This window comes from Ranitomeya imitator, chromosome 2 (assembly GCF_032444005.1).
Source record: "Ranitomeya imitator isolate aRanImi1 chromosome 2, aRanImi1.pri, whole genome shotgun sequence".
Taxonomy (NCBI): domain Eukaryota; kingdom Metazoa; phylum Chordata; class Amphibia; order Anura; family Dendrobatidae; genus Ranitomeya; species Ranitomeya imitator.
In genome coordinates this window covers 261552846-261624934 of record NC_091283.1, presented here as the reverse complement: position 1 = coordinate 261624934, position 72089 = coordinate 261552846, and the positions used below count along the sequence as shown (strand labels likewise).

The following is a 72089-nucleotide window of genomic DNA, read 5'->3' as shown; positions in this document are numbered from 1 at the left end:
CCAGTATAGGGATGAGGGCAATCATTCCTGCCAGGATAGGGATGAGGGATCCATGCATACCAGGGTAGGGATGAGGGGAACATGCATACCAGGATAGGGGATATTAAGTACAGAATTGACCACATTTGTTGTTTCAATTTCTTTTCCTAATGTCCTACTCTAAAACCTAGGTGCATTTTATAATCCAAAAAATACGGTATATACAGTATATATCTTTTTTTTTTTGCAGTGAACTGATTTCTCATGTTTGGCATCATTAAAATAAAAACACTCATGCTCCGCTGGCGGCCGGCTCCACTTCATCGGTGTCGAGACTCACTGTCCCGGGGCTTATGTGAGGTTGTTACATCACACGAGCCCTGCACCCGATCAGCGGCAGCTTTACTGCTCCTTCCTTCGGATGTATTGAACATGAACATGAAGCCAGGGCCGCGGCTGCTCTCTGACGGCCTCATGATGGTTGATTAGTCCGAAGGTGGGGACAGTGACGTCAGCGCTGATTGGGCACAGGGATCACATGACATAAAAACCCCAGAAGAGCCCCAAGAACGCAAGCGCCAACACCAGTGAAACGGCGCCACCATGGGAGGTTTATATGAGGATTTTTATTTTAGCAGGACCAAACATGAGGAATGAGAAGGGCTTGTCCAACTAGTTGTCAACCTTTTTAAACATCAAAACTCCCACACAGGGAAAAGTCATTATTATACCTAGAGGGTGAGAAATGAATTACAGGAAAATCTTATTTTGTTGACCTTCAAAACTAACTCAGACGGGGAGAACCTATATATGTTATTGAAAAATTGTACAAAAATATGATGCTCAGCGCGCGTTCAAGGTGAGAATATTATATGGGAGTTTTATAGGATAAACCAAATACCAACAGAAAATACACAACCCAAAACATTTATCAGTACTAATAACTCCTCTTTATTAGGTAAAGTATGAAAGTATTGCGCCATTTTCCAATACCCGTAGCATCTCCATTTTTCATGATCTTGGGTTGGGTGAAGGCTTATTTTTTGGGTGCCGAGCTGACATTTTTAATGATGCCATTTTGGTGCAGATACGATCTTTTCATCGCCCGTTAATGCATTTTAATGCAATGTTGCAGCGACCAAAAAAATGTAATTCTGGCGTTTTGACTTTTTCTTGTTACTCTGTTTAGCGATCAGGTTAATTATTTTCTTATTTTGATAGATCAAGCAATTCTGAATGCAGCAATACCAAATGTGTATGTTTCATATTTTTTTTATTTTATTGTGAATGGGGCGAAAGGGGGCTATTTGAACTTTTATTTAATATCAAAAACTTTTTTTCACTTTTGGCATTGTGAAGACATACAGCATTGTATCTTAACCCCTTTATCTCATATGACGTACTAACCCGTCAAGGTGACCTGGGACTTAATTCCCAGGGATGGGATAGTACATCATAGGCAATCGGCCGCGCTCACAGGGGGAGCGCGGCCGATCGCCACCGGGTGTCAACTGGTTATTACACGGACCGCTTCTGGCACATTAACCAATGGAACACTGCGATCAAGCATGATCACAGCGTTCCGGCAGCATAGTAAAGCATCGCGCAGGGAGGGGGCTCCCTGCGTGCTTCCCTGAGACCCTCGGAGCAACACGATGTGATCCCGTTGCTCTGAGTGTCTCCTCCCTTCAGGCCCCGGATCCAAAATGGCTGCGGGGGTCCTGCAGGGAGGTGGCTTTCAAGCGCCTGCTCAGGGAAGGCGCCGGGAAGCCTCCCTGCACTGCCTGTCAGATCGCTTATCTGACACAGTGCACTGCAAAGTGTCAGATCAGCGATCTGACACTATAATATGATGTCCCCTCCTGGGGCAATATTGCAAAGTAAAAATGATAACATTTACATATGTAAAAAAAAAAAACAAATTCCTAAATAAAGAAAAAAAAGGATTGTTCCAATAAATACATTTCTTTATCTAAATAAAAAAACAATAAAAGTACACACATTTAGTATCGCCATGTCCATAACGACCTGACCTATAAAACTGTCCCACTAGTTAACCCCTTCAGTGAACACCGTAAAAAAAAGAGGGAAAAAACGCTTTATCATACCGCCGAACAAAAAGTGGAATAACACGCGAACAAAAAGACAGATATAAATAACTATGGTACCGCTGAAAACGTCATCTTGTCCCGCAGAAAACGAGCCGCCATACAGCTTCATCAGCGAAAAAATAAAGTTATAGCCCTCAGAATAAAGCGATGCAAAAACAATTATTTTTTATATAAAATAGTTTTTATCGTATAAGAGCGCCAAAACATAAAAAATATAAATGAGGTATCGCTGTAATCGTACTGACCCGAAGAATAAAACTGTTTTATCAATTTTACCAAACGTGAAACAGTATAATGGCCCCCCAAAGAAAGTCATGAATAGCTGGTTTTTGGTCATTCTGCCTCACAAAAATCGGAATAAAAAGCAATCAAAAAATGTCACGTGCCCGAAAATGTTACCAATAAAAACGTCAACTCGTCACGCAAAAAACAAGACCTCACATGACTCTGTGGACCAAAATATGGAAAAATTATAGCTCTCAGAATGTGGAGACGCAAAAACTATTTTTTGCAATAAAAAGCGTCTTTTAGTGTGTGACAGCAGCCAATCATAAAAAACTTTAAAAAAAAGCTATAAAAGTAAATCAAACCCCCTTCATCACCCCCTTAGTTAGGGAAAAATAATACAATTTTAAAAAATGTATTTATTTCCATTTTCCCATTAGGGTTGGGGCTAAAGTTAGGGTTGGGGCTAAAGTTAGGGTTTGGATTACATTTATGGTTGGAATTAGGGTTGGGATTAGGGTGAGGGGTGTGGATAGGGTTATGGTTGGGATTAGGGTTAGGGGTGTGTTGGAGTTAGGGGTGTGTTGGGGTTAGGGATATGGATGGGATTAGGGCTACGACATGTTCGGGTTAGGAGTGTGGTTTGGGGTGTGGTTAGGGTTGGGATTAAGGTTAGGCGTGTGTTTGGGTTAGGGTTTCAGTTAGAATTGGGGGGGGGGGTTTCCACTGTTTAGGCACATCAGGGGCTCTCCAAACGCGACATGGCTTCCGATCTCAATTCCAGCTAATTCTGCATTGAAAAAGTAAAGCAGTGCTCCTTCCCTTCCGAGCTCTCCCATGCGCCCAAACGGGTTTATCCCAACATATGGGGTATCGTACTAAGGGCAAATTGCCCAACAACTTCTGGCGTCCAATTTCTGTTGTTACCCTTGGGAAAATCCAAAACCGGGGGCTAAAGAATAATTTTTGTGTGGAAAAAAAAGATTTTTTATTTTCACGGCTCTGCGTTATAAACTGTTGTGAAACAGTTGGGGGTTCAAAGTTCTCACAACACATCTAGATAAGTTTCTTGGGGGTCTAGTTTCCAATATGGGGTCACTTGTGGAGGGTATCTGCTGTTTAGGAACATCAAGGACTCTGCAAATGCAACGTGACGCCTGCAGACCATTCCATCTAAGTCTGCATTCCAAACGGCGCTCCTTCCCTTCCGAGCTCTGCCATGCACCCAAATGGTGGTTCCTCCCCACATATGGGGTATCAGCGTACTCGGGACAAATTAGAAAACTTTTGGGGTCCAATTTTGCCTGTTACCCTTTGGAAAATACAAGACGGGACTAAAAATTTATTTTTGTGGATAAAAAAAGATTTTTTTTTTTACGGCTCTGCGATATAAACTATAGGGGTTCACAGTTCTCACAACACATCTAGATAAGTTCCTTAGGTGGTCTACTTTCCAAAATGGGGTCACTTGTGGGGGATTTCAATGTTGAGGCATATCAGGAGCTCTCCAAACGCGACATGGCGTCCCATCTCAATTCCTGTCAATTTTGCATTGAAAAGTCAAACGGCGCGCCTTCCCTTCCGAGCTCTGCCATGCACCCAAACGGTGGTTTCCCCCCTTACATATGGAGTATTAGCGAACTCAGGACAAATTGCACAACAGCTTTTGGGTCCAATTTCTCCTGTTACCCTTGGTAAAATAAAACAAATTGGAGCTAAAGTAAATTTTTAGTGAAAAAAAAAGTTAAATGTTCATTTTTTTTAAAAACATTCCAAAAATTCCTGTGAAACACCTGAAGGGTTAATAAACTTCTTGAATGTGGTTTTGAGCACCTTGAGGGGTGCAGTTTTTAGAATGTTGTCACACTTGGTTATTTTCTATCATATAGACCCTTCAAAGTGACTTCAAATGTGATGTGGTCGCTAAGAAAAATGGTGTTGTAAAAATGAGAAATTGCTGGTCAACTTTTAACCCTTATATCTCCCTCACAAAAAAAAATTTTGGTTCCAAAATTGTGCTGATGTAAAGTAGACATGTGGGAAATATATTTTGTATTTTGTGTGACATATATCTGTTATTTAAGGGCATAAAAATTCAAAGTTGGAAAATTGTAAAATTTTCAAAATTTTCCCAAATTTCCATTTTTTTCCACAAATAAATGCAGGTAATATCAAATAAATTTTACCACTATCATGAAGTCACAAGAAAACAATGTCAGAATCATCAGGATCCGTTGAAGTGTTCCAGAGTTATAACCTCATAAAGGGACAGTGGTCAGAATTGTAAAAATTGGCCCGGTCATTAACGCGCAAACCACCCTTGGGGGTTAAGGGGTTAATTAAACAGACGACTATTTTGCAAACGAAGAATAATAGAATGTTATCTATATGTTGGCTTTCAAATTAAGTGTTGATTTCTGGATGGTCAAGAAAACAGACTTTTGTTTGTGTAAGCCTGGAATATTGACTTTTATTGTGTGCTTATCCTTGATTACTAGTGATGTTTGCTGATATGCTAATTATGCATTGTATTATGGAGCCAGTTTGACTTCTAAGGCCGGCGTCACACTAGCGAGTTTTACGGACGTAAGAGCGCATAAAATACGTCCGTAAAACACGAATACCAAACGTTCCAATTATTCCCAATGGGTCCGGTCCTATCAGCCGTATATTACGCATCCGTATTATATGGCTTACTACGGCCGTAGAAAATCGCAGCATGCTGCGTTTGTCAGCGTATTGCACAAAAAATACGCCAATGAAAGTCTATGGGTGTGCGCAAAATACGGAATGCATACAGACCATGCGTGTGACTTGCGAGAAATACGCTACACTCAGGCAGGTGTCAAGAATTGTCCAAATGGCTCAATCAGGAAGCTGAGACATGCTAATTAGCTCAAAAAGCCAGACAGTGAACCCGGAAGTCTGCTGCACGCCTCCACGGATTGAGATCCACCATGTCTCATCTAATTAATGTGGACATGCTGCTTATTTTGGTCCAAGAAAGGCCTGAACTCTGGGATCAAAGAGATCCAAACTACGCCAACAGGGCACAAAAACAGGCAGCATGGAGGAGTGTGTGTGGGGCCCTATTCCCACATTATGAGCAGCAGCCACGTGAGGCACAGAGGCAAATAAGTAAGTACACTCATGTTTGTAATGTAATTTTATTGAGAATCAGCAGTAGCTTACTACAGTACTTTGAATTTGGAATAATTAATTTATTAATTAGTATAGAACTTAATTGAAAGCCCACCAGTACGTACATGGTGCTGTACATGATCAACGGATTCCAATAATGGTTTTACCATTTATCCCTTAACAATGTTTTTCTAATATTTTTCTTTCTGGGATAGAGGGTAGCGGACTCTGTCCTTGTGGCCTTACATTCAAATGGTCTTATTTGAACAAAGTTAATAATAAATGTATTCCCTAAATGCATATTCCTATGCTACACTAAAATCTGTGTAGTCAATTACACCTTGTGTGACCACTGTGCATAATGGTCTAATATCTTTGTTTCATTTTTTTTTTGTTTCAGTGGGTGCAGTTACAACAAGATGGCGGAGTATCCGCGATCAGTACAGGAGGGAGAGGCAGCAGCGGGAGCAAAGTGGGGCAGATGCACCGCCCAAAAAGAAAAAATATATATATTTCAATAGATTGTCGTTTTTGAACCCCAGCATGGACCTCAGGACGTAAGTAGAAACCTCAGAACACATTTTCTACCTTTTTTTAAAAAAAACAAACAATTTTTACTCAAAATCTTTTTACATTACAGAACACAGTCTAACCTCACTGACAGGGAGACAGGGTCAGACTCGGAGTTGGTCATAGACCCAGTTGGGGAAGGAGAAGAGGTGGCTGAACCATCTTCGGATCTCTCAGGCTCCATCCCTCCAGGATCATCCTCATCTGCCCAGGCAGCTCCACAAACCGCAGCAGCCCAACAAGAAGATGCACCACCGTCTTCAGCAGCAGCAGAACAACATAGCCAGGATGAGCAGGAAAACAGCAGCAGTCCTACAGTTGCCCTTGAGCGCTCACCACAAGCTGGATTGTTTACCCAGCGTGCACGCCGCAGGAGAGAGCTCCTACAAAGTAGGAGAAATGTGGATGCTGGGGTGTTGAGCTACCTGGCAGGGGTCCGTGAGGATGATTGTGAGGAGGGCTTTACAAGGAGCCTGGCACGATATTTGAGGCCCATAGAGCGTGAGTTGCGGCTTCGTGCGAGAGGGTGCATGCAGATCCTTATTGATGCATGCACCCCCCCCCAAATAACCCATACCCGCTTATGGAGATGATAGAACAGTGGCAGATGTCACCACAAAATATCCTGCGGCCTCAAAGATTCCAACAGGTGCATGCTCAACAGGGATCTGAAGCACCCCCTCCACGTGAGCCCACAACTCAACCCCAACCCACACAAAATCCACCATGGCAGCCTCAGTACCATATGGCTGGATATCAGCAACCATCCCAATATGGCCACTTGTCCAGACCCAGTGCTGGAGGCTGGTCCCAACCTGGCTTTGCACAACATGGCCATTTTGGTTTGGGGTATGATTCCAGGCCATATGTTCATGAGCATCATGGGTTTACTCATAATCCATATTTAAATGTGCCTACTGTCCAACATCAGAACAGGTCTAATGTTCCTGCAGCCAGTACCACATCCTCACAGGGCCAAGGACAATTGGGCCTACAAAGGCCACCTGATGAGGAGCGTGAACTAGACACATCTCCACCGCCAAGATATCAAGATTTGTGATTTTTTTTTCTTATCTTTATTTTTTTATATTTTTTATTTTAAAATTTTGCTAATTTTTTTATATATTATTTTTGGCTCAATCTTGATGTTCTTTGTGCTGACATAGCACTTTGTTTTACTGTTTTCTTTATTTTCTGATTATATTGTCAGTTTCAAATGTTGACATACAAGAGGTTATGGCAAAAAGTTTAGTTTGAAAAAATAACCTCATCAAAAAAACAAGTTTGAGTAAAAACTACGTTCCAAAAAAAAAAAAATTTGTCTGTCGACCAATCATTATTACATCACACACACATGCTAGGCTCATAACCATATGTAAATTAATTAAATACAACAGAAAGATTTGTTTGATTTCTCAAAAAACATTTATAATTAATCAAAATTACACATGAAAAATTGCATATTCTTGCCAGGGAGTGGCACATTGAGGAGACAAAAAATAATTTGTGAATACATCACAAACTTTTAGCCCAGAAAGGGGACGCCGCGGAGGAGGGACAAATGGGGTAGGCCTAATCACATTGTCCATCAGGTGATCAACAATATTATCTGATGAACAATCATGTATGCGGGTAAAATTGTGCAAAATAACACAGGCTTTTATTACTTCATTGATTGTACCAAAGCAACGCGACAACAGCCAGTGAAACAACACCCGCTGAGTTGTGCTTAAATACACATGGTCAGACATGTTTGTAAGGTAAAACCAACACAGCCAAAATAAGCGCAAGCACAAATAGGGCAGATGGGAGGATTCCACCTGTTGTCGAGGGCTTAAATAGTGTTGTTAATGCTGATTTAAATGATTTGCAGGCCAGAAAACCGTTAAATGTCCATTTTGGCATGTTGCGTGAAAAATACACCATACGGATGACATACGGATTACACACGCAACAGTACATGGGCAAAATACGCGACCACACCTAGGCAACGCATTAACTACGGAACTAGATTTCAGGAACATTTTGGCGTATTACGTGCGTAGTACGGCCGTAATATATGGACCGTATTGTCTTACGCCGAGTGTGACGCCAGCCTAAGACTGAAGGCTGGGTTAAGTGGAGTCCCTTAAAAACCTGGAGACTCGTGACATCACTAAAGGAGTTGAGTTAACATAGCCCTCCCCTCTCATCAGAGTTACCAAATTTAACACAAAGTCTTATAATGCTAGTATCTCCACTCCAGAATCCCAGCACACCCCTCATTCATCTTCTTTTACCATTGGCTTTCTATGGGTAGTAAATTCGGGCTCGTTCGGACGCCCGGTTCCAGAGAAATCTGTACTCTATCCATGTTGGAACTAGAGGCTCCCTGTTGTGAATTCTGCTTTTGAGCTCCCTCTGGTGGTAGCAGATGGTAATGCAGTTGTTCCTGGGCTGCAGTCTTGGACAGGTGTATCTGCTAATTGCAGTTATGACTGGGGTATTTAGGCTTGCAGGACTCATTAGTCCTTGCCAGTTGTCAATGTTTTTTGGGATATGATGGATCTCTGCCTGGCTTCTCCTGCTTGGCTGCCATTTCAGCAAAGATAAGTGTCTGTTTCTTTTTCTGTGGCACACAGGCTGTGTGCTTGTTTTTGATTGTATTCCTGCTCTGAATGTAGGATTTGCTGGAGTTGCAGATATACGCTCCTACGTCTTTAGTTAGATGGAGGAAGTTTTTGTATATTTTGCTGTGGATATTTTTGAAGGGTTTTAATACTGACCGCACAGAACTCTGTTCTATCCTGTCCTATTTTAGCTAGAGTGGCCTCTGGTGCTAAATCCTGTTTTTCTGCCTGTGTATGTTTTTTTCCTCTCCGACTCACCGCCAATATTTGTGGGGGGCTGTCTGTCCTTTGGGGTTCTGCTCTGAGGCAAGATAGTATTCCTATTTCCAACTTTAGGGGTATTTAGTCCTCCGGCTGTGACGAGGTGTCTAGGATTGTTAGGTACACTCCACGGCTACTTCTAGTTGCGGTGTTAAGATCAGGATTTGCGGTCAGTATAGTGACCACCTACTCCAGTGATAGTTTTCATGCTGCTCCAAGGTCACCGGATCATAACAGCTCCCGCTTACAGTGGCTGATAAATCCGCCAATGGAGATTTGCAAAATGGATTTATTATTTTCCTAGCCAAAAGCGTTTGCTGAATATCTTACAATATTTGAACAAAGAACTTCTTGGATTTTGGGAAATTCTATACCAGTTCTAGCTGATTCTAGATGGGAGGAGGGATGAGTAAGTTGACCAGAGCCTGGAATTTACAGCTAGCAATAAAACCTTCTCCTACACACAGCAGAAACACACAGAGAAGGTTTTTTTTTAGTCCGCAGCATGGGTCTGACAGGCAAAGCTACAAAATCATATTACATTTCATACAATATTATGACAACGGACACTTAATTTTTTGCATACTTTAGGTCCCATTGGCTTTAAATCAACTCCCCTGATGAATTCCTGTGACTGGCGAGGAAACACGTAAGGAGACTTATATATTATATGTAGTGGATGGTTGTTGTCCCTAGCAGGGTATACTTGGGGCCTGTCCTTGTTAGGACAGGAGAAATACAAGGGGCACGACAGGCAGTTTAGTAAAGCCCTATACCCCCTCCCTCTCTTTCCTCTCCTATCTAGAGAAGGCAACAGGAGGAACCTGCTGTGGACGTTTGTCATTCCCATTGGTGAGACCAAACCAATTTTTATCTTGAGCACTGGCTTGCATGAGCATCTTATTCACATGTGTTAATTTTGTCATGTTAGTTTGTCCATTTTATCTTAGTGATTAAAAGTTACGCTTTAATTATTAGGAGACTCTCCGTGCTATATTCTAACCTCTGTTTATCCATTGATCATTGATGGACCTGACAGGGGACTTGTTTTTTTTGTGAGATAAGAATTGGTATTATTTTTGCCTACATAACATTGATTCTTTTTATTCAGTATTTGGGAGGCAGAATGAACAAACAGTTGAACACCACACACTACTGGTTCATCCAACAAGGTTTTCTATTAGACTGAACAGTCATTGTTTGGTAAATAACTAAAGTTTTTACATAGCTTGCCATTTTTATGGATGGTTTAAGTTGAAATGTTCAAAAATATAAAACTCAAGGATATTTTATTACAAACAAATGTTGTTTTTTTTATCTTAGCAGATGACTGTACCAGGAGTTCAGCGGGACAGTTGACATCTTCAGTTTTTAAATCTGATGATCTTGAGATCCTACAAGATACAACTGAAGGGAATGCCATTACTCCAGATATAGCATCATCCATTCACAGCAAAGATCTGTCATCTGGTCCTATGAAACAGGTCCCATCTTCTGATTCATTGCTAACTACTAAGGAAAATCAAAGTCATAAACGAGGCATTAAAAGACAAACTTCTCCTAAAGCAAATAAGTTATTTTCCTGTTCCTGTTCAGAATGTGGGAAATGTTTTAACCAGAAATGGCATCTTGTTAGTCACCAGAGAAATCACACAGGAGAGTCTTCAACGATGCCGAAGTCCCCATGTAGCTCCCGGGTAACCAGGGTAAACATCGGGTTACTAAGTGCAGGGCAGCGCTTAGTAACCCGATATTTACCCTGGTTGCCATTGTAAAAGTAAAAAAAAAAAAAAAAAAAACACTACATACTCACATTCTGATGTCTGTCACGTCTCCCGCCGGCGTCCACAGGGTTAAAACTGCTTTCGGCAAGAGCGCTGCTTAATGCACGCGCTGCTGCCGAGAGCTTCCCTGCACTGAATGTGTCAGCGCATTACAGCCAGCGGTGACACAGTCAGTGCAGGGAAGCTCTCGGTAGCAGCGCGTGCATTAAGCAGCGCTCTTGCCGAAAGCAGTTTTAACCCTGTAGATGCCGGGGGACGTGACAGACATCAGAATGTGAGTATGTAGTGTTTTTCTTTTAACTTTTACAATGGTAACCAGGGTAAATATCAAGTTACTAAGCGTGGCCCTGCGCTTAGTAACCCGATTATTTACCCTGGTTACAAGTGAACACATCGCTGGATCGGCGTCACACACGCCGATCCAGCGATGACCGGGTCAGCAGCGACGAAATAAAGTTCTGGACTTCTAGCTCCGACCAGCCATATCACAGCGGGATCCAGATCGCTGCTGCGTGTCAAACACAACGAGATCGCTATCCAGGACGCTGCAACGTCACGAATCGTTGTCGTTCTCGTTGGAAAGTTGTTTAGTGTGAAGGTACCTTTACCCTTTATGTAAATACTGAATGAGGGCCACTTGTTAAGTCTAAAAATAGGTTACATCCCTCTGTATAAAGATACTGAGAGAAACAGCCAGAGAGATTCTGCCAAATCATCCATATATCTCAAAAGGACCAGAGAAAGGACAGCAGCCATTTTACATCATGGCTCCATTATGAGGGACACGGAGCAATCATTCTATAGGTAACAACCTAGGGGTTTTCAGCCTCATTTGGAAGAATACAGATCTGTTCCATAGACCATCGCTGAACCATGGATACGTTTGGAGAAGCCAGGTTGTGATCCTCAGATCAACTGGCCTTGTACCTTGTATGGACTCGGTGGACTGTCATCTTCCTACACTTGTTGTTACCTCCTCTGTGTGTGTGTGTCACAGTTGGAGTAACCAACCCTGGAATATGAAGCCAGGTTGTGATCCTCAGATCCACTGGCCTTGTAGCTTGTAATGGACTCAGTGGACTGTCATCTTCCTATGCTTGTAGTTACCTCCTCTCTGTGCATGCCACGTGGGGTGGCGACCCTGGAAGATCTGTAGTCACAGGTGCTATTATCTCGGCGAGTCAGCAGAAGTGCGAGACTCTAATGTACACCATCTTGGGATGTTTGCTGGGACTGTTCTATGTGTAATCTGCCTATTTTGTGGTACAATAAAGCATTGCCACTCTGTTTTACCCTAATCCTGTGTTGACTGAGTAGCGTTTTTCCCATGTTAAAAGGAGAGCGGGAGTTCGGCGAGACGATCCCTGGTGCATGCGTTTTCGGCTAGTGGGCAGCGCTCATAGCAATCCGGCAGTGACAAACATAGACTTATGCTGGAGACCTCTGGCTGTCATGCCAACCCATCGGTGAGCCACGATCATGTGACAGGATCACTGATGAGCGGGATTTCACGCACGCTTGCTGACATGTGCCAGAAAAGATGTGGCTCAGCGCTGGAGCCCACATCAAAGGGAGGGGAGTCTGACATAGGCGTACATTTACGGCTCGTGTCGTAAAGGGGATTGTTTTTACAGAGACAGAAGTGGTAATCAATCATGTACACATACATATATGTATGTGTGTATGAAGCCCCGCCCACTCAGCATAGCCACACTCACTCCACACGCAAAGCCTTGTATAATATCTAATATATCTATTTCATAGGCAGATCTTCTTGACCACAACAGCTTACACTGCCTGTGTTGCCCATAGCAACCAATCACTAAGCATCTTTCATTTCATCAGAGCTGTTTAGAAGATGAAAGCTGAGCTGTGATTGGCTGCTATGAGCAACAGTTTTCCTTGTAGACAGTTGTGGTAACTGAGGCCTATTATTCTTCTTCTCATTTCTATGGTGTTATCGTCCTTCTGTAAATCTGGAAATAACACAATTTATTACTGTGCCGACACAGACCCCCCTCTGCCACAGACTGCAGGGGGCCCAGAATCAGGAACTTCTCTTTGGGATGAAGCATCTCATTAACTTCAAACACAGATTAAAGAAAGAAACACAAGATGGATTTCTCTAACCCAGGAATCATTTTACTCGATGTAACAGCGTCACCCATGACAATGCAGGGTTCACGTTATACCTATTTATACAGCTACAAATAATGCCGCTCTAAGTGACTCTTTCTTTACAATTTCTAACTAAATGGGATTACTGAAATGCTCTGTGCTGCGGGGACACTGCGCCTCCACCGTGTACAGACAGGAGCAACCTCGAGATGACACACAGGTATATACTGTATACAGGGGAGACGACACACAGGTACAGTACAGACCAAAAGTTTGGACACACCTTTTCATTTAAAGATTTTTCTGTATTTTCATTACTATGAAAATTGTACATTCACACTGAAGGCATCAAAACTATGAATTAACATATGTGGAATTATATACTTAACAAAAAAGTGTGAAACAACTGAAATTATGTCTTATATTCTAGGTTGTTCAAAGTAGCCACCTTTTGCTTTGATGACTGCTTTGCAGACTCTTGACATTCTCTTGATGAGCTTCAAGAGGTAGTCCCCGGGAATGGTCTTCCAACAATATTGAAGGAGTTCCCAGAGATGCTTAGCACTTGTTGGCCCTTTTGCCTTCACTCTGCGGTCCAGCTCACCCCAAACCATCTCGATTGGGTTCAGGTCTGGTGACTGTTGAGGCCAGGTCATCTGGCGTAGCACCCCATCACTCTCCTTCTTGGTCAAATAGCCCTTACACAGCCTGGAGGTGTGTTTGGGGTCATTGTCCTGTTAAAAAATAAATGATGGTCCAACTAAACGCAAACCGGATGGAATAGCATGCCGCTGCAAGATGCTGTGGTAGCCATGCTTGTTCAGTATGCCTTCAGTTTTGAAGAAAACCCCAACATTGTCACCAGCAAAGCACCCCCACACCATCACACATCCTCCTCCATGCATCACGGTGGGAACCAGGCATGTAGAGTCCATCTGTTCACCTTTTCTGCGTCAAAGACACGGTGGTTGAAACCAAAGATCTCAAATTTGGACTCATCAGACCAAAGCACAAATTTCCACTGGTCTAATGTCCATTCCTTGTGTTCTTTAACCCAAACAAGTCTCTTCTGCTTGTTGCCTGTCCTTAGCAGGGGTTTCCTAGCAGCTATTTTACAATGAAGGCCTGCTGCACAGTCTCCTCTTAACAGTTGTAGAGATGTGTCTGCTGCTAGAACTCTGTGTGGCATTGATCTGGTTTCCAATCTGAGCTGCTGTTAACCTGCGATTTCTGAGGCTGGTGACTCGGATAAACTTATCCTCAGAAGCAGAGGTGACTCTTGGTCTTCCTTTCCTGGGGCCGTCCTAGTGTGAGCCAGTTTCTTTGTAGCGCTTGATGGTTTTTGCCACTGCACTTGGGAACACTTTCAAAGTTTTCCCAATTTTTCGGACTGACTGACCTTCTTCATTTTTTACAGCAATGATGACCACTCATTTTACTTTACTTAGCTGCTTTTTTCTTGCCATAATACAAATTCAAAATTAAAACAGTCTATTCGGTAGGACTATCAGCTGTGTATCCGCCAATCACTGTAATGCCACAACCAACATGGCTACGGCATTAGGCTATGTGCACACGTTGCGGATTGGGGTGCAGAATTTTCTGCACAAAATCTGCATATCCTGGCAGAAAACACAGATGCGGATTTGACGCGTTTTTGTTGCAGATTTTGTGCGGATTTTCTGCATTTTTTACCTCTGCGGATTTCTATAATGTAAGGGTTCAGAAACGCTGCAGTTCCACACAAAAGAAGTGACATGCTACTTCTTTTGATCCGCAGCGGTTTTCATGCGGATTTTTCCGCACCATTAGCACGGCATTTTTTTTTTCAATTGATTTACATTGTACTGTAAATCACTTTGCGGAACTGCAGCGTTTCTGCGCGGAAAAAACGCTGCGGATCCGCACTAAATCTGCATCATGTGCACACAGCCTTACAGTGCGTGGCAGACAATCCCTGCATGTTTATTGGCTCTCTAAAGGGCGCCAAACATGTAGTGCGGGGACCAGAACTCCCGCCGAGCAAACGCGGAAATGCTCGGTGCTCACCGAGTACAGCGATGCTCTGGCCAGTAACGAGCATTACCGAGTATGCTCGCTCATCACTAGTGTAGTTTGTTCCCTCAGTTTTTTCGTTGTCTCTGGCATCCAATGGATCCTCCATCCTGTAGCCTGAGTGGTCAGCCGACGCTCTTTGTATTGCATTATTCACCTCATCAACAACACCTCTCTCATTTTCCCTTATTCCCATTCACTATACATTCTATCAGCTTCCACCATAGCAGCTTGACCTCGATACATGCTCAGTAGGCTAATGTCTCCTGTTACCAGAACAGCCGCGATCAGGAACCAACACGAGCGCTACGAATAGACAGCCGTCACATACAAGATTCAATCACATTCTTGTTTCACTTCCATTTCTCACTATGTAACACCCCAGGCTGACATTCAATCTTTTTACTTACTAGATGGTGGCCCGATTCTAACGTATCGGGTATTCTAGAATATGTAGGTAGTATATAGCACAGGCTACGTACTATATTGCACAGTGACGTAGTATATAACAGAGTTACGTAGTATATAACATAGCCACGTAGTGTATTGCACAGGTATGTGGAATATTGGTCAGCCACGTAGTATATAGCAGAGCCACGTAGTATATAATAACATAGCCACGTAGTATATTGCACAGGCACATAGTATATTGCACAGCCACGTAGTATATAACACAGTCAGGTAGTTTATTGCACAGCTACGTTGTGTATTGCACAGCTATGTAGTATATTGGTCAGCGACGTAGTATATAGCAGAGCCACGTAGTATGTAACATAGCCACGTAGTATATTGTAGAGGCACGTAGTATATTGCACAGTCGACGTAGTATATAACAGAACCAACACAGCCACATAGTATATTGCACAGCTACGTAGTATATAACACAGAGCACGTAGTATATTGCACAGCCACATAGTATATTGAACAGTCACGTTGTATATTGCCCAGCTACATAGTATATAGCACAGAGATGTAATATATAACAGAGCCCACGCAGTATGTAACACAGCCCACGTAGTAGATAGTAATGTGGGCACTATATGCGTGGTTAAAAAAGACTTAAAATAAAAAATAAACATACTCACCTTCCGAAGGCCCCTTGAAGTCCTGGCGCCTGTGTGAGGTGCACGCGGCAGCTTTCTGTCCCAGGGTTGGTATGAGCGCAGGACCTGTGATGACGTCGCGGTCACATGACTGTGACGTCATGGCAGGTCCTTCTTGCATAGCATTCTTGGCACCGGAACCTGCTGCTTGCACTGCCGAGGACAGCGTGCGACGTCGGAGGGTGAAAATAACCTTTTTTTTTTCCTTATTATTATTTGTAACATTCGATCTTTTTGCTATTGATGCTGCATACGCAGCATCAATAGTAAAAAGTTTGTCACACAGGGTTAATAGCTGCGTAACACCGCGGTCCGTTAACGCTGGCATTAACCCTGTGAGCGCTCAGCGCTGAATGCAGGGCAGTAAAGCAGCGGCCATTTCGCTGCCAGACTATGGCCATCGCTGATTGGTCGTGGCAATGGTTGTGGGCGTATTGCCACGACCAATCAGCGACTTGGATTTCCATGACAGACAGAGGCCGCGACCAATAAATATCCGTGACAGACAGAAAGACGGAAGTGACCCTTAGACAATTATATAGTAGATTAACCATTGGGTTACGTATTTGTCTTCTGCTTCAGTGGATTCTTTTCAAATAATCCTATTTTTTCAGTCCAGTGCTGATCCATCAAGTTCACTAATGGCAGCCCCGTGTCCGGCAGCAGCTGATTTATGCATTGAACATGTTGCTGAGGTGCCGCTCTATCAGGTGAGTGTAAAGGTACCGTCACACTTAGCGACGCTGCAGCGATACCGACAACGATCCAGATCGCTGCAGCGTCGCTGTTTGGTCGCTGGAGAGCTGTCACACAGACCGCTCTCCAGCGACCAACGATGCCGGTAACCAGGGTAAACATCGGGTAACTAAGCGCAGGGCCGCGCTTAGTAACCCGATGTTTACCCTGGTTACCATCCTAAAGTAAAAAAAAAACAAACGCTACATACTTACCTACAGCCGTCTGTCCTCCAGCGTTGTGCTCTGCTCTCCTCCTGCACTGACTGTGAGCACAGCGGCCGGAAAGCAGAGCGGTGACGTCACCGCTCTGCTTTCCGGCTGACCGACGCTCACAGCCAGTACAGGAGGAGAGCAGAGCACAACGCTGGAGGACAGACGGCTGTAGGTAAGTATGTAGCGTTTGTTTTTTTTTACTTTAGGATGGTAACCAGGGTAAACATCGAGTTACTAAGCGCGGCCCTGCGCTTAGTTACCCGATGTTTACCCTGGTTACCAGTGAAGACATCGCTGAATCGGTGTCACACACGCCGATTCAGCGATGTCTACGGGGAGTCCAGCGACAAAATAAAGTTCTGGACTTTCTTCCCCGACCAGCGACAGCACAGCAGGGGCCTGATCGCTGCTGCCTGTCACACTGGACGATATCGCTAGCGAGGACGCTGCAACGTCACGGATCGCTAGCGATATCGTCTAGTGTGACGGTACCTTAATACTCCTCTATTCTCATTATATCTTGTTATCAGATAAGACCCCATTGTTCTGTTTGTTCCTCAGTATCTCGATTACAAGAAATCTCTGTAACGCTTTCAGGTTACTTGGTTAGAAGCAATCATGGACTGCTTGGACCTTAACGGGGTCCATCTGAAACCCCAATGCAGAAGCCAAATGTCCTGAGATCTGGACCTGCTGTACCGCAAATTGCCATTCCTCCAGGTTAGCAAATAAATAGTTGTCACGTAGAACCTGGAGAACCTGTCTGACATGCTCACCATGCTCCTCCAGAGTACGTGAGGAACTCAATATATCACCCAGGAAAACTACCACAAATCTACCAATCAGTGAGAAAAATATAATTTATGACATTTTCAAAGACTGGCGAAGCATTGGTTACCCCGAATGGCAGCATCAAATGTTCAATCTGCCCCTCAGGTGTATTGTGTGCGGTCACCATGGCGATACGTATAAGGTTATATGCCCCTCTCACGTTAAGTCTGTAAAACCATTATCTCCAGGTAATTGGCTAAACAGGTCAGGTGTAAGGGGTAAAGGATCAGGAAGGTGAGCTGTGATTTTATTACTCTCTCTGAAGTCCAAGCATGGACGCCGCCCTCCATCCTATTAACAAACCCCCACAGCGGCTGGAGAGGAGCATGGCCGTATATGACCCTTAGCCGGACACTGGAAGGGGGTAAATAAGCGAGATTTCGGCATTTTAGCTCCTGGTGTGGAGGCGATAGCACAATCATATGCCGCCATATACTAGACGTCCGGTAACCGGTAATAATTCCCTCATGTGTGGGGTCTATTTGTCTCCAGAGAAATCACACGTTACATTCCACACATAACATTGTGTAGAAAAGGCGGCGCGAGGTAATTGTGCCAGTAGTGAGGGCGAATAATGGCGGAAATGTCACTGACTGAGGAGAAGTCTCCATGTAGCGTCTTCACTGCCGATCACGTGACCCCTGACTCCTCCCCCTGTGACCTCATCACAGGTCCTGTGCGCACAGAGCAGCCATATATGTGGAGTGCGGCTCTGCAGGTGGAGGTATGTGGAGATTCCCCATTACTGAGCGCGGGGGGGGACATTAACCCCTTCTGCACGGAGACTCTTTATAAGAATCATAACGTTGTTGTTCTGTTTCCTGTAATAGATACATACGAGCCAACTATGGAGGACAGGAAGTGAGGGAGCGGATTTCTGGGCCCCACACAGTGTAATGCCCCCATTATGCCCTGTAAGCAGGTTCTGCCCCACACCCAGCTGCCTCGGGCACTTTACCATCAGCTGGTACCTCAGATTCTTCCCCGCACCCCTTTCCTTTGTTGGCGCCAAATCTGTTCTGCCTTTGGGGCTCCGGCCTTTATAATATCAGTAACTGCGTCATCAAGGTCTCCTGACCAGGTGCACCCTCTAGACTCTTCCCTCCGGAAACCCTCCCTCTTCCCATTGATGTCACATGGTCCCGTCTGGACGGCAGATAGCAGTCTGTACAAATGCAGCACAGCCCTGAGGAGTCTTTTTTATGACTCTCCTTTTTACACCCCTTATGTAATATATATGATGGCGCTCACACATTATAATGTTTCCACAGTACTGGCATCTCTCGTAAAAAAGGTATTTTCACACTACCGCCATATCCCCACACACAGTATAATGTTCTCATAGTACCGCCATACCCCCACACACAGTATAATGTTCTCATAGTACCGCCATACCCTCACACACAGTATAATGTTCTCATATTACCACCATACCCCCCCACACAGTATAATGTTCTCATAGTACCGCCATACCCCCACACAGTATAATGTTCTCATAATACCGCCATACCCCCACACACAGTATAATGTTCTCATAGTACCGCCATACCCCCACACACAGTATAATGTTCTCATAGCACAGCTATACCCCCACACACAGTATAATGTTCTCATAGTACCGCCATGCCCCCACACACAGTATAATGTTCTCATAGTACCGCCATACCCCCACACACAGTATAATGTTCTCATAGTACCACCATACCCCCACACACAGTATAATGTTCCTACAGTACTGGCATCTCTCGTAAAAAAGGTATTTTCACACTACCGCCATACCCCCCACACAGTATAATGTTCTCATAGTACCGCCACACCCCCACACACAGTATAATGTTCCTACAGTACTGCCATACCCCCACACACACAGTATAATGTTCCTACAGTATCACCATACCCCCCACACAGTATAATGTTCCTACAGTATCGCCATACCCCCCACACAGTATAATGTTGTCATAGTACCGCCATACCCCCCACACATAGTTTAATCTTCTCATAGTACTGCCATAACCCCACACACAGTATAATGTTCCTATAGTACCGCTATACCTCCACACACACTATAATGTTCTCATAGTACCGCTATACCCCCACACACAGTATAATGTTCTCATAGTACCACCATACCCCCACACACAGTATAATGTTCCTACAGTACCTCCATCCCAACACACGCAGTATAATGTTCTCATAGTACCGCCATACCCCCACACACAGTATAATGTTCTCATAGTACCACCATACCCCCACACACAGTATAATGTTCCTACAGTACCTCCATCCCAACACACGCAGTATAATGTTCTCATAGTACCGCCATACCCCCACACACAGTATAATGTTCCTACAGTACCTCCATCCCACCACACACAGTATAATGTTCTCATAGTACCGCCATACCCCCACACACAATATAATGTTCCTACAGTACCTCCATCCCACCCACACGCAGTATTATGTTCTCATAGTACCGCCATACCCCACACACAGTATAATATTCCTACAGTACCTTTATCCCACCACACACAGTATAATGTTCTCATAGTACCGCCATACCCCCACACACATTATAATGTTCCTACAGTACCTCCATCCCACCACACACAGTATAATGTTCTCATAGTACCGCCATACCCCCACACACAGTATAATATTCCTACAGTACCTCCATCCCACCACACACAGTGTAATGTTCTCATAGTACCGCCATACCCCCACACACAGTATAATGTTCCTACAGTACCGCCATACCCCCACATACAGTATAATGTTCCTACAGTACCTCCATACCCACACATACAGTATAGTGTTCCTACAGTACCTCCATCCCACCACACACAGTATAATGTTCTTACAGTACCTCCATCCCACCACACACAGTATAATCTTCTCATAGTACCTCCATCCCACCACACACAGTATAATCTTCTCATAGTACCGCCATACCCCCACACACAATGTAATTTTCCTACAGTACCTCCATCCCCCCACACACAGTATAATCCTCTCATAGTACCGCCATAACCCCACACACAATGTAATGTTCCTACAATACCTCCATCCCACCACATAAAGTATAATCTTCTCATAGTAAGGCCATACCCCCACCACACACAGTATAAAGTTCTCACTGTACCGCTATACCCCCCACACAGTATAAAGTTCCCACAGTACCATCATCCCAGCACACACAGTATTTTGTTCCCACAATAGTGGCTTCCCACAGACACAGGAAAATGTTTCCACAGGACTGGCATCCCCCTCACACACACTATAATGTCCCCACAGTACTGCCATCCCCCCACTTTTTAATGTTCCCACAGTACTGCCCCGCACATGCACAATATGGTACCATCCACCTCACTGACTACCTCCGACCACCGACAATTAATAAATTCTCACTTAGCCTCATTCTTGGTGCAAATACTAATGAACCCAGGATCTATGAGATATTTACCATACGATAGTTGGATAGGCAGGAGTGCATCATCCAAAACGGTAGCCTACTCGGTTGCTATGATGGCTATGAATTGACAGGGCTCAGTGGGGTGTGGTATTGGTCACCCCCTCCTTCCCATCATCACAATTTCAGCGATACCACTAAAGGTCAAGTGGGAAAAGAGATGCTACGTGCCAGAATTTGAGCATCTTAGAGATGTGCCTTTTCTGGGTGGCTGAGAGCTGATTTTTTTAAGCCTGGGGCCACCGTATCCATGGCCCCTTCCTAGGCTATTAATATCAACCCGCAACTGTCTGCATAACCTTTGCTGGTTATTAATTATAGGGGGACCCTACATCACTATTTTGGGGGGTCCCCCATTTTAATAGCCACTAAAGGCTAAGTATACAGTTATCAGCTGATATTACTAGCCTGGAAAGCTCCATCGGTATTACCCCCTTCCTAGGCTACAAACAAACTTCTGTGTGTGAATCAGACCTGATATCTAATGTGATAGAAGATTACAGTGCGGGGAAAATGGGAAACCTTCATATAGAGGCCGGTGGTGATGGAGTCAGTGACCGACTCTGGCTAAATATGTTTCTAGAGTCGTAGTAGCAGATGAAGATGTCGTCCTCATCATGAAGTAGTTATTTCTTATGTCACGTGTAATGAATATCTCCTGCAGTATTGCTAATGCCGATTCCAGGGTCGGTAAATGAGACGAAAATTAGCGTTATGGAAGATGAGTCTATGAGAAACGTATTCAGCTGCCGACTCCGAGGAAGAAACTGCTTTTTGTCTGTGGCCTAAATATATAGGATTTATTAGTAGATGTAAAGAAGGAAACTAAATACTGTAAAATAATAAATCTCCTCATATGTTTCCCTTATTATCTCCAGTAATTGTATTATTACACAGGATTCTTATGATGTTACATCGGCTCATCTTCTCATTCAGGTCTCTACAATATCTGATTCTCTCAGTGAAGATCTTCTACAGAAGAAAACTTTCCTGATTTACCCATCAAAGATGGATATGGACAGAGACAAGATGGCGGAGAGGATATTACACCTCACCCTAGAGATCCTCTTCCGGCTTACTGGAGAGGTGAGAGATTCTGAAGACGTCACATTACATCATTCTTATCTATGGGAATAACAGATGGACAGAACTGGAGAGGTGAGGACTCTGGAAATGTCTGTAGTGAGATTTATTAATGTGTCTCTCCATTACCAGGATTACACAGTGGTGAAGAAGACCTCTAGTGATCGCTGTCAGGACCCTGTGTCTGAGGGATGGGGAAGACCCCTGAGCCCAATCACGGGGCCTCCACCTCACCCCCTGATCCATGAGGCCATCAATGACCAGAAGATCCTAGAACTCATCTACAAGATGATTGAGCTGCTGACTGGAGAGGTGACACTGCTGGGAATGCTGGGACATTATACAGTAACGCTATGAAGAGATCGGGGGGATGACGGTATCATTGTATGTGTCAGGTTCCTATAAGGTGTCAGGATGTCTCCGTCTATTTCTCCATGGAGGAGTGGGAGTATTTAGAAGGACATAGAGATCTGTACAAGAACGTCATAATGGAGGTTCCCCAGCCCCTCACATCTCCAGGTAATAGACAGGACTAAATACACACGGCCTATAATTATCTGTATGTAAAGAATGAATTCACTCCCTGTATGTGTTTCCTCCAGATCTATCCAGTAAGAGGACAACACCAGAGAGATGTCCCCGTCTTCTTCTTCCACAGGACTGTAACCAAGAAGATCCCAATGTTCCTCAGGATCAGGTAGATGGAGAGAAGGTGTCAAGAGATCTCCCTTAGGCCAATTTCACACTTCCGTTTATTTCCGATCCTGGAAAAACCAATACCGGAGATATCTGTGTCTGTAATACTTGCGGCACACGTGTGGCAACCGTGTACTGCCTCAGTACCACACAGACTGCTGCTGGGGAAGAAGCGCTACTGTAAGCGCTGTTCCCCGGTGTCGGGTGCTGAAGACGTCTCTCATCGTTCTCCCCTGCTCTGCCGGCGATCGTCAGGAGCAGAAGAGAATGATGAGTAATAATTAAGTCTGAACGATGACAGCAGGTGGGGGCTTTTGAGATTTCTACTCCCATCATCCGTCACTTGCTGCCGCTAATAACAGTGACAGCAGGAGCGGATGATCGGGGTATTCCTCAGCCGCCACTTGCGATATAATTAAATAAATTAATGAAAAACCTGGTGTAGGTTCCCCCCCCCTATTTTCTTGAATCAACCAGGCAAAACTCACAGCTGGGGGCTGCAACCCTCAGCTGTCAGCTTCAGCAAGGCTGGTTACCAAGAATAGATGGTGTGAAGATCTGAGGTTGTGGGTTATAAAAATCACCTAGGCAGGTTAACGATGCAACTAATTTTTTTATTCCATACATCCATGGTTGTTTAACCCCTTTACCCCCAAGGGTGGTTTGCACATTAATGACCGGGCCAATTTTTACAATTCTGACCACTGTCCCTTTATGAGGTTATAACTCTGGAACGCTTCAACGGATCCCGGTGATTCTGACATTGTTTTCTCGAGACATATTGTACTTCATGATAGTGGTAACATTTCTTTGATATTACCTGCGTTTATTTGTGAAAAAAATTGAAATTTGGCAAAAATTTTGAAAATTTCGCAATATGAATTTTTATGCAATTAAATCACAGAGATATGTCACACAAAATACTTAATAAGTAACATTTCCCACATGTTTACTTTACATCAGCACAATTTTGGAACCAAAAATTTTTTTTTGTTAGGGAGTTATAAGGGTTAAAAGTTGACCAGCAATTTCTCATTTTTTACAACACCATTTTTTTTTTTTAGGGACCACATCTCATTTGAAGTCATTTTGAGGGGTCTATATGATAGAAAATACCCAAGTGTGACACCATTCTAAAAACTGCACCCCTCAAGGTGCTCAAAACCACATTCAAGAATTTTATTAACCCTTCAGGTGTTTCACAGGAATTTTTGGAATGTTTAAATAAAAATGAACATTTAACTTTTTTTCACAAAAAATTTAATTCAGCTCCAATTTGTTTTATTTTACCAAGGGTAACAGGAGAAAATAAACCCCAAACATTGTTGTACAATTTGTCCTGAGTATGCCGATACCTGACATGTGGGGGTAAACCACTGTTTGGGCGCATGACAGAGCTTGGAAGCGAAGGAGCGCCATTTGACTTTTCCATGCAAAATTGACTGGAATTGAGATGGGGTGCCATGTTGCGTTTGGAGAGCCACTGATGTACCTAAACATTGAAACCCAACACAAAGGACACCATTTTGGAAACTAGACCCCGTGAGGAACTTATCTAGAGGTGTGGTGAGCACTTAGACCCACCAAGTGCTTCACAGAAGTTTATAATGCAGAACCGTAAAAATAAAAAATCGTTTTTTTCACAAAAAATATCTTTTCGCCCCCAATTTTTTATTTTCCCATGGGTAAGAAGAAATTGGACCCCAAAAGTTGTTGTACAATTTGTCCTGAGTACGCTGATACCCCATATGTGGGAGTAAACCACTGTTTGGGCACATGGGAGAGCTCGGAAGGGAAGGAGCGCCGTTTGACTTTTCAATGCAAAATTGACAGGAATTGAGATGGGACGCCATGTTGCGTTTGGAGAGCCCCTGATGTGCCTAAACATTGAAATCCCCCACAAGTGACACCATTTTGGAAAGTAGACCCCCTAAGGAACTCATCTAGATATGTTGTGAGAGCTTTGAACCCCCAAGTGTTTAACTACAGTTTATAACGCAGAGCCGTGCAGATAAAAAAAAAAAAATTTTTACACAAAAATTACTTTTTAGCCCCCAGTTTTGTATTTTTCCAAGGGAAACAGGAGAAATTGGACGATAAATATTGTTGTCCAATTTGTCCTGAGTACGCTGATACCCGATATGTGGGGGGGAACCACCGTTTGAGGGCATGGCAGAGCTCGGAAGGGAAGGAGCATCATTTGGAATGCAGACTTAGATGGATTGGTCTGCAGGCGTCACATTGTCACCTTTATTAATCTCTTTTTTTTTTTTTTTTTTTTTTTTTTTTTTACTCAAATAAATTTTTATTAAGAACAACATTACAATATACATGTTACATTCTTGTTTTCAATACAAAGTTTTCCCCCAAAACAACCCCCCCCCATTCCCAACTTATCCCGCCCCCTCCCTGTAAGACAGCCCACCTCTTTTAATAGCTCGACCATCAAAACTATAGAATGACTATCATCTCATTTAGGACTGCAGGCCTCATGTTGTGTTTTCACCAATTCAGGGCTGTGACTCACCCGTCCTCTATAGCGAACCTATCCCATGGCAAGCCACGAAGACCACAATTTATCAAACCTTTCTATTTTCCCTCTTTTCTTATAAAACCCCTTTTCCAATATCAGGCCCTGCTTCACATATTGGAGGAATTCTCTTCTTGGAGGCGGTTCATCCTTAATCCAATTTCGCGCTATTACCTTTCGGGCCATATACAACAATCTGGCAATAGCTGTCTTCAGGTTGTTATCCACTCCAATCTCATCCATGTATCCCAGCAAGCACACCATTGGGTCCCTTGGCACCGTGCATCTGTACGCTCCTTCCACACGACTCAAAACCACTAACCAAAAAGCAGCCAGTCTCGGACACGTCCACATCATATGAAATATACCAGCATCTGCAGACCCACACCTCGGGCACTCAGAATCAGCACGCAGTCCTGCCTTATATAACACCTCCTATATACTCTGTGTATTACATAAAGCTGTGACAGCCTATACGGTTCGCTCAGCGACAGCCGTGGAACCCACTCCAGCACCGACTCCCAAGTTTCATTCTCCATTGGGCCCAAATCCCTCTCCTACTTAGCTCTCGCCGTTATCGGAAACCCCAAAAGGTAAGTGTCATGGTCCAGTCCGGAGTTTATTTTCATCTTTCCTCTTTTGAGACTGGTCATGCGGGGGTTAATCTCAGCCTCGTTCTTGAGCTAGCTGGGCTATTTCAGTCCCTCACAGCCTGCCTACCGCTGTTAGTGATAGTTCATGTTTCCCAGCTTGAACCCCTGACCTGTATCCTGATTTTGGTGATCCTTGTGTCTCTGACTGCCCGTACCCGTGTATGACTCGATCTGTTCCCTGGACTTCGGCTCTTGTTTTCTGTCTCTGATACCACGCTACCCTCCTGGTTCTGACTTTGGCTTGTACCCCGACTTTGTCTTACGTCTCACGTTTTGGTTACCATGTTCCTGGTAGGCTCTGATTACTTGCGTGTCCCTGACTATTCTCCTGACTGCCCCTGTGTACTGTGCTGATATCTCTGTGTATGACCTTGGCTTGTCTGACTTCTCTCATTACCTGTGACACCTGTGCCTGAACTGTGTTACTTCGCTTAGTGTTTAACCTCTCTTCCCTCACCAGCTCCCCCTGGTGGAGGTTTCACTACAGTAAGTATGCAGCAAGTCTTTATAAAGAGTGGAAATAACCCCCCTAGTAGTCCCTTCACCACACACATACTCCAACACTATATCCCTTTGAATTCTGATGCCTCTGTCCCTATTCTGAGCTCCAAATGCGTGTCTCATCCGCAAATACTGATATTCCCCCGCAAACCCGATACCGAACTCCACCTGCAATTGGGAAAAGGATTTCAACTCCCTCTTCTCAATTATCTGATACACGTAGTGATTCCCATTGGCCTGCCATTCTGGTAACACCCCCAGTGCCACAAACTCCGGTAAATTATTATTATGCCATAACGGGGAGTATCTGGTCAGCCCTGTAATCCCACGTATATGTTTCAGTCTACCCCGCAGCTTACATATCAATAATATAGTTGGATACAATTTCCCCAAAGCCCCCAGGGATCCATCCTCCAGACACTGCCTTCTTTTTGTCACCTTTTCCATCAGTTGCTGTACCGCACTGGACGACCCCTCACGCACCCAGCCCTTTAAATGCTGACTCTGGGCTACAATAAAATATACTTCAGGATTGGCAGTGCCAAGCCCCCATTTTCCTTGAGTCGCTGAAGCTTCTCCAGTCTGATACGTTGATGATGTCTCCCCCATAAAAAAAATCCTGAACAGGGAGTTAATCTGCCTAAATTTCCCTCGCGGTATCCAAACTGGCGTGTTATGAAGAACATATAGAATTTTCGGCATCAAAATCATTTTGATGAGATTCACCCTGCCCACCGCAGATAAATGCAACTTAATCCAGGCATCCACTTTTGCCTTAAGAACACCTAAGATCGGAGTCGGATTCCTATGTATGTAATCCGTAACCGGCATAGATACCCATATCCCAAGTATTTAAATTGACTTACCACCTTAAGTCGCCCATCCTCAGGAAGCTCACTCCCATCCTCCCCCACGTCATCAACTCTAAACAGAATCGACTTACTCCAATTTATCGTCAGCCCTGACAATGAGCCAAATCTTTCAATAAGCCCAATGGCCCCCCGAAGGAAGCGACCGGGTAAGCCAGAAACCGTAGAATATCGTCTGCGTACAGCGCCACCTTCTCTTCAATTACCCCATATTTAAACCCATACACCTCGTCAGACTGTCGAAGTTTAGCAGCCAATGGCTCCACGGTCAGAGCAAACAAAAGAGGAGAGAGCGGACACCCCTGTCTCATCTTTATAGCTAATTGTATAGTCCGCGATAACTCCCCATTCACCCTGATTCTAGCCACCGGCTGCGAGTACAGCAGCTGAATCCTGGACACAAACTGCGAGCCAAACCCCATACACTGCAACACCTGCCAGAGATATCCCCATTCCACACTGTCGAATGCCTTATGGGCATCTAAGGATGCAATAACTCTCTGGCCACAGTTATCAGACCTAAGCTGCAGATTCATAAATAGCCTCCTTAGGTTGACCGCCGTGGATCTATCAGGCATAAAGCCAGATTGGTCTGGGTGCACCAGGTTGAGATGACACTCTTCAACCGCGTCGCCAACACCTTGGCCAGAAGCTTGACATCCATAGTGAGCAAGGAGATTGGCCGGTACGACTCAGGTTTCCCCAAGTCTTTCCTTTCCTTAGGAATCACCGCTATTATGGCTTCTCTCATGGATGCTGGCAGATACCCTCTACTCTTAGCCTCATCTAAGACCGCCTTTAATCTGGGAATTAGCACCTCCCCCATATTTTTATAGATCTCAGCGGGAAACCCATCCACTCCAGGTGCCTTCCCATTAGCCATGGATTGTAATGCCCGACCCAGTTCCTCCTCCGTGACGGGAGCCTCCAAGCCCTCTCTATCTGCGTCACTCAACATCGTGAGCCCCACACCCTCAAGGAACGCCACTGTGTCTCCCGCCAACTCGTCTTCCTGAGAGGAATATAGGTCCGCTTAAAAGTCCTCAAAGACCTCCAAAATCTCTGAATTTTTGGAGACACTCGTACCACTCCCGGAAACTAGAGAATGGACAAATGAAGTACTCCTCTGGGCAGAAGCCACCAGCGACAGCATGTGACAGACCGTCTCACCCTCCTGATAGTAAGCCAGCTTCAGAAATTCCCGCTTCCTTTCAGCCTTCCCCAACAAAATTTTCTCCAGGTGACTTTGCGCTGCCTTTAATCTGTTCCCAGCTTCAGGAGTACCCATTATTACCATCTCATCTTCCGCTGCCCTTAGCCCATCAATCGCTGCCTTCTCTGCCTCTCTCGTTTTCCGCTTACATCTACTAATATCTCTTAACAACAGCCCTCTTAAGTACGCCTTCATGGCTTCCCATACAGTAAGAGCATCTACACTCCCATCATTCAGCACAAAAAATTCCTACAACTCCTGTTTTATCTTATCTAAATCTATATTGTGCAGCCAGTTAGGGTGAATTTTCCACTCTCTCCTGTTCGCATCCTGTGTCCCCATCAGTCGGAACTCCACCTCAATTGGACTATGGTCCGAGAGGGCCCTAGGTAAATATCTCACATCCCCCACCATCGTGTCCAACAGACGATTGCCTAGTGCCAGCTCAATTCTGGATAGAGTACTATGAGCCGGTGAATAACATGAATACCCCCTTTCACCAACATGTCTAACTCTCCATAGGTCAGTCATACCAACTTCGCGAATATAAGTCCCAAACGTAGTAATGTGTCCCACTGTCCTATTCTAGGAGTTTTTATTTTTATCCCAAAAGTCATCACATATATTATTAAGATCACCAATGATTAGAAATGGTATCGGGCCCCAACGTTCCACCCGTTCCAACACCTCTCTAATTTACTGACCATCCATATCCACCTGTAACATCACCTCTTCATACTGCACTCCCACAGGTACCAACACCGACACACCCCTAGAATACGTAGAGAAGGTAGAATGGTATGCCTTTTGGATCCAGCGCCTATTTAATACATCCACCTTCTCCCTCACTAAGGCTACATTCACATTTGCGTTCTGCCGGGCTGCGTCGGGAGCAGCCGCGGTGACGCATGCATCATGCGCCCCTATATTTAACATGGGGGCGCATGGACATGCGTTGCATTGCGTTTTGTGACGCATGCGTCTTTTTTGGCGCACGCATCAGGGCGCAGACGACGCACCAAGTTGCATTTTTTTTGCGTCCAAAATCATGCCAAAAAAGGACGCATGCGCCACAAAACAATGCGTTTTGCATGCATTTTGGATTGCGTTGTGCGTTGCGTCGCCGACGCAGCACCGCACAACGCAAATGTGAACGTAGCCTAAGTGCATCTCCAGCACACATATCATTGAGACTCTCTGTTCTCGAACATACTGCAGACTCGCCGCCCGCCGAGACTTATCCGCAAGGCCTCTCGCGTTCCAACTCAATATTTTAATGCGGCCCCCCATCATGTGACTCATCATCCTTCATAGTATCCTCATTCCCAAGTATGAGCTGTTTAATCCCTCCCAACTCCCAACTTGCCCCCCTAACCCACCCAATACAACACATTCTACCTATCATCAAGAGTGGGGCTCCACCGCCCATTGCGAACACTCTCCCTTGCTTTGCCCTCTCCACTCGCCTCCCGCTGCAGTGACGATCAGAATTTCCCACACGTTTAAAAAAAAAAAAAAACACAAAAGAACATTCCAACTTATATACACATGTAGAGAAGCTACAAAACAAACTTGCAGTACCCTGCGTAACCCTCCTCCCCTATACTTAGTAACCGTTACTGCCCCCTCCAGCCAACCACTCAATATGGCCCAGCTCAGCCCTCAACAGTTGCTCATCCCTTTGGCAATTATGCTATTAAACGCAGATCCCTCCTCCAGCGACAGAGAAATAACTCCCATCCAGATCTCCCCGACATGTCAATCGCCTTTTTCCTTAAGTTTTTTAGCATTAGTATCAATCCACTGGGTAGCATCCTCTGGAGTCAGGAAAAAATGGGTTTTATCAAAAGCCACCTCTCTCAACTTTGCAGGAAACAGCATAGAGTATTGCACTCCCAGCTCCCTCCGTTGTCTCTTGACTCCAGTGAACTTCATTCTCTGTTTCTGAACCCCAGCAGAATAATCCGGGTAAATAGCAATCTTTTAACCTCCAGCCGTCAAATCCTCCATTTCTCTAGCCTTCCTGAGGATAATGTCTCTGTCCCTGTAATTCAGTATTTTGGCAAGCATGGTACGAGGATTCGATCCTGGGGCAGGGGGCTGCGGCGGGGCCCTATGAGCTCTCTAAACAGCAAAAACTTTTGTCAGCACTGTGCCCCCAATTTTCTCCAGCAGCCAGCTTTCAATAAACTCCGTGGGGTTTCTCCCCTCAGTTTTTTCAGGCAGACCCACTATACGTATTTTATTCCTTCTGGATCTGTTTTCCAGATCCTCATTTTTGGCAGCGAGCTCTGACATTGCTTGGGCAAACTTTTTCTCCACTTTTTGCAGTTTTACTATATGGTCTTCTGCCGTGTTCACCCTCTCCTCCACCACCCCCATACGTCTGTCCATCTCGTGCAGGGCTGCATTTATCTGTGCTGTTTCCCCTTTTACCTCCTGCATCTGAAGGGTCAGAGTATTTAGGGACTGCTTGCATGAGGAGACCAACGCAAAAACATCCCTGAGGGTCGGCTCCTCTTCCTGCATCAAATCTTCAGGTCCCCCTTTTGCCCCCGCCATGCTGCTTTTCTCCCTCCCCTTCTGTACCTCATGCTTTGCAGCCAGGACCGCATCCTCCTCCTCCATACCCGCTCCAGCTCTGGTTCCTTGTTCTGCCTCCTCCGCAGCATCCACTCTGGCATACTGCTGAAGCTTCGCCGCCACCTCCATACGCCTCTGACATGCGGCGTTCTCCTTGTCAGCGTCTTCTCTGGCATCAGCGCCATCTTGGCTGGCTCCTGCATCGCCAGCACCCGCATCCTTCTGCCGCCGCCTGGTCATTGCCTCCAAAGCCGGGTCCACCGCTCAGCACCGCTTTGCTCCCCTGACCCTCAGCCAGCCGGTATGTGGCAGAAAAGTCCAGTCAGCAGCGTCTGCACAGGATAATTAGCCCTTTAGCAGTGGGAGCGCTCTTCTATGCGTCCGCTCACATGGCCAGCTAGGACACGTCCCCCTCCTTTATTAATCTCAATTAAACCATAGTTACTGCATCGTCTAATTCCACCGAAGCCCTCGGTCTATAATAAAAGTGAAATAAAAAACAACAGTATACCATACCTGTCCCTCGTTCTGTCCCACGCTGTAATCCATGTCTGGGGGCTAATTAGTTTTCAGCCTGAAAGGTGCCATGATGCGACCGTCCAGGCTGAAAACCACTGGTGAATGAGCTGCTGCGAGCGCAGCCTCAGTGACAAGCGGTGAAATCATCACTAGCATTTTCCCACGGTACTGAGGTCACCGCAGTTCAGCCCGGCCTCGATGATGTCACCGATGGTAAATGATGCTGCGCTTTCATCAGCTCATTCACCAGTGGTTCTCAGCCTGGACGGTCGCATCTTGGCACCGTCCAGGTTAAAAACTAATTATCCCCCAGACACGGATTACGCATGCATAGGACAGAATTACAGACAGGTATGGAATATTGTTGTTTTGTTATTTTATTTTTATTGCAGGAGATCGAGGACTTCAGTGGAATTAGGCGAGGTTGTAAGTATGGTTTAATTGAGAATATTAAAGGAGTCTGTCATTTTTTTAATTAAAGGACTTTATTCTGGCTGTGTCTTTATTTACCATATAACTATTGGATTAGTAATGGAGAGATATCTTAGACACTTCTCAATTACTATGCTTTGGGCTTGATGTCACCTGACAATGCAAAGATGAAATCAACCCCTCAAATATTAACCCCACGTGCCACTGCTACAGGGCAAGTGGGAAGAGTCGGGCAAAGCGCCAAAATTGACACATCTAATAGATGCACCTTTTCTAGGCAGCTGCGGGCTGCTGTTTTTAGGCTGGGGGGTCAATATCCATGACCCCTTACTAGCCTGAGAAAACCAGCCCCAAGCTGTGAGCTTTAGCAAGGCTGGTTGTCAAAAATGGGGAAGACCCCACACCATTTTTTAAAATTTATATATTTAAATAATTTTAAAAAATAGCGTGGGTACCCCTCTATTCTTGATAGCCAGCCTTGCTGAAGCTAACAGCTGAGGGTTGCAGCTCCCAGCTGTGAGGTTTTCCTGGTTGGTTCAAGAAAATAGGGGGGAACCCACACCGGGGTTTTCATTCATTTATTTCGATATATTGCAGGCGGCGGGTGATGAATACCCTGATAATCCGCTCCTGCTGTCACTGTTATTAGCGGCGCTGACCGCCGGTAGAGCAGGGGAGAATAATGAGAGCCGTCTTCAGCACCTGCTGCCGAGAAATGGCTCTTACTGTAGCTCTTCTTCTACGGTGCTGATGCGTGTCGCACGGAGGACATCAATGTGTGTTCTCCATCTGCACGTGTGCAGTACGTTTTGCCGTCCGTGCTGACGGTAAAAAACGGACATGTCTACGTGCGGGACACACGGTCCATGGAAACACACTGACGTGCACAGACCCATTCATTTGAATGGGTGTACATGTGTACCTGTCTCCGGTACGTGTGAAAACTGTCACCTCACATACCGGAGACATGAACGTGTGAAAGAGGTTTTATGATGTTGTGGTAGTTCACTCACGTGGTGGCACACTGAGGTAGGAAAAATGGGAACACCGTCTACTTAAATCATCGTTGATGTATTGTAAGGCAGCATAAACCAACTTGTGGGGAAAACAAACTCGGCCTTCTTGGCTAAAACAAAACGATAAAAGAAAACAAAATTCTGCAGCACAGTCCATATGTTGTGGGTGGCACCCCGCTCTGGAGCAGCACAGTCCATATGTTGTGGGTGGCCCCTCGCTCTGGAGCAGGACAGTCCATATGTTGTGGGTGGCCCCCCGCTCTGGAGCAGGACAGTCCATATGTTGTGGGTGGCACCCCGCCCTGGAGCAGCACAGTCCGTATGTTGTGGGTGGCACCCCGCCCTGGAGCAGCACAGTCCGTATGTTGCGGGTGGCACCCCCTCTGGAGCAGGACAGTCCATATGTTGTGGGTGGCACCCCCTCTGGAGCAGGACAGTCCATATGTTGTGGGTGGCACCCCGCCCTGGAGCAGCACAGTCCATATGTTGTGGGTGGCACTCCGCTCTGGAGCAGCACAGTCCGTATGTTGCGGGTGGCACCCCGCTCTGGAGCAGGACAGTCCGTATGTTGTGGGTGGCACCCCGCTCTGGAGCAGGACAGGTTCAGTCTGTACTTGATGAGCCACAAAGCCTCTGGAGTCCTCTCTGCAGGATAGCTGAACCCAGACTGCCCGTAGAGCTCGGTTATGTCAACCCAAGCCTGTAACTTCCCCATCATGTGATTGATCACATGATCATGTCCTCATGCAGGTCCTGGCAGGTCTGCCAGGGGAGATAAAGTGGACCTTCTCCCACCCGCTCTGTGAAGGTCCACATAAAACCAGCCCTGTTTATACAACTTAACCCTCACAACACGTAGTGAGCTGGAGAAGAAATGCTCTGGTTTCACACCACTGACGCCGTTAAGCGCAGTGACACATATCTCCTCTATCACCTTACCAGTGACTGTGTCACATTGTGTAGACGCCGGTGAAGGTCTTGTGCTCAGTCTTGTTTTATCCACCAGTATTATATGTTTTATACTTGTGTAATGAGAACGGTGGAGATGGCAGGATTAGAGCTGATCATAGATGTGACTTCTCCATCTGTCGGTGACTTTTATAATATTTGTTTCAGGGTGAAGATCTGACCTATATTAATACTACAGAGACATATGTGAGGGGGGATGAGTGGTGTAAAGAGGAGATTCCCACATATGGCTACCCAGGTGAGTAGTGACCACTAAATGCAGAGAGGTCACAGATTCTTCTCATCACCGGCTGTGGCTGCTTTATCGGTGGTGTAGTCCGGCCGTATTACCATGATCACCATTTTGCCTCTAGACCACAACATTCTCCTCCACCCAAAACTGTTCAAATAACTTTGGGCATTGAAAGCCCTTTTCTATAGAACTTACAACCTGGAGGATCCACTTACCCCCTGAGATTAGAAGACACTGACCGTTACCTGCCCAGATCCGTAAACTACAAAGCCAAATGACAGCGTAGGGGTAGAATGTGCTGACAAGTGAGAAAAATATTATGATGAGAAAACGGAGAGTAATGAGGCTGTTGGCTTCCAAAATCCCTGATGTGGGAAGAAGGAAAAAATCAGGGCTTTGAAAAGCGCTGCCAAGTGCTGAGCCAGAAAGTTGGGTATCAAAACAAATGAACGTTAAAAAAAAAAAAAAAAAAACTTTTCATTTTAACATTCTACTCATTTCCGATGTGAACCAGCTCCTTCCTCAGGCTTATACAAATGATACATTGTGGATGTTTTATATCCTCCAGAACGGCGTCACTGATCCAATTGCTTAATTCATTAATTAATCCGCGCCTATGCTGCAGTTTTTTGTATAGAATCCTTTCTTTGTATACAAAACTATACAAATAGATGTAAAATGCATATTGGATGCACAATACAATAAATATAACGAACAATATACGTACATGGAAAATCCTCCGGTTTAAGTGTGGATAATATAAAAATCCAATAGGATTCTCTATTCACAAGTCTTTGGGAGCTATTAAAGTAAGTAAATAGGGCAGCACACTGCAGCGCCAAAACATGCAAACTTGAAAACACAAAAATTTGAACTGCATTACTGCACTGAAAATATGAAAAATGAGAGCTTTTAGCGCATAAAAATGGCCAATTTTATGTGTACCTCGTAGCCACGATAAGGCATCTCTCTTATACGAGGCCCTATGCTTGACCTACCTCTCTGAGAATAAACGTCTCCATCTGAACGGGTACATGTGAAACCTCTCCTTGGACTCAAATTCTCTCTCACTGTGGAGGGGTATTGGACCTATTATAATTAAAACACCTGAAGCTAGGAGGCGGGGAGTGCACGATCAGAAGGCTAGAGAATACATTACAAAAAACCTGATCTGCACATCCAAACATAGACACAGTGTGAACAGGTGCTGAACCCAGAGTCGCCAACTTTCATATTTTCAGTGCAGTAATGCAGTTCAAATTTTTGTGTTTTCAAGTTTGCATGTTTTGGCGCTGCAGTGTGCTGCCCTATTTACTTAAATATATACGAGTTGGCGACTCTGGGTTCAGCACCTGTTCACACTGTGTCTATGTTTGGATGTGCAGATCAGGTTTTTTGTAATGTATTCTCTAGCCTTCTGATCGTGCACTCCCCGCCTCCTAGCTTCAGGTGTTTTAATTATAATAGGTCCAATACCCCTCCACAGTGAGAGAGAATTTGAGTCCAAGGAGAGGTTTCACATGTACCCGTTCAGATGGAGACGTTTATTCTCAGAGAGGTAGGTCAAGCGTAGGGCCTCGTATAAGAGAGATGCCTTATCGTGGCTACGAGGTACACATAAAATTGGCCATTTTTATGCGCTAAAAGCTCTCATTTTTCATATTTTCAGTGCAGTAATGCAGTTCAAATTTTTGTGTTTTCAAGTTTGCATGTTTTGGCGCTGCAGTGTGCTGCCCTATTTACTTAAATATATACGAGTTGGCGACTCTGGGTTCAGCACCTGTTCACACTGTGTCTATGTTTGGATGTGCAGATCAGGTTTTTTGTAATGTATTCTCTAGCCTTCTGATCGTGCACTCCCCGCCTCCTAGCTTCAGGTGTTTTAATTATAATAGGTCCAATACCCCTCCACAGTGAGAGAGAATTTGAGTCCAAGGAGAGGTTTCACATGTACCCGTTCAGATGGAGACGTTTATTCTCAGAGAGGTAGGTCAAGCGTAGGGCCTCGTATAAGAGAGATGCCTTATCGTGGCTACGAGGTACACATAAAATTGGCCATTTTTATGCGCTAAAAGCTCTCATTTTTCATATTTTCAGTGCAGTAATGCAGTTCAAATTTTTGTGTTTTCAAGTTTGCATGTTTTGGCGCTGCAGTGTGCTGCCCTATTTACTTAAATATATACGAGTTGGCGACTCTGGGTTCAGCACCTGTTCACACTGTGTCTATGTTTGGATGTGCAGATCAGGTTTTTTGTAATGTATTCTCTAGCCTTCTGATCGTGCACTCCCCGCCTCCTAGCTTCAGGTGTTTTAATTATAATAGGTCCAATACCCCTCCACAGTGAGAGAGAATTTGAGTCCAAGGAGAGGTTTCACATGTACCCGTTCAGATGGAGACGTTTATTCTCAGAGAGGTAGGTCAAGCGTAGGGCCTCGTATAAGAGAGATGCCTTATCGTGGCTACGAGGTACACATAAAATTGGCCATTTTTATGCGCTAAAAGCTCTCATTTTTCATATTTTCAGTGCAGTAATGCAGTTCAAATTTTTGTGTTTTCAAGTTTGCATGTTTTGGCGCTGCAGTGTGCTGCCCTATTTACTTAAATATATACGAGTTGGCGACTCTGGGTTCAGCACCTGTTCACACTGTGTCTATGTTTGGATGTGCAGATCAGGTTTTTTGTAATGTTTGGGAGCTATTAGACACACGTTCTGATATTTGTTCTGATATATTAAGTATTAAACTGGTGGGATCTCGTTCATATTCTAAAACAAAATGCCTAAACAGACAGATTACACCTTTCCTAATATTATGTCTCTGGCTGGTCATCCTATTATGGATCGCTTGGGTCGTTTTTAGATCCCTGATATCGGAGGAATCTCCCGTCTCTCCCTTCTGTGCTGCTGAATGTGATCATATGGTCCCTACAAGACCAGGTCCCGTCTTTCTGGCCAAACTTCGCTTTTATGATCGACAACATTAAATGTGCAGTGAGGCCAAGTGTGAATTTCTGGACAATAACAGCAGAGTTTCCTTTTATCCTGATTTTACAATTTCTTATAAAACCCACTAACTTCAGACAGGATTGTGATAAACTACATAATAATTAGTACACCTGCGCCATGATGTATCTCTAAGTTGTGCGTGGCTGATGGCTGTAATATACAGTGGGCACGGAAAGTAGCGTAGAGAAAGTATTATCGCCCCCATTTCAGGAGAGATTACTGCACAATCTGAATACCTTAGGATTGAAAACATAATGTAATTTATGAGGTGGAGTGAATCCATGAAATCAGGGCTGGAGCCAACACATCTCCTGCAGGCGCGAATAAATGTACGGTGGGTACAGAAAGTATTCAGACCCCTTTACATTTTTCATTGCAGCCATTTAGTAAATTCAAAAAAGTTCATTTTTTTCTCATTAATGTTCACTCTGCACCCCATCTTGACTGAAAAAAACAGGAATGTAGTAATTTTTGCAAATTTATTAAAAAAGAAAAACTGAACTATCCCATGGTCATAAGTCTTCAGCCCCTTTGCTCAGTATTGAGGAGAAGCCCCTTTTGAGCTAGTACAGCCATGAGACTTCTTGGGAATGATGCAACAAGTTTTTCACAGCTGGATTTGGGGATCCTCGGCCATTCTTCCTTGCAGATCCTCTCCTGTATGGTCAGGTGGGATGGTGAACGTTGGTGGACAGCCATTTTCAGGTCTCCAGAGATGCTCAATTGGGTTTAGGTCAGAGCTCTGGCTGGGCCAGTCAAGAATGGTCACAGAGTTGTTCTGAAGCCGCTCCTTTGTTATTTTAGCTGTGTGCTTAGGGTCATTGTCTTGTTGGAAGGTGAACCAAGCCAAGTCTGAGGTCCAGAGCACTCTGGAAGAGGTTTTCATCCAGGATATCTCTGTACTTGGCCGCATTCATGTTTCCTTCAATGACAACCAGTCGTCCTGTCCCTACAGCTGAAAAACACCCCCATAACATGATGCTGCCACCACCATGCTTCACTGTTGGGATTGTATTGGGCAGGTGATGAACAGTGCCTGGTTTTCTCCACACATACCGCTTAGAATTATCACTAAAAAGGTCCATCTTTTTCTCATCAGACCAGAGAATCTTATTTCTCATAGTCTGGGAGTCCTTCATGTGTTTTTTAGCAATAGTCTCCTATGGAGACTATTGAAGCATGCCAAAAGTAAAACAAAAAAAAGTTTTTAAAAATATAAAATTTCAAATCAGCCCCTTTCGCCCATTCAAAATAAAACAATAAAAATAAAATCAAACATACACATATTTGGCGCCGCTGCGTTCAGAATCGCCTGATCTATAAAAAAAAGGATTAATCTGATTGCTAAATGACATACCGAGAAAAAAAGTCAAAACGCCAGAATTATGTTTTTTTGGTCGCCGCGACATTGCATTAAAATGCAACAATGGGCGATCAAAAGATCGTATCTGCACCAACATGGTGTCATTAAAACCGTCAGCTCAGCGCGCAAAAAAGTAAGCCCTCACCCAACCCGAGATCACGAAAAATGAGACACTACGGGTATCAGAAAATGGCGCAAATTTTATTTTTTAGCAAAGTTTTTTGTTTGTTTTTTTTTACCACATAGATAAAAAAGAACCTAGACATGTTTGTTGTGTATGAACTCATAATGACCTGGAGAATCATAATGGCAGGTCAGTTTAGTGAACGTAGGAAAAAAGCCAAACAAATGACAAGTGTGAGATTGCACTTTTATTTTTTAAATTTCACCGCACTTGGAATTTTTTCCCGTTTTCTAGTACACAACATGGTAAAATGAATGGTGGCATTCAAACGTACAACTCGTCCCGCAAAAACAAGTCCTCACATGGCCATATTGATGGAAAAAATAAAAAAGTTATCTCTCTGAGAAGAAGGGGAGTGAAAAACGAAAACGCTAAACTGAAAAAGGCTTCGGGGGTTAATTAAACCCAGCTGGCCTCCAATGAACGAGTAGGACCATCTCAAGGAGGATCACACGGAAATGGACAGTATGTGACTTAAATATAAATGTCTGAGCAAAGGGTCTGCATACTTATGACCATGTGATATTTCAGTTTTTCTTTCATATTAAATTTGCAAAAATTTCTACATTTCTGTTTTGTTTTCAGTCAAGATGGGGTGTAATGCCATGGGATGGCTGCAATGAAACAAAGAGTGAAAAATGTAAAGGGGTCTGAATACATTCTGTACCCACTGTACATTTATTCCCGCCTGCAGGAGATGTGTTGGCTCCAGCCCTGGTTTCATGGATTCACTCCACCTCATAAATTACATTATGTTTTCAATCCTAAACACAGTATATACTCGAGTATAAGCCGACAATTTCAGCCCATTTTTTTAGGCTGAAATTGCCCCTCTCAGCTTATACTCGAGTCATACCCAGGGGTCGGTAGGGGAGGTGGAGTGGCAGTACCATGTGACCGCTCACTACAGGAAGAAGCTGCCGGTGCCGGGAAATAGACGTGCAGGTACCGCGCCAGGAGCAGGTGAGTATAAGCAGTGCGCGATATTCTCCTGCTCCCCGTTCCACCGTCGCCAGCCGCCGCTACGTTCCCCGTCCACTGCACTGATGCTCAGGTCAGAGGGCTCGGTGACGCTATTAGTGCACGCCGCCCTCTGCCTGAGCAGTCAGTGCAGTGGACGTGGAACGTAGCGGCAGCTGGCAGCGGTGGAACGTATAGTAAGTGCCGGGGGCCTGAGCGACGAGAGGAGAGTATGTGATTTTTTTATTTTTTATATCGCAGTAACAGCATATGGGGCAAATGACTTTATGGAGCATCTTATGGGGCCATAATCAGCATTTATGGAGCATTATATGGGGCAAATGACTTTATGGAGCATCTTATGGGGCCATAATCAGCAGTTATGGAGAATTACATGAGGCAAATGACTTTATGGAGCATCTTATGGGGCCATAATCAGCATTTGTGGAGCATTATATGGGGCAAATGTCTGTATGGAGCATCTTATGGGGCCATAATCAGCATTTGTGCAGCATTATATGGGGTGTATTTTGTATGGAGCATCTTATGGGGTCCATCATAAACTGTATGGAGCATTTTATGGGGTGTATTTTGTATGGAGCATCTTATGGGGCCCATCATGAACTGTATGGAGCATTATACTACTCATTTTTTTTTCCTGAGGATGATTGTTCAGCTTGATCATTTCAGTAGATGTGTAATTGTCTATAGTCACAGTTTTGCCCATTACCCTTTAACTTCTTTAACCCCTCTACATGGATTTTGTCACGATATTGTATGAAATATCATATAAGTTTAGTTTCTCTTGTCAGCCCAGGATGTCGGTTAAAAAAAACCCCTTCCCTTTCACTCAGGCAAGACCTTGCCTTGCCAATGTATGTGGGGGAGTTTTATTGAAGAGAGGAATTTACGACCGGCATAGCTGCATTAGAAAGCTTTGCCAGCTAGAACTGGATTAGAAGACTCTAGAATCCATGAGGGTCCTTTGTTCTGTTATTGTAAGATATTACGCAAACAATTTAAGATAGGAAAATAATAAATACATATTTGGAATCTCCCTCGGTGGATCTGTCAACCGCTGTAAACATGAGCTTCTAACTCCATCAGGTAAAAAAGTTTGGATTTCTCTGTAATTATGCATCACAAATAGGACATATTTGATCTCATTAGAATGCCCACGTTAATACGAGATGAATGCTGGGTTTGTTATGATTATGACATGTTCTGTAGCGGAGATACAGCCATTAGAGTAACTTGTGTTAGAGTTACCAAGACTGAAGAAAGAGGAGGGCGATCTTAACTCAGCCCTTTCTGTGATGTCACAGGCTGCAGGTTATAAGTTTCTGGTAGGCTTCCAGCAGTCAGTTTTTTACCTGAAGAGCCCTGTTTGCAAGTCCTAATGCACTGGGACGTATGGGAACTCCACTAGCCTGGTTGCCTGCAATGCTCTGAACACATGTAAGTGTTGATTTCTCATGTTATTCCCTGTTTTTTTATAATTACCTTGTACATATTTGCAATTGTCTCCTTTTGTAACATCCTTGTAATATTTTTCTATAAACACTGCCTAAACTTTACGGAGTATAATATTTAATACTAGTTCGTTCTTCCTGTTCTAAAACGTACCCCTGTCTCCTGAAGGGAATTACGCTACTGTTTTGGGTTAGCTTCAGACCCGTTTAATCGAAGCTGGTGGCAGGAATACCGTGTGCAGGCCTTTGGGTGTCAATGTAGCGACTGCGGCGTTGATAATTATTGTTCCTGCCTGAGCGGGAGTAGTTTATCGCGTCGCTGCAGCGTGCCCAATAGCCAGTACATAGCAGGCAGCCTTTCTGGCGACTAATCACCCTAGGTGCAGTACCTAATCTGACCTGACAAATAGGGGGGCGCCAGAGAGCTGCAAGGTTTAAGTGGAACCTAAAATTAGCCCCTGCTGTAAACTAAGAGGTCAATAGCCTTGTGTGTGTTTTTTTTCATCGCATTGTAGCAGTGGAGGGATAGCTAAGATAAGCCCCCTGCACATGTGATAGCTGTCTGTTGGCCTAAAGTCACCCCGATCCGTGACGTAGGGGTTACGGTCATGGTGTGAATCCGTGACATATTGGTGGCAGCGGTCAGGAATCTCTGTGGGGTTCATGACAGATTTGGACTTATACAGAGACCCCTAGGCTTGAAGCCCAGTGTTACCTGCTGTTCTGTGGAGTAAGATGGGAAGAAGAATAGACAGATAACCGTGTCCGAACCAAGAGGCCAGAGAAAATACTAACTCAGGAGACATAGGAGTAGTCAGTGAACAGGCTGGGGTCACAACAGGAAACAAATACACAAGCCAGGAGCTGAGCACAGAGGACTGAACTAGAGGAGATCAAGGCTGTATCTGGCAGATTCCGGCAATATGCTTCAAGCTGTAGTAAGGTGTGGTGCTTTTGAAGTCCAACTCTGATTGTCCAAGGTGTTGGCAATCTCAGACGGACATATTGCATATGCTTTGGCATTGTCCCAGATTGTCCTCCTATTGGATTGTAGTGTTGAACTGCATTGGAGTGGTGTATGGGTGCGTTATCCCTAGGGATCCGTTGATATGTATATTAGGGTATGAGGAGGAAATATTAACTGACAATACGACTAAAATTGTAATTGCAAGATTATCGTTTGCTGCAAGTAAACTGATTGCAAAATATTGGGTTAGAGAGGAGCCTCCGTCCAGACGCGAATTCATTGCTCAAACGAACCACATAACTGAGCTTGAGAAAAGCATTTACACCAGGAGGGACAAGCTGAATTTCTTCCATAAATTATGGCAGCCGTGGTTGGATAGGATTAATGTTCTACCAGTATACAGTATTATAGAGTACAACTTATGGTAAACTGGAACTCTGTTTGATATTGTCAACTATGGACAAATTATTGCTTGCTCCTGATATCGTCTCCATCGGGGGGGTTAATTTACTGTAAAACATAAAATGAGTATGAATGAACATGTGATCTGTTGTAAATCTTGTTATCGTTAATACAAATTTATCCGATTAAAAAATGTTTGGTGCTTTCCAATTGGCTAAAACAGGGAAGAGATTACTGCAGCTGAATACACACACACCTATACTGCCAGACTGGATGGTACTACAGATACCAGGCACCCTAATCTTAGTGGCTGGGAAGAGCCTGCACCGCTAAAAGCTTCTGGTTCCAACCCCACCTCTGTTACTAGCATCGCCTGCAGAATTAGTAAGCCGCGTCTGGTGTCCGAAGCAGACATTGCAGGAGCAGATCGCAGAGGAGATGGGGCACACCATTTGCAGAATCTCTAATATGACAAAATTGCAGAAAACCAGATCTGATGAAATCCCTATAAAGTGACTTGACTTCATTTTGTAAATTATAACCCTCAATTAATTAATCTATAGAAATAGTGACTATTTTGACTGCGCTGCAGTTTCCAGATGTTGGAAAGTGAAAATTGCAAATATCCCAAGTTATTACCCAACACATAATGCCCAGATTGTGCTTCAGGAGATACACATGCCGTAAAATAAGTGGTTTCTTCTCACTATAGTAATGACAAAAGCATGGATGCTTAATGTGGTTTTGAGCACAGTCTAGTAAACTGTCATTGTCTTTGTGAATAATTCAATAATTTTGCATAACTTGCCATTTTTACAGACCGTTTAAGTAGAAATGTTCAAGAATATAGAATTCAAGGATATTTTATTCTAAAATAATAATTGGTTTTATTCTTGGCAGATGACCGTACCAGGAAATCAGCAGGACAGCTGACATCTTCAATGTCTAAATCAGATAATCTTGAGATCCCACAGGATACAATTGAAGTGAATGCCATTACTCCAAATATACCATCATCCCTTCACAGCAAAGATCTGTCATCTGATCATTTGGAACAAGTCCTGTCTTCTGATTCATTACCGACTACTAAGGAAAATCAAAGTCACAACATAAGCATTAAAAATCAAACTGCTCCTAAAACAATGAAGACATTTTCAGAATATGGAAATAGTTTTCCCCTAGAAAAGTCATTTCTCAAGCAACAAAAACTTCACAAAGCAGACAATAGATTTTCTTGTTCCAAGTGTGGGAGATGTTTTAACCAGAAATCAGATTTTGTCAGTCACCAGAGAATTCACACAGGAAAGAAGCCATTTTCATGTTCAGAATGTGGGAAATGTTTTATTCGGAAAGCGCAGCTTGTTACCCACCAAATAACTCACACAGGTGAGAAGCCTTTTTCCTGTTTAGAATGTGGGAAATGTTTTAACCAGAAAGCGAATCTTGTTAGCCACCAGAAAACCCACACAGGGGAAAAGCCTTTTTCCTGTTCAGAATGTGGGAAATGTTTTCTAGCTAAATCATATCTTGTCAGACATCATAGATCTCACACAGGAGAGAAGCCTTTTTCCTGTTCAGAATGTGGGAAATGTTTTCTAGATAAATCATTTCTTGTCATACATCATAGATCTCACACAGGGGAGAAGCCTTTTTCCTGTTCAGAATGTGGGAAATGTTTTATTCGGAAAGCGCAGCTTGTTAGCCACCAAATAACTCACACAGGAGAGAGGCCTTTTTCCTGTCCAGAATGTGGGAAATGTTTTAACCACAAAACGAATCTTGTTAGCCACCAGAAAACCCACACAGGGGAGAAGCCTTTTTCATGTTCAGAATGTGGGAAATGTTTTAACAGGAAAGCGAATCTTGATAGCCACCAGAACACCCACACAGGAGAGAAGCCTTTTTCCTGTTCAGAATGTGGGAAATATTTTCTAGCTAAATCATTTCTTGTCATACATCATAGATCTCACACAGGGGAGAAGCCTTTTTCCTGTTCAGAATGTGGGAAATGTTTTACCAGGAAAGCGAATCTTGTTAGCCACCAGAAAACCCACACAGGGGAGAAGCTTTTTTCATGTTCAGAATGTGGGAACTGTTTTAACAGGAAAGCGCATCTTGATAGCCACCAGAAAACCCACACAGGAGAGAAGCCTTTTTCCTGTTCAGAATGTGGGAAATGTTTTAACCAGAAAGCGTATCTTGTTAGCCACCAGAAAACCCACACAGGGGAGAAGCTTTTTTCATGTTCAGAATGTGGGAACTGTTTTAAAAGGAAAGCGCATCTTGATAGCCACCAGAAAACCCACACAAGAGAGAAGCCTTTTTCCTGTTCAGAATGTGGGAAATGTTTTACCAGGAAAGCGTATCTTGTTAGCCACCAGAAAACCCACACAGGGGAGAAGCCTTTTTCATGTTCAGAATGTGGGAAATGTTTTGTGAAGAAACCATCTCTTTCTATCCACCAAAGAATTCACACAGGGGAGAAGCTTTTTTTAAGTTCTTAATTGTTTTTACATAGTCACATACAAGTGCTTCTAACTAAATTAGAATATTATCAAAAAGTTAATTTTTCAGTTCTTCAATGCAAAAAATTAAACTCTTATATTAGTCATTACAGAGTGATCTATTTCAAGCGTTTATTTCTGTTGATGACTATATCCTATAGCCAATGAAAACCCAAAAGTCATTATGTCAGTAAATTAGAATAAAAACACCTGCAGTGGCTTCCTAAACGTTCAAAAAAGGTCCCTTAGTCTGTTTCAGTAGGCTCCACAATCATGAGGAAGACTGCTCACTGGACAGATGTCTAGAAGGCAGTCATTGACACACTCCAGAAGGAGGATAAGACATTGTAAAATATTAGTAATTCAATAATAAAAAATATAGATTACTTAACATATGCAGGTTCTAACTAGCAAATAGATACTCTGTATATTGAGGGACTGAGTTATTCTGAGGATTTTGGCCGATACGTCTGTTCTCTGTTTGTCAGAACTATAGGGCTTTTGTCAGAACTGTCAATATGTGGCTATTTGGAGATAGTAAATGGTTCATAAAGGTCACAGGCTATATGCTTAAGCATTTCAAAATGAGGTAATGTACAAATAACTAATATGCATATTCCGCAAGTTACTAGTGTTCTTCTAATATGGTAGAGGCTATGAACATAGCGGCAGATCATCTTATGTTGTTATGAGACAGGAAAAATAGAAACCAATGTAAGTCTATGGGTCAAAATAGTATATAAGCCGACCTAACTTTTGTTCAGGAGATCTCTCATACTTTAAGAAACTCCAACCCGGACCACATCAACTTCAAGACCATATGCAAGAACCACTGAATGCTTGTTTTATCTTTTATAATCTAATACTTATTTTTGGATGCTATGAACTTACTTTTCTAAATTTTTGTAATCATTTTTTGAATAAACATTACACAAGATTTGTTTTATCCACACAATTCAATATTGTTCTCCTTTCTATCCTCACTGTGCTGTTACTTAAAAAAAAAAAAAAAAAAAAGTAAGAAAGTGTTATTTTTTCTAACATTTTGGGGAGCCCAGCCAAATCTGATGTTTGTGCTATTTTGGGTGGATTCCTTTTGATTGCACACAGGTGGAGGAGAGCTCTGCTAAACACCTGTTGTTCAAGGTGCAGGAATTCCACTATTTCACGTCACAAGGATCAGACAGAGCCTACAGAGGAGTGAAGATTTGTGTCCCCAACCATAAAGAGCTACATGTGTCCCATCGGAGGTCTGAGGATTTCAGTAAAGACACAGAGGACCATCCATTGACGGTTGGATCAATCCAATAGAGGAAAATACATTCCATAGGTGAGAAAATGGATTTTATTCATGATTATTCTAAGAAAAGTAATATAGAGTTTAAGTTTGTTCATAGCCATACAGATTCACAATTATGGTCTAGTTTGTATAGCCAATGTGAAAAAGAGAATCTTATAATTGATCAGAGGTTTTTCTCAGTAAAACAAGTTACAGAGAAAGCTTCAAAATGGAATGCACATGGTCCGAGTGTACAATAATTTAGTCTTTGAGAAAACTGAAACACATAAAGCATGTACTATCACACAAGACATTGGTCATACTGACACACAAGGTAACACAAGAGTCTGACGGGGTTTACTTCGATTGTCCAAATTGTTTGATATTGTCAGAGCATAATGAACAATTTGAAGATCAAATTGATACTCGAGCAGAATTATTGTCCAAATTACACCAAGATAAAAAAGCTTCTGTTGTTACACGATCAAGCAAACAGGAAGACAATGCCGCCGCATCATTTGTACCAGACACACAAAATCCAGCTGTTTCAGTAGAAGATTTACAAGCAGATGAACTACAACAGGAAAAATTCCATGACAGAGCTGCACGCATTAATCTGAAAATACACGATCAGTTAATGAAAATTGTAAAAGACATTCCAAACTTCAATGACAAGATGGATGCCTTTTATAGTGCGGACATATTTTAATCAAACACAGAATAAGTTTAATCTTAATGATGAACAAAAATATAAGATATTCAAAGTATGGTTACCCTCACATATGAGAAAAAGGTTACAGACCACACCCAGATTAAATGATGATCAATTGACGCATAGCACAAAAGAAGACAGACTTAGACTATTATTATTATTTATTGTTATAGCGCCATTTATTCCATGGCGCTTTACATGTAAGGAGGGGTATACATAATAAAAACAAGTACAATAATCTTAAACAAAATAATCTTAAACAATACAAGTCATAACTGGTACAGGAGGAGTGAGGACCCTGCCCGCGAAGGCTCACAATCTACAAGGGATGGGTGAGGATGCAGTAGGTGAGGATAGAGCTGGTCATGCAGCGGTTTGGTCGATCGGTGGTTACTGCAGGCTGTAGGCTTGTCGGAAGAGGTGGGTCTTCAGGTTCTTTTTGAAGAACGATCAATATTGTTTACAACCGGCGAAGCCACTCCTACAATTGATGTTCTGGAAAATGTACGAACTAATATTAATGATGACCCATTTGCATTTTTGGTAAAATTTGAACAGGCCTTTAGGATGGTGATGGATCTTAGGCCTCATGCGGAGCCAACGTCCATGATCAGATTTTTTGTAAAAAAGTTCAAATATTTAGATCCTGCCTCAGAGCAATTGGCTAGTCCTCAGCCATCATTACAAGAAGCAACAGTTTTTATTGACTAAAATAGCTGTAGTTCATGAGAAAGAAGTCAGCTGAAACCTAGACCCACAGGAACATCCAAGAACACAGATTACATTGATCATAGAGGTAAAAATACTACACAAAGGAACAATATCCATTGTTATTTTTGTGGTATACCTGGACACTTAAATGGCAGTGCAGAAAATTCTTGAGAGCAGACTCGGAGACAGGTACACAAGGAACAGGTAAGCTTGGAAGGGAAAATGGACTCATGCCAAAATCATCCACCAAACCTTCAACACCTCCATTACATTCTTCTGCACCCACTCAGACTGACAACAGACAAACGCAGTCTGTTGTGAATTCTGCTCTTGGGTTCCCTCCAGTGGTTGTAGGTGGGAATGCAGTTGTCTCTGAGTCACAGACCTGGCCAGGTGTATCGGATGATTACAATTCTGACTGGGATATTTAAGTGGGCAGGATCCTTTAGCCCTTGCCAGTAGTCAATGTTCCTTGTGAAGTGTTGGATTACTTTCTGGCTTCTCCTGCTCGCTGCCTATTTCAGCAAAGATAAGTGTTTGGTTTTTGTTCCTGTGGCACACTGCCAGTGTGCTTGTTTCAGTTTTATTCCTGCTCTGATTGTAGGATTCACTGGAGTTGCAGATTTACGCTCCTACATCTTTTAGTAAAGATGTAGGAAGTTTTTGTATATTCTGCTGTGGATGTTTTGAAGGGTTTTTATACTGACCGCACATAACTCTGTCCTATCCTGTCCTATCTAGCTAGAGTGGCCTCCTGTGCTAATCCTGTTTTTCTGCCTGTGTATGTTTTTTCCTCTCCGACTCACCGCCAATATTTGTGGGGGGCTGTCTATCCTTTGGGGATTTTCTCTGAGGCAAGATAGTATTCCTATTTCCATCTTTAGGGGTATTTAGTTCTCCGGCTGTGACGAGGTGTCTAGGTGTGTTAGGTACACTCCACGGCTACTTCTAATTGCGGTGTTAAGTTCAGGATTGCGGTCAGTACAGTGGCCACTTTCTCCAGTGAAAGTTCTCATGCAGCTCCTAGGTCACCGGATCATAACAGCAGTCACCATATGCACCATTAATCAGACAGATCAGAGAGATGACAGTGAAGGAGACTGAGTCCAGGGACAGAATTTCAAGTGGTTTTAATAAGGACATTGGTCTTCTCCCATCTCCTCCATCTTCTGACAATCACAGACTACTCCTACACCCCATTCATTGGAATTTGTGACTCGTTGCATTGGATGACTGTGGAAGACCATTTATCAATGGAAATTTAGCAGGACAGAATGTTGTATTTCTTATTGATACAGGAGCTCAATTACGTGTTACAAATCTTGATTTGAAGCTACAACCAGATTCACCAGTTTGTACTATTATTGGTTTTAGTGGAAAGGTGGAACTAGAGCAACCTTGGTTACCAATGTGACGTTGGAAATACCTAGTTCTTTCAAAACAGGAATTGACATTTGCTATGGTAGTGATTCTGAAAATATACTTGGCACAGATTTTGTGCAGAAATTCGGTTGGGTAGTCGATCTAGGAAATCAAGTGATCTGGAAAGATTCTAATGGTTGTAAACCTGAAGTCATTGACCCTAGTGATTATAGCCACGTTAGAAGTGAAGTATTTGCTTAAATTATGTTGTGTCAACAGATAATTTGTGGCCTGAAACTGGTGGTGATGAGGTATTGACAGAAATTGTACAGCTTTTTCCTTTTCTTTGGGCTCTGTTCAGGAATGAGGTTGGTACAATGAAGGATGTTGTTGTAAATGTGGAAGGGCGAGATCTTCCACCACAACGTCAGTATAAATTGTCTCCAGAATCAATTGATTCTATCAAATAAATAAGGCAGCACACTGTAGTGCTAAAACATGCAAACATGAAACATGAAAATTGAACTGCATTACTGCACTAGAAATATGAAAAAATTAGAGCGTTTAGCGCATAAATTGGCCAATTCATGGGTACCTGGTAGCCACATTAAGGCATCTCTCGTATACCAGGTCCTAAACTTTCCTTTCCTCGCTGAGAATAAACGTCTTCATCTGAATGGGTACCTGTGAAACCTCTTAGACTAAATTTCTCTCTCTCTGTGGAGGAGTAATGGACCTGCTGCGATTAAAACACCTGTGGCTAAGAGGTGGAGGAGTGCTCAGTCAGAAGGATAATGAATACAGATTTCAAAAAAGTTTAGGACCTGGTATACGAGAGATGCCCTAATGTGGCTACCAGGTACACATGAATTGGCCAATTTATGCGCTAAACGCTCTCATTTTTTCATATTTCTAGTGCAGTAATGCACTAATTTTCATGTTTGCATGTTTTAGCGCTACAGTGTGCTGCCTTATTTATTTGACTGTATATGAGTTGGTGACTCTAGGTTCAGCACCTATTCACACTTAGTCTATGTTTGGATGTGATGGTCAGTTTTTTGAAATCTGTATTCATTAGCCTTCTGACTGAGCACTGACCTCTTGAAAAGAGTTGTCATTACAAGTTTGCATTTACTTTCTTGGATGAACAATATCTGTTTTGTAGGTTACTTCAAGGAGCACATTTGTCACCTAGTGTTTTCCATCAGGGGTTGCAAAAGGTATTATCTAGATTTTCTAGACCAGATTGTATTTTGCAATATGTTGATGATATTCTGTTGTCTTCTGAGGATAAAGAATCACATGTTTCTCTTCTGACAGAATTGTTTGAGCTGCTGCATGATGCAGGGTTGAAATTGAACACCAAAAAGGTCAAATTGATGCAAACCAAGGTCAGGTTTTTGGGAGTGTTGTTGAGTCCAGGAAAAATACAGCTACTGCAGGAAAGAATAGAGGCAATTGCTTCTCTACCAATTCCAACATCATAGAAGGCATTGTGACATTTCTTGGGTCTTAGGGTTAGAACTATTCAAGGGACTTCATTGATAATTTTGCAGACAAGGCCAGACCCTTGTATGATCTTTTAAAAGGTGAAATAGTGATTACTTTGGTCCTTGGGGTGATGAACAACAAACTTCATTTGAACAATTGAAAATCAATTTACAAAAGTCACCTGCTTTGTCCACAGTAGATCCTTCGGCTCCATTTGCTTTGCAAGTACACACATCAGAGACATCTGTGTCTGCTGTGCTGCTACAGTTGTAGGGAGAAGAGTGGAGAATTTTGGGCTATTTTTCTAAGCTTCTCTTACCTGTAGAAATAGGTTTTGAAACCTGTGCAAGACACTTGGTAGAGGTGTACTTAGCAGTCAAAGCACCTGAACTAATTGTTGGGTTCAACAAAATCACTTTTCAAACTCCTCATTCTACACTAAAACTTCTCTTTGAGAACAATATCCCAGGTGTGTCACAGAGCTTTGCTCATTGGTTATTGTCATTGTCTCCAAAACAAATTGAGGTAGATTATAAGGCCAAATATGTTCTTCCTCAGTTGATGCAATATGAAGGGCAAACTCATGATTGTTTAGTCTTTTCATGATCCTAGTCCATCGCTTTTCAGACGGAACCCAGAGGCAACAGATGAACCAATTTTTGTACATGGTTCCAGATTTTATTCAGATGGGCACTACTATTCATGATATGCCATTATTTATCCCAAAAGATCACAGGTTGTAAAACACAAATTACTGTGTAATTTTTCAGCTCCAAGGGCAGAGCTAGAAGTGATAAAAATGGTACTACAGCTGAACGAAGCTGATGACAGATTATTTGCCAGTTTGGGGAAAAGAGGCTATGTAGATTCTTCTAATAAGACTCTTGTACATAGTGACACACTGAAAACAATTTTTGAGATAGCATTGAAAACCCCTAATGGTTTTGCTATTGTCAAAGTCCTTGCCCATAAAAAATTTGATGAATTATCTGTTGGAAATGCCACTGTAGATAGGTTAGCCAAAGAGGCAGCCCTGACAGGATAAGAAGTGTTTCACCCTGAAACTTTAGAGATTTTAGCAGTTTAAAGAACAGACACGCATATCCCTTCTTTTGCGGAAGAAAAAGAAAAAGACACATCTCTTGTTGCTTCCCGGGTTGATCCAAAACCTCCCTTTGTTTGTGAAAACGGGGTTTTGTGCCATGACTTAAACAGGGAGTTGCGTCCTGTTGTACCAAAAGTTCTACAGGTTGAGTTCACAAAATATAATCATGGGTCAACAGAAATTGTTAGGCATTCTCAGAGAGATATTTTACTGGGAAAAGATAGAAGAGACTGTATAAAGTATTGTGCAATTATGTCTCATTTGTGCTCAAATTTATCCAAGACCAAAAGGACAGAAACCGCCACTACTGCGAACCGCACCTGCAGATGGTCCATGGTCCACATTACAAATCGACAACATTGGACCGTTACCATCACGTAAAAATGATCTCAGGTATGCATTGGTTGTAGTAAATGTTTTTTCTAAATGGGTTGAAATATTACCTGTTAGGAAAGATGATGCTTTGTCTACAGTTAGAGAATTAGTTTATCATGTCTTTTGTACTTGGGGATCCCAAGAATGATCTCCTCTGATCGAGGAAGTCACTTTACAGGAAAAATCATGCAAGCCGTTTGTACTATTCTAGGGGTACAACAACAGTTCCATGTACCTTACCATCCACAGTCTGCTGGTATTGTGGAAAGGATGAATAGAACAATAAAATCCAGAATTGCCAAGATGTTATTGGACAAAGGCAATACTTGGGTTGTTGCAGCACCTTTTGTACTGTTGAGTGTGAGAAGAACAACTTCTTCCACAACTCAGTTTACTCCTTTTGAACTAATGAAGGGAAAAAAAATTGCCATTTTCCACATGAACCATTTTTTTCACACCTCAAAAAGATGTTGTTGCAAGATCCAAATGGTTGCAATTGTTGCCGGAAAACTCTTCTTCCACATGTTGCATCAAGAATGCAGAGAATGGAGCCACCATATGAATCCAAATTCAAGAAAGGGGCTCTAGTGATGATTAAAACTTTCAGGAAGAGTGGACCTTGGGAAAGTAACTGGGAAGGTCCCTTTGAGATAATCGAAACCATGGGACAAGTCATGATTCTTGTGCAACGAGCATCTAATGTGGTTAAAAATACCCGCAGACAACAAAGAGTGTGGGTACATGTTGATCAATGCAAATTGTGTATTGCAAAATAATGATACTGCATTTCTTTTAGGAAGAAATGGATTCCAATAAGAGCTGGAATATGAAACACCATGTCCTTGATGGAAGGGAATCAACACCAATCCTTCAGGAGAAGACATTTCCCAGGAAAAGCTACTATCTGATGGGAATCACATTTCTGCTATTATGTACTATTTCAACTGTGATCTACGTAGAAGATATTTTGCATCGTGGAACCAACACTAGTGAAGTGAATGAACCTTTCGAAAGAACTCTACATTCGATGAAACCAAGAGGATCAAGTCTACAAAACTTAATAGATGAAGACGTACCGGACAATTCAGTAGATATTACCGGAAACATTTGCATTGGTTACGGTGTAAAATGCTGTATTGAGTTACACTTCATACACGACACTGACATAATATTACATGCTACCACAGGACCTAAGGCTGGGTTTATACAGTTACAAGGAGATTATGTACACAATAATAAGACAGGCACATGGGAATGTAATCCTACAGATGTTTTATACTGGAATATAGAGATAAGAGGTGAAGAAAAGGCTGTGTGGTCGGGTGATATTACAAATGATAAGATCGCAAAAGGGAAAGTTGAAACATCCAAAACATATTTGGTTAAAGACACAACTTTTTGGGAAAATTTTAGATCCTTCATTACTTTCTATTACAGAGGGAGATGAAGATTGGGTAAAAACATGGAACTTCCAGATAACTAGAGAACCAGTACAAGTACAGGTATCTGTAATTTTTACAGTAACAAATACTATAGCTCCAGAAGTAAGGGTCACCCCACAAGCAGTACATAGTCAAGAAAATATGTCTCCTTTATTATTAAAATGCAACACAAGGTTAGGATTACCTTCAGAATCTCTGTTAACATGGACCAAGGATAGATTATTTTTGGGAAGTTTTTCAAATGGTCCAACAAATGTTATACACAGAGGTCAATCCGGTAATGTGAGATGGTTGAATAAGAATTTTATTTTTTCTGTAGATAATCCATCTCCTAAGGATTCTGGACTTTACCAATGTTGCGTTTTAACGAAAAATAATTACAAACAATGTAAAGATGTAAATGTGAATATATGGTCAGCAATAGATAATGTATGCACACAGACAAGATTTCAACCATCTACTCCTTTTCAAATTAACCAATTCCAATCCAAACCTTTATTACAAGATGGAGTGTTTATGACTATGATATGGACTTTTAACATGTCTAACTGGAAAATCTCTTCTAGATATCCCCAGTGTCAATCACATCTCATTAACATGGAAATGGGAATAGAACAATGGTTTGGGAAAAGAACCCCAGCACAAGTTAGAAGTTAAGGCACCGTCACACTCAGCAACATTGCAACGAGAACGACAACAATCTGTGACGTTGCAGCATCCTGGATAGCGATCTCGTTGTGTTTGACACGCAGCAGCGATCTGGATCCCGCTGTTATATTGCTAGTCGAAGCTAGAAGTCCGGAACTTTATTTGGTCGCTAGATCGGTGTGTATCATCATGTTTGACATCAAAAGCAATGACGCCAGCAACGTTTTTACATGGAGCGAGAACGATAAGTGAGTTGCCGTGACGTCACTGGATTGCTCCTGCATCGTTCTGGAGTTGCTGTGTTTGACGTCTCTACAGCGACCTAAACAGCGACGCTCCAGCGATCTAGTTTTGGTCGGATCGTTGTCTATATCGCTGCAGTGTCGCTTAGTGTAACGGTACCTTATGAGGGGAGTGTTAGAAGGTATTTTGGGGGGATTAGGAACAGTAGGAAGTCTAATTAACACTATGGACATAAATACTCTTAAATCAGATTTGGATAATGTGGGGTATATTGGAGGTAAAGGGGTAAAGATTCAGAAAAATTTGAATCAAGTCCTTGAAAAGATGGTTTTGAACACTGCTGTTGTATTGGGATCTTCCGTGTCACATCTACAGGATGCAACTTTAGCTTTAATAGAAAGTGAACAGGAATCTCAAGTGGCCAAAACATGTCTTGAAATTCAGATTGAATATTCCACCTATCTGAAAATGATTGCACAAGCCTTACAAAGTGGAATTACACCTTTAGGACTAATGAGGAATTTGCCTACAGAATATAATTTTGCATTAAATCATACAGATTTGTGGGTAAATAAGTGGTTAGGATGTCATACAATTATTAGGTTCTGTAGAAGGACGTAGATCTGGGTATTTATTATGATGGAATATAGGCTGAACTGGATGGACAAATGTCTTTTTTCGGCCTTACTAACTATGTTACTATGTTACTATGTTACTATGATGTGAACAGAACATTTGTGTAGGAATATCACTGATTCCAGTGTCGGGAAGAGAAGAAACTCTGGTTCTTATAACTGTTCTGGGAATCCCTGTTAGTCGTACACAATTGCTATATTAATAACTACAGTACACAGATTTCGCATTTGACACTGAACAATTAGACATTTCTTCATGCTTAAATTTTGTCTCTAAGGTAATGTATTTACCTGGACAGGATAAAGTCATTTACCATTCATGTTTCCATAATCATACCTCATGACCTGCCAGAGTTGAGACTGTGCACATGATCCATGACTTGGTGACACCAGTAAGCGCTAATAAGATTTGTTTCCAAGTTATGTCAGAAAAAGAAGTTGTTTCTGCATTCTTTTCATCCTGTGTATATGTTGAAAATCTGACAATAGGTTTATATTGTATTGAGGAAAATGTGAAAACTTTCTCAAAGAAGGAAGTATTAATATTACGTTAATAGGTTCAAGAAATCTAAAAATCCTTCCAATACAGTTCAATTTGTCCCAAATAAATAATTTTCCTTGGAATATGTGGACAAATGAGATAAAGGAAGACCAGGATTTGTTAAATTTGTTAACAAAACAACTAAGAGAAGCTGAAATTGTATTCAGACATGAGCAAGGGAATCTAAGTGATATTGAACATGAATGGACGAGTATGTCAGGCGCATCTTGGTGGAGAAATTTAGGAAAATCAGTAACTAGTTGGTCACAGTCTTCAGTGAAAATGGCAGCAGGAAATGTATTATCTAATCCGATTGTTATTATATTATTATTATATTTATTATAGTTTTGCTGTGTATAGTATATCAAATAGTTATTATGTGTAAAATGAAGAATATTTATAAAAAGATAAAGATAGAAATGAAAAAGGAAGATGATATTTTAAGTGAAATGCTAAAAAGAAAAATATAATTTTTGATTTAATTTTATTTTAGTCTCCAAAATTTAGATGACATTCAAGACAGATGTTGATACAAGGTTTTCAGAATAAAGAATGAATGTGATACGAATGGTGAGAGAAAGAGTTTAGGATTGATTATGATATTTTTCAAATCATAATCAGGGGGGAATGTAAAATCTTAATAATAATAATATTAATGCAACGTATATACAGAGATCAATTATTGAACAGAAGCTCTGGGTAGTGTGTGTGTGCAAGCTATTCAGAAGATCTTGGCTTATACATCTGTTCTCTGTATGTCAAAAGTAAAAGGATACTTGTCATATTTAGGCTATATGTGGATTACTTATGTTACTTGTAACTAACAAACAAAATATATTTAGATAATGTACTATGAGGTAATGTACAGAACCAATACTTTGCAAGCTACTAGGTTATGCTAATATGGTACGAGCTATGGATATAGCGGTAGGTCGCCATATGTGGTTAGGAGGTAGGAAAAATTGGTAACCAATGGAAGTCTATGGGTCAAAAGCGTATATAAGGGAGACCCAGCACCAGTAGGGGGCAGACTTTCTCATTTCTTGAGAACTCTCCACATGGACCACATCATGCCTCAAAGACATACGTAAGACCTATGCTTAATTTCTCTCTTTATAATCCAATACTTGATTTGTGTGCTATGAAATTATGAATTTACTTTTTCTTCATTTTTGTAACCACTTTTTGAATGGACATTAAATAAGATTTGTTTTATCCACACAATTCAATTTTGCTTTCCTTTCCTATTCTCACCGTATTATTACTTAGAAAAAATAGCTGTTCCTTATTTTTTCAACACTGGCCCCCTTCCAAAATGATCATTCATATCTGGCAAAGGATTGCGAGTTATACCACCTATACATGCGATTTCTCTCAGTCTCAGCACACCATCTGCAAGAGACTCCCATCGTGTTTGTGGTATTAATTCAACAGGAGAATCATACACTTGTGCCACAGAATCCCTCACCAATGCAATAGGGAAAAATTCTCTGCAGTGTCCCTTGCACGTCTCATTTTTAGACACACCATGGGATCAATACAAATATTTGCAATTCCTATGACCAAATCCCATAACCTGAGAATCCATGTTAATAAATTCTCTCCTGCTTGCTGCCTATACCTGGTAGCTAATTCTGTTAGCTCTCCTGCTGTATAATTTCTAGTTTCCTCTGTCATGGTGGATTCTGCGCCAACAGCTGCATCTCCTGCATCCATCCTATCTTCCCTACTCTGAGTGACTTCTCTCTTGGTCTTTGTTACCACAATAGGTCTGGCATGCAATTCTACCTCATTTTCTAAGTCATCACATTCTAACAAATCTGACCATTTCTCATGTGCAATCATGGTTCTAACATGTGCAGTATGACTATCTGACACAGGCTGCTGTCTCCTCCTGCGCTTATTCATATTTTTTTTATCATATATTCTTCAAAACTTTTTTCCATTTTGTCATGTTGTTTCACTTGATCTCTCAAAGCTGATTGCAAGCTGATCCTTTGCTCTATAACTGTATGCAGCTCTAAACGCAAGTGATCAATCTCCTTGTGCAAACTTTGCAGAGCCTGGACGCAGACCCATCCAATGGCAGCTGCTGTTTTTTGCTCCTTTGCATCATAACTTGAGAGATCAAATTTTGCGGGGTGTGGTTTGAGCGCTGATGTGGTAGGAAGCAGGAACCCTGAGCTCCCTCTAAACCAGAGAATAATCGACAAAAATTGGACATTTAACCCGGATTCCTACATCGGGAGACTTTCCTAAGGGAACCTAGACCTGCTGGAAGCAGGTTCCAGAAGATTTTTAACCTCAACTGTGGATATAATTAACTTTAAACGAAAGGACACCTGCGTGTGAGAGAGGCGGAGGGATATACCTCACACACTCCAACGTGAGGAGAAAAAGAAACAGAGACTTGCCAAACGGACCCCAAGGTACTGTGAACCTCATCCCAATCCATCAGGGGACCCCAGAGGCACATTCAGGAGAGGCACCACTCTTTTTCCCCCCAAAACCAGACACTCTTTAGAGCACAGGATCGCTCATACAGAGCAGCTGCATAGGGGAAAAATAGTCCCTGCAACAGCACAGATCTAAAGGCACAGCTACAGATAGTGTGCTACTAAATTCAGCCTGCGGGGCAACTTTATTTGTGTTACATATCCCCAGCGATCCCCCTTCTTCCCCACCATAGGAGGCACACAAGTGGGAGAGCTTAAAATCAGGGGCGGAAGCACACATCACTGCAAGTGACAGCAGTGAAGTAGTTCCGGCCGCTCAGCTTCATCAGCAGCCGACGTCTAGTGCAGGGCGGAGGGATCCGCAGCTCCAGTCATTCCCCTGCACTATTTACATCTCCCAAACGTCCCACCAGCAGCACTGTATGCAGGGCGGAAGGACACGCACTCCTAGCTGCGCGCCTGCACTACCTAACGCTGCCAACTAACTAACAACAGCGTGGTAGTCTCACCTGCATTGGAACCCCGGCGATTAGTGTGCAGTGAAGAGCAGAGGGACCAGCAGCCCAAGTCATACCCCTGCACTATTTTTTACTCCCAGGAGTCTCACCAGACTGCATTAGAACAGATGCTGCAGGCACCTCGCACTATATACAGGGCGGAGGGATACAGAGTGTAACCAAGCAACAAAATTGCACACAGCTTAAAAAAGCAGCAACAGGCTGCTCTGCTCCTGATTCCCACGAAAAATAATTAGCCGCACAGAGTGAAAACAACCCCCGTGACAGATAAGAAGCTCTGTCTGGCTGTGGAGGGAGTGTGCAGTGCAGGGACTGCACCTCATGTTGGGATCGCTTCAAGTCTGCAACCCATAAACACACTTCATCTCCTGCTGCCCCATACCCAATTGTTTAACTCTTGCTGGACTGGAACAGTTTAATGTGGACGCTGAGGGCAACAGTACCTGATTAAACATAAACACAGAAACAGAAGCTACTTCTTGTGCTGAGTTAACTCTTTATATACAGACCACAAGTACACCTTATCTCCTGCTGCCCCATACCCACCTGATTAACATCCATTAGGTTGGCACGATAACTGTGGATGTGTTAATAGCTCCCTATAAAAGCCAATTTTAAGCTTCACCTAATCTCTCTTCCTTGGTTTCTCACCAACCCCCATAAGATGTAAACCCACACCTGGGAGAAACTGAGGGTGATCTGGGAGTTCTCATTATTTGCTGCACACCTCAAGCATGATGGTGAAACCCTCACAAAAGCTGACGAGATCGGGGTTAAAGTCCACCAGCTCCAAACCTCTTGCAGACATGGATAAATTCCTGAAAAAGCAAGGCAACACATCCAACTCTGCTAAATCCTCTCACTCAATAGGGAAAGATCCAGAAACTTACTCAGAATCCGAACGAGAGAGCGACGGAGACAATGACGACCAGGACAAGGGTGATCTGGTAACGAGATCATTTATTAAAAGGATTCTAGGCAAAACATTAGAACCCATAAGCAGAGATCTCTCTACCATCAAGCAAGACCTCAGCCAACTGGGACACAGAATTGAAGCGATAGAGGCCTCCCATGCGGAAATAGTCCAAAGCTCTAACTCCAATCTAACTTGCCATAAACGGCATGAGGACCACATCAATAAGATATATACCATACTGGAAGACCATGAAAATAGGGAAAGAAGGAACAATCTGAGACTCAAAGGTGTCCCCGAGTCCATACTTCCAGATGCCTTGATTTCCACCGTCACTGAAATTTTTCACTCAATCCTTACTTCCTCAGACTCATCAGAACTTGATATGGTGAGAGTCCACAGAGCACTGAGGCCCAAACCGAAGCCCGACGAAGCTCCTCGAGATGTCTTATGTCGTTTCCTCGACTTCAGAACAAAAGACCTACTTCTGAAAAGAGCCAGAGAAGCAGACTCTATCACTTTTGGAGGAACCCCAATCCAAATTTTCCAAGACCTCTCTGCCTCCACGCTCTATAAAAGACGCCTTTTAAGACCTCTCACCTCAATCCTTCAACAAAGGCATTATCCATATCGCTGGCTCTTCCCCTTTGGTATCTCCATATCCGCAAAAGATCGGAAATTTCTTATTAAATCTACTGCCGATATTAAATCTGTCTGCGAAGCCTTGGAGATTCAACTCGACCAACCGCTTGTCCTAGAAACTTCTTGTGAGGCCCACCGTCTGAAATCTCTCCCCATCCCCCCTCCGTGGCAAGACGCATCTACCCTGAAATCCTCAAGATCAAAACGTCGCTCTTCAAAAGGCACGCCACCTAGGGACGAGGAAGATGATCCTGGCGGATGAACAATGGAGAATCACTAACGTTTTTCTTTTTTGTTTACCTACTTCTCTACGTTCTTTATGGTTTCAAGGGCTTTGTGACATTTATCACTAGCCCATAAAGTTAAATACTTGTGCAGCGTTATCACCGCCAATTTAGGAGTCTTAGCCTCCTATACCATGAAGCTAATTATAACTCCCTTTTACTTGATCCCCTTTTTTCTCCCTCCCTAGATGTTAAAATTGCAATGTTTTCCCCCTCACTTAAGGTTATCTACCCTCATGCTCTACGTCAATGGTTTTTTTACTACTGTGTATCTACCATTCTAACCCCCTCTTTCTCATCCATCTCTCCCACCCCTCTCCTTCTTTTCCCTCCTCTGGATCCGATGGTCGAGTCTCATCCTCATCCAACTTGCCTTCAATCACTCCCACCATGACGGTAAACCGTAAGTCTTTTCAGATTATTTCACACAACTCACACGGTCTAAACTCCCCAATCCCAAGGTCACAAACACTTGCCTTCTTCAAAAAATCAGGCTACGATATACTACTCTTGCAAGAGACCCATTTCATCCCCGACAAGACCCCTTCCTTTGAGAAATGCTTCTTTGACAGATGGTTCCACGCTAGCTCCCCCCAAAAAGGATCTAGAGGCGTCTCAATAGCCCTTGCTAGGGATGTCCCCTTCCTCCTCCTAGACAGCAAGATTGATCCTGAAGGCCGTTACGTTTTCATCAAGGGGCTTATAGCCGGTAACATGGTGACCCTAGGCAGTCTATATGCCCCCAACAAACGCCACCTTAAATGGCTTCGCAAAGCCTTATCCCTCCTACGTACATTCCAGGAAGGTGTAGTCATCCTAGGGGGTGATCTGAATATCGCTCTAGATCCATCTCTGGACACATCTACAAAAAAAAGCTCTATTTCTCTGAAAGATTTGGCGCGCCTTAAATCAAAAATTCATTCATTAGAGCTGATCGATGCCTGGAGATATCTGCACCCTTCTGATATTGATTTCACATATTACTCGCATCCCCATAATTCCTATCACCGCCTTGACTACATACTGGTATCCAGATCCATTCTACCTTCCACATTAAAAGCTGAAATAATCCCTGCCATACACTCGGACCACTCTGTGGTACTGACTAAATTAGAATTTCACAAACCATACTCTAGTTTCAACTCATGGAGGCTCAACGAGTCTATACTACATAGCGAGGAATTCAAAAACCGTATCCGTGAGTCGCTTCAAGAGTTTTTCAATATTAACGCTTCTCCAGACATAACTCCTCCCGTGTTATGGGAAGCACATAAGGCCACAATCCGAGGGGTTTTTATTTCAATTGCCTCTTTCCTAAACAAACAAAGGAAATCAAAAATCCTTGCCTTATACAATGATATCGTAGCTCTGGATACCCAACACAAAAAGGAACTCTCTCAAACTACACTCACCCAACTCACCGAGAAACGCCAATCTCTCAGGGACCTCCTCAACACACAGTCTTCCAAACATTATCTATCCTGGAAAAACAAAATCTTTGCTCACGGAGACAAAGCCTCTAAACTCATGATCTCGCTGATCAAAAAACGCCAAACCCGTACATTTATCCACAGAATCAAATCTAAAGATGGCAAAGTCCTCCAGCATTATAATCAAATCACCGACTCCTTTCTGTCCTTCTATAAAGACCTATACCAACTCCGACATAATGACACAACAGAAGATAAAAATCAGAGGAGATACCATGTCCAAGCTTTCTTATCCTCCTTACACCTCCCTACACTAACCAACCTCCAGCAAGATTGCCTACTCAGACCCTTCGACCTCTCTGACCTCCAGTCCACCCTGTCTGGGGGGGGGTAGGGGGAAGGCTCCTGGCTCAGATGGGCTCCCTAAAATCTATTACAAAACCTTTGCTGATATCTTAGGCCCGTACCTCCTGAACGTCTGTAACGCAGTCCTGGGTGGGAATCCTTTCCCTTCTCAGTCACTAGAAGCCCACATTTCTCTTCTTCATAAAGAAGGCAAAGACCCAGAATGCTGTGGAAGCTATAGGCCTATCTCCCTACTCAATGTTGATCTAAAAATTTATGCCAGTCTTATTGCGGGGAGATTGGCGGAGCTCATGCCACAACTCATTTCTCTCAATCAATCGGGCTTCGTGATAGGACGTGAGGGAAGGGACAATACAGCTAGAATTCTTCACCTTATTCAGTACGCAAAAATACGGAAAACCCCACTCGTCCTACTGGGAACAGACGCTGAAAAGGCCTTTGACAGGGTGGACTGGATATTCCTTCGAGAAACACTTCTTGCTTTTCACATCCCCCCTCAACTTGTAGATGCCATTTTCCAAATGTACACTACCCCCACTGCCCGTTTAAGAATAAACAATCTACTATCGGACCCTTTCTCCATTCAAAATGGCACGAGGCAGGGATGCCCTCTCTCTCCGATTCTATATGTATTGGCCATGGAGCCTCTCATTCAGAGCATTCAACAAGATCCAGGCATTAAGGGAATCCAGATGGGTAGTTTTCACCATAAATCTGCAGCGTTCGCTGATGATCTCTTGGTATTCCTATCGGATCCCGAGGAGGGCATCCCTGCCTTCGTCCGCATATTAGACCTATACGGGAAGCTTTCTAACTACAAAATCAACATTACTAAATCGGAAGCTCTCAGCATTAATATCCCCAACCCCGCTATAGACAAATTAAAAAAACTATACCCCTTCAAATGGCCCTCGAGTTTCATCACCAACCTAGGGATTAAGATCGGGAGATCGACGGGGGAGCTTCTGGAACTTAATATCATCCCCCTGTTGAAACAAGCTACCTCCACGGTACAGTCCTGGAGAGCCCCCTTCCTATCTTGGATGGGCAGAAAAAACCTCTTGAAAAGTATTATCTTACCCAAATTCTTATATTTATTCCAGATGCTCCCCATCTACATCCCAAAGCACTATCTATCGAAGATAAACTCTTTTTTCAGTAACTACATCTGGAATGGCAAACGCCCACGAATCAATGCCAATTCTCTTGCCATGCCGAAGTCAAAAGGAGGAATGGGGGCCCCGGATATCTTCAAATACTACCGAGCAGCGATGCTCACTAGAGTAGTAGATTGGATTAGAAATCCTTCAGAAAAAGTGTGGATACCAATTGAAGAACATCTAGCCCCTATTCCCCTTAGGACATTAGCCCTTCTGTATAACCACACAAACCTAGACCAACTGCTACTCAACGAAATTACAACCGCTATTCTCAAAATTTGGAGAACAGAATTTCCCAAATTAACCCCGCCTACCTCCCCAATTCTGACTATACAAGACATCGCGGGTCCCATCCCCTTTAAATTACCTAAAGATCCCCCCCAGCTCCACCAGTAACTTTAACTCTCCTATACCGCTTGACACTCTTTTTATCGACGGGTCCCTAATGAGCCTCGCTGAATTCCAGGCCTCGAACCCACAATTAAATATTTCTTTTCTTCACTACAAAAGATTAGAAGATTACTGCCATAAGCACAAAAGACAGTTAGATTTGCTCCGCCCTCTGACTCCCTTCGAACAATTGTGCGCCCACAAAAACCCACCCAAAAAAGTCCTATCAAAAATTTACAACCTTCTGTTGATGGATGGCGCCGATGTCAAAAGAGCCTTCATAGGTCTCTGGGAGAGAGATCTCACCATCTCTTTCACGGACGACCAGATTGCCTCTATCTACAACAAATCTCACGGACCCTCACAATGCGTAAAAATACAAGAAAACTCATATAAGGTAATATCTAGGTGGTACCGCACTCCAACCCAACTCCATCATTGGCACCCCTCCACTCCCGATCTGTGCTGGAGATGCCGTTCAGACTCAGGCTCCTATCTGCACATCTGGTGGTCTTGCCCAAAAATTGTCCCCTTTTGGCAAATGGTCTCGAACGTAATCTCTAAGGTGCTAGATCAAAACACTCTCTTACTTCCTCAATCTACTCTCCTTAACCAACCCCTATGGCCAGAGAATTCCCCGGCCTCGAAACTAGCAAGCAACATAATAGCAGCCGGGAAATATCTAATCCCCACTTTCTGGAAATCTACTCTCACACCCACCAAAAGACAAGTACTAGATAAAATTGACCTTCTATACCACACTGCTGAGTTAGTTGCCAATACACAAGAATCCCTCACCTCGTTTAGACTTACCTGGAAACCGTGGATTACCTTCCGCTCCAGTCCTGACTTCTTATCAACATTACCGGAGGATACCTGAATCCACCTCAACCCATCAGATCCTATATGCCGAGCCCCCCCTCATTATCATTCTCGACTTCATCTTTTAATTTCATCTCCACCATCGGTCCTTTTTTTCCCCCTCCCTCCTCCAAGCCCCCCCCCTTCAGCTCCCTCTCCCTCCCCTTTCTTACCTCACCCCCCCTCTTTCCTATAACCCTCTCAATCTTTCTATTACTATCTTAAAACTTTACTCATGTTTCCACTGTTTCTCTAATCACCTTTGCTAGTTTCCCTTTCTTCTGAATTTATGTCAAAGTTTGATCCAGAACCCTTTTCCAGTTCTTCAAATTTATTGTATTCCTACATCTTGTTGGACTTTTGTTATTGTCCCATTGGATACCTAATGTTGTTTGAAACTTCCTCTGGCTATTTTTCAATTCCTGTTCAATTGTGATTCCTTCTTCTTCAATAAAAAGAAAATTGAAAGAAAAGAAAGAGAGATCAAATTTTGCAGCCACATCCTGGAGATTTGCTAAACGCTGTCCCTCCATATACTTATTACATTCTTGTGCCATTGGGGTCCACGGTCCTGACAACACCCATTCCGGCAAGGATCTAGCACTACTCTCAACTGCTTTCCTAGTCTTATCAAACTTATTCAATTTTGCAAACATTTTTATTCAAGTCAAAATCCCACTTCTGACACCACTTGTTTTATTAAGGTTCAAAGAATTGTGATGAATAAATAAATGCTCACACGACAATTGAATAAACTAAAATGAATTTACTTAATAAAAGATAATAAATATAAATAGTCACTCAAAATAACACATAATCAATAAAGTCATAAGTCATATATTACATTAGCATGGTAGGAGTTCATCACTGATCGTCCAGGAAGCAAGAGACCGGGCCCAAGCACATGTCCTCTGTTATATCTCTCCAGCTACCTGAGGTGTGTCCAGCCCACACGTGTGGGGAACGATATCACCAGTCTATTGTCCACTGGCAAAGTTACTTCCCCTCAATCCTCAATGAAACCTGATTTACCAGCTTTTTGCAACTGTAGGAGGGGGCTTCATGTAGGACACATGGTGGTAATTCAGCAACTGGGGGATGGGCCACTGAATACATGTGGGAGAATTATATATATATATCTGATTGAAACCATATCAATAGCGCTATAATTCGTATTAATTGGAGTGTTGAAATCATTTAAAATATATAACATACTAAGCAACATATCATTATGTTATTGAGTATGTACAACAGTATTATTATTATTTATATTATTATGAACATTAAATTATTTTGCCGAAGAAGAAAGAAGATGTTATTAATATGTTTACTTTGAGGGTTCCAATCAATTTCTGTCACCCTCAAAAGGGGAAATTGTTAAATATTAATTATTAATTATTCTTATTCTCAATTCTGTACTGAACACAGTGTAGCTCGCTCACATTACGAAAACAGTAATTAGACCTACTGGTAATTGTATTTCCAGGAATCCATCCTGACAGCACACTGGAGGACGTCCTTCGTATCCTTGATGGGACAGGAACACGAGAGGTTAAAAGGACCCTCCCCCTACCACCCTTCAGTGCTTTTCCAAAGTAACACATCTGGATGGATGCAAAAACACAGGTTTATTTCAACAAAAATAATCAATCATACAAATGTTACATCAGGTGACGGGCACAAGGGGGCATTCTTTGCGTCTGGAGGAGAGAAGGTTTTTCCACCAACATAGAAGAGGATTCTTTACTGTTAGGGCAGTGAGAACCTGGAATTGCTTGCCTGAGGAGGTGGTGATGGCGAACTCAGTCGAGGGGTTCAAGAGAAGCCTGGATGTCTTCCTGGAGCAGAACAATATTGTATCATACAATTAGGTTCTGTAGAAGGACGTAGATCTGGGGATTTATTATGATGGAATATAGGCTGAACTGGATGGACAAATGTCTTTTTTCGGCCTTACTAACTATGCTACTATGCTACATGAGTATAAAGATCATACATTAGGGAGGGAACTAATAGTGCTGTCAGGATGGATTCCTGGAAATACAATTACCAGTAGGTCTAATTACTGTTTTCCAGTTCACCACCTGACAGCACACTGGAGAAATACCAAAGGAGACTGGTATTTAGGGAGGGACCACTGCTTGCAGTACCTTTCTACCGAAAGCCAACTGTGGTGATACTACATCTAATTTATAATGCTTAGAGAAAGTACTAAGGCTAGACCATGATGCAGCCCTGCAGATCTGATCTGCCGTCGCCCCCCCTTTCTCTGCCCATGACGTGGCCATGGCCCTAGATGAATGGGCTTTAATGTTAACCGGGGAATCTTGTCCTCTAGCTTTATAAGCTAAACTGATTGTGGATTTTATCCACCGTGCGATGGTCGCTTTAGACGCTTTTCTACCTTTATTAGGACCCCTGAATTGGACGAACAGATTATTGTCTCGCCTCCAGGGTCTGGATAAATCGAGGTACCTGAGCACCGAGTCTCTTACGTCTAAGTTGTGGTAAAAACTCTCTTTCTGATTTTTAGGGAACTGGCAAAATGATGGTAAAACAATCTCTTGATTCATATTGGAATCTGACACAACTTTAGGGAGAAACGCCGAATCGAGTCTGAGTACTAATTTGTCCTCGAAAATCTGCAAATATGGATTCTGTACCGACAGAGCCTGAAGTTTCCCCAATCTTTTTGCCAACGTGATCGCGACTAAAAATGCAGTTTTAAGGGAGAGTTTATCAATTCCTATATCCCGTGTTACATCCCACTCCTGTTCACATAGGAAATTTAAAACCAAGTTCAGATCCCACGGCGGGACTGACTTTCTAATTAGTGGTTTTAATCTCTGGACTGCTTTAGAGAATCTACTAATCCAGGGATGGGCAGACAGGGAAGAATCAAAGAACACACTCAGGGCCGCTATCTGGACCCTTAATGTACTTAATGTACCAGGGATTCAAGCTTCAGAAACCAGGGATTCAAGCTTCAGGAGGCTAATTTGCATATTCCAGGTGCCTTCTGGGAGAAGCGAAGTCTCCCTAAGCTAGAAGATCGTTGGGTACAGCCGGGACCAGCTGCTTCGAAAGCATCACCAAACCAGGGATTCAAGCTTCAGGAGGCTAATTTGCATATTCCAGGTGCCTTCTGGGAGAAGCGAAGTCTCCCTAAGCTAGAAGATCGTTGGGTACAGCCGGGACCAGCTGCTTCGAAAGCATCACCAAACCAGGGATTCAAGCTTCAGGAGGCTAATTTGCATATTCCAGGTGCCTTCTGGGAGAAGCGAAGTCTCCCTAAGCTAGAAGATCGTTGGGTACAGCCGGGACCAGCTGCTTCGAAAGCATCACCAAACCAGGGATTCAAGCTTCAGGAGGCTAATTTGCATATTCCAGGTGCCTTCTGGGAGAAGCGAAGTCTCCCTAAGCTAGAAGATCGTTGGGTACAGCCGGGACCAGCTGCTTCGAAAGCATCACCAAACCAGGGATTCAAGCTTCAGGAGGCTAATTTGCATATTCCAGGTGCCTTCTGGGAGAAGCGAAGTCTCCCTAAGCTAGAAGATCGTTGGGTACAGCCGGGACCAGCTGCTTCGAAAGCATCACCAAACCAGGGATTCAAGCTTCAGGAGGCTAATTTGCATATTCCAGGTGCCTTCTGGGAGAAGCGAAGTCTCCCTAAGCTAGAAGATCGTTGGGTACAGCCGGGACCAGCTGCTTCGAAAGCATCACCAAACCAGGGATTCAAGCTTCAGGAGGCTAATTTGCATATTCCAGGTGCCTTCTGGGAGAAGCGAAGTCTCCCTAAGCTAGAAGATCGTTGGGTACAGCCGGGACCAGCTGCTTCGAAAGCATCACCAAACCAGGGATTCAAGCTTCAGGAGGCTAATTTGCATATTCCAGGTGCCTTCTGGGAGAAGCGAAGTCTCCCTAAGCTAGAAGATCGTTGGGTACAGCCGGGACCAGCTGCTTCGAAAGCATCACCAAACCAGGGATTCAAGCTTCAGGAGGCTAATTTGCATATTCCAGGTGCCTTCTGGGAGAAGCGAAGTCTCCCTAAGCTAGAAGATCGTTGGGTACAGCCGGGACCAGCTGCTTCGAAAGCATCACCAAACCAGGGATTCAAGCTTCAGGAGGCTAATTTGCATATTCCAGGTGCCTTCTGGGAGAAGCGAAGTCTCCCTAAGCTAGAAGATCGTTGGGTACAGCCGGGACCAGCTGCTTCGAAAGCATCACCAAACCAGGGATTCAAGCTTCAGGAGGCTAATTTGCATATTCCAGGTGCCTTCTGGGAGAAGCGAAGTCTCCCTAAGCTAGAAGATCGTTGGGTACAGCCGGGACCAGCTGCTTCGAAAGCATCACCAAACCAGGGATTCAAGCTTCAGGAGGCTAATTTGCATATTCCAGGTGCCTTCTGGGAGAAGCGAAGTCTCCCTAAGCTAGAAGATCGTTGGGTACAGCCGGGACCAGCTGCTTCGAAAGCATCACCAAACCAGGGATTCAAGCTTCAGGAGGCTAATTTGCATATTCCAGGTGCCTTCTGGGAGAAGCGAAGTCTCCCTAAGCTAGAAGATCGTTGGGTACAGCCGGGACCAGCTGCTTCGAAAGCATCACCAAACCAGGGATTCAAGCTTCAGGAGGCTAATTTGCATATTCCAGGTGCCTTCTGGGAGAAGCGAAGTCTCCCTAAGCTAGAAGATCGTTGGGTACAGCCGGGACCAGCTGCTTCGAAAGCATCACCAAACCAGGGATTCAAGCTTCAGGAGGCTAATTTGCATATTCCAGGTGCCTTCTGGGAGAAGCGAAGTCTCCCTAAGCTAGAAGATCGTTGGGTACAGCCGGGACCAGCTGCTTCGAAAGCATCACCAAACCAGGGATTCAAGCTTCAGGAGGCTAATTTGCATATTCCAGGTGCCTTCTGGGAGAAGCGAAGTCTCCCTAAGCTAGAAGATCGTTGGGTACAGCCGGGACCAGCTGCTTCGAAAGCATCACCAAACCAGGGATTCAAGCTTCAGGAGGCTAATTTGCATATTCCAGGTGCCTTCTGGGAGAAGCGAAGTCTCCCTAAGCTAGAAGATCGTTGGGTACAGCCGGGACCAGCTGCTTCGAAAGCATCACCAAACCAGGGATTCAAGCTTCAGGAGGCTAATTTGCATATTCCAGGTGCCTTCTGGGAGAAGCGAAGTCTCCCTAAGCTAGAAGATCGTTGGGTACAGCCGGGACCAGCTGCTTCGAAAGCATCACCAAACCAGGGATTCAAGCTTCAGGAGGCTAATTTGCATATTCCAGGTGCCTTCTGGGAGAAGCGAAGTCTCCCTAAGCTAGAAGATCGTTGGGTACAGCCGGGACCAGCTGCTTCGAAAGCATCACCAAACCAGGGATTCAAGCTTCAGGAGGCTAATTTGCATATTCCAGGTGCCTTCTGGGAGAAGCGAAGTCTCCCTAAGCTAGAAGAATTTTTGCCTGTAGGACATTATTGCAAGAGAGCTTGGCTGAGTAGATTACACAAGAAGGAAAACACACAGCAAGTCAGCAGGATCTAGGAGCAACATGGCAGATGTGACAACCTACATGGTGAGCTGCAGCATGTGCTACATGTTCACAGATCGACCAGAAGAAGAATCCAATTTCACCTGTCAGAAGTGTAGACTAGTGGCCCTTTTAGAAGAAAAGGTGCGGGGTCTGGAAGAAAGAATAGCAACTTTGAAACTCATCAAAGAGAATGAAGACTTTCTAGACAGAACAGAAGCATCTCTACTGGTCACAGAAGGTGCAAAAAGTGTCAGAGAACCTCCAAAAGCAGATGAGTGGAAGCATGTGACCAAAAGAAGCAAGAAGACCATGGAGAAATCACCAACCACACAACTGAAGAACCGATATCAAATCTTTGTAGAGGATGAAGATGGCACACCTAAGAATGAAGCAATACCAGCAAGCAAAAAAGAAAAGGGCACACAGCAACAAGTGACAGCAAAAAGTACAGCCAAGAAGCAACGAAGAGTGGTGGTGGTGGGAGACTCACTACTGAGAGGCACAGAAGCAGCCATCTGCAGACCGGACATAACTGCAAGAGAAGTATGCTGCCTTCCAGGTGCGATGATCAAGGATGTGACCGATAGGATACCAAAGCTCTTCAGCTCCAAGGACGTCCACCCATTTCTTCTGATACATGTTGGCACCAATGACACGGCAAGGAAGGACCTACCGACAATCTGCAAGGACTTTGAAGAGTTGGGGAAGAAAGTAAAGGAACTGGATGCACAGGTAGTTTTTTCTTCTATCCTTCCAGTAGACGGGCATGGCACCAGGAGATGGAACAGGATCCTTGATGCAAACAACTGGCTAAGACGATGGTGCAGACAACAAGGATTCGGATTCCTGGACCACGGTGTGAATTACTGGTATGATGGACTCCTCGCCAGAGACGGACTACACCTCAACAAACCTGGGAAACACACATTCGCCAGAAGACTCGCTACACTCATCAGGAGGGCGTTAAACTAGAAGAAGAGGGGACGGGAAGAAAAACATTAGACTCAAACAAAGACGACCCAGGAAAACATACTCAGAAGGGAGGTAAGAACATTTCTAAAACAATCCACAGTGAGGAGATTGGAACAAAACAAAATCCTCTAAACTGCATGCTCGCAAACGCCAGAAGCCTGACAAACAAGATGGAAGAACTAGAAGCAGAAATATCTACAGGTAACTTTGACATAGTGGGAATAACCGAGACATGGTTAGATGAAAGCTATGACTGGGCAGTTAACTTACAGGGTTACAGTCTGTTTAGAAAGGATCGTAAAAATCGGAGAGGAGGAGGGGTTTGTCTCTATGTAAAGTCTTGTCTAAAGTCCACTTTAAGGGAGGATATTAGCGAAGGGAATGAGGATGTCGAGTCCATATGGGTTGAAATTCATGGAGGGAAAAATGGTAACAAAATTCTCATTGGGGTCTGTTACAAACCCCCAAATATAACAGAAAGCATGGAAAGTCTACTTCTAAAGCAGATAGATGAAGCTGCAATCCATAATGAGGTCCTGGTTATGGGGGACTTTAACTACCCGGATATTAACTGGGAAACAGAAACCTGTGAAACCCATAAAGGCAACAGGTTTCTGCTAATAACCAAGAAAAATTATCTTTCACAATTGGTGCAGAATCCAACCAGAGGAGCA

At 43.3% G+C, this 72089-nt stretch overlaps 1 protein-coding gene across 1 annotated transcript; it reads left to right on the top strand.

The window, feature by feature from the left end:
* Window positions 1–18410: 18410 nt before the first annotated feature.
* LOC138663013 (oocyte zinc finger protein XlCOF6-like) lies at window positions 18411–46353 on the top strand. The gene is made up of 7 exons (XM_069749056.1): window positions 18411–18461; window positions 22140–22289; window positions 22419–22598; window positions 22682–22805; window positions 22889–22983; window positions 34415–34505; window positions 43753–46353. The coding sequence occupies exons 1-7, from the start codon at window positions 18435–18437 to the stop codon at window positions 45354–45356; spliced, it is 2271 nt and encodes a 756-aa protein (XP_069605157.1). The 5' UTR covers window positions 18411–18434; the 3' UTR covers window positions 45357–46353.
* Window positions 46354–72089: the final 25736 nt, after the last annotated feature.

Excerpts from the sequence above, each read along its gene's own strand:
- LOC138663013 (XM_069749056.1), top strand. The coding sequence starts at position 18,435 with ATGTGGAGTGCGGCTCTGCAGGTGGAG. Across the intron at positions 22,290-22,418 it reads TCTTCCGGCTTACTGGAGAG|GATTACACAGTGGTGAAGAA; the intron begins GTGAGAGATTCT and ends CTCCATTACCAG. Across the intron at positions 34,506-43,752 it reads TCCCACATATGGCTACCCAG|ATGACCGTACCAGGAAATCA; the intron begins GTGAGTAGTGAC and ends TATTCTTGGCAG.